We start from the raw sequence: 72089 nt of genomic DNA, 5'->3' as shown, positions 1-72089 counted from the left end.
GTGGAATATTACTCATCCATTAAAAAATGAAATATTGCCATTTGCAGCAACATGAATGGACCTAGAGATTATCATGATAAGTGAAGAAACTCAGACAGAGGAAGACAAATATCATATGATACCACTTGTATGTGAAATTTAAAAAAAAAGATACAAATGAACTTATTTACAAAACAAACAGAATCGCAGACACAGAAAACAAATATGTGGTTATCAAAGGGGAATGGGAGGACAGATAAGTTAGAAGCTTGGGATTATACACACTACTATATAAAAAATAAACATCAAGGTCTTACTGTATAGCACAGGGAACAATATTCAATATCTTATAATAATCTACAGTGGAAAAGGATGTGAAAAAAATATATATATAATAATCAATTTGCTGTGCAACAGAAACTAACACAACATTGTAATCAGCTGTACTTCAATAAAAATTTTAAATTTAAAAAAGATTCCCCAAGGATATAAAATAGGCAAGATACCAGCATTATAAAATAACCACAAAAAATTTTAAATGAATCAAGCAAACATATCACACAGGATAAAAACACAAATGTAATACAATCAATGTACTACACCAGAGGATGAAGGGGGGAAAAAACACATGATCATTTCAACTGATATAGAAAAATCATTCAACAAAATTCAACACCTTTTCATGATGAAAACAAAAATAAACTAGAATTAGAGGGAAACTAGCCCAATACAATAAAGGCTATATGTGAAAATCCAAGGGCTAACATCACACTCAATGGTGAAAGACTAAAATTTTTTTTCTAAGATTAGGAACAAAACAAGGATGCATTCTCTCCCCATTTCCATTCAACATAGTATTGGAAATCCTGGCCAGAGCAATTAGCCATCAATCAATCAATCAATCAATCCCAAATTGGAAAGGAAGAAGTAAAATTCTCTCCATTCATAGATGACATACTCATGTGAAAAAAAAAGCTAAAGACTTTTCAGAAAAGCTATTAGGGCAAATAAATTCAGGAAAGTTGCAGTACATGAAATAAATACAGTAACAATGAAAAACTGAAAATGAAATTAAGAATGCAATTCCATTTAGAATAGAATAAAAAGAATAAAATGCTTAAGAATAAACCTAACCAAGGGGGTTAAAATTACAAAACATTACTGAAAACTATAAAAAATATTGCTGAAAGAAATTAAGGCCCTAAATAAATGGAAAGATGTACCATGTTTACAGACTGGAAGACAATATTGTTAAGACGTCAAGACTACCCAAAGTGATCTAGAGATTCAACACAATTCCAATCAGAATCCCAATGGCATTTTTGAAAAAATTTTTTAAAACCTATCCTAAAATTCATATGGAATCTCAAGGGACACTCAATAGCCAACATCTTAAAAAAGAAGAACAAAGTTGGATGACACACATTTCTTGATTTCAAGATATGCTACAAAGTTACAGAAGTCAAAATATTGTAGTACTGAAATAAAGACAGACATATAGATCAATGGAATAGAATAGAGAGCAATAAATCCAGGCAAATGTGGTCAAATGATCTTTGACAAGGATGCTAAGACCATTCAACAGATAGAAAACAATCTCTTCAGGAAATTGTCTTGGTAAAACTGAATACCCAAATGCAAAAGAATGAGTTGAACTTTTATTTTACACCATATACAAAAATTAACTCAAGATAAGTTAAAGACCTAAAAGTAACACCAAAAACATAATAAAACTCTTAGAAGAAAACATAGGGGATAGTCTTCATGACATTGGATTTGGCAATGATATGGTGAATATGACACCAAAAGCAAGGCAACAAAAGGAGAAAGAGATAAATGTGACTACATAAGCTTATACTCTTCTGTGCATCACAGGAAAAAGGAACCTACAAAGTGGGAGAAAATATTTGTAAATAATGTCTGATAAGGGATTAATATACAGAATATATAAATAACTTTTACAACTCAACAATAAGAAAGCTAATAACTCAATTCAAAAGTGGGAAAGACAGGAGAAACACAGCAGAGGAGTAGGACATGGTGATCACCCTCCTCCACACAAATACTGAAAAATACAGCCACTTGGGGAGTGGCTCCTGGAGAACACCTCCGAAATGCTGGCAGGAGACCTCAGACAGCCAAAAAGGCAAGAGAAACTCCATATAATCAGGTAGTACAAAGGAAAGAAGAGGAAAAAAAAAGAGGCAAAGAATTCTGAGGAGACCAGCCCCTCTGGGAGGGGGGTCTGAGGGGGGAAGTCTCCAACACACAGGTGAGACCCCTTGCTGGCAGGGAAGGACAGGGGGAGCCATGGAGCACACAGAAGAGAGAGCAACAGCAGGTCTGCTGAGGGCAGAGCAGAGAGATCCCCACATGGAGGAGCCAGGCAGCACTTCCCAGCCAGAGAGGCTAAGCTGCTCACCCTTGGAGGAGGTGGGGGCTGGGCACTGAGGCTAGGACTTCAGAGAACAGTCCCCAGGGAGAGAGCAGGGGCTGGCTGTATAAGAAAAGCCTGGCCAGTTGATGCATCAGCAAGATAAAAAATTTGGGGAAAAACCTGGGTCAGACAGAGAGGCAGGGGACTTTTGTTTCAGAATGCTGGGAAGGAAAATCCCTCTCTGTGAACCCACAGGTGGTGGCAAAGTGGTGTGACTCGCAGCTGCTGGCTCCAAAAGTACACAGCTCTGAGCCCCCACCAGCACTGGGCATGCTTCTGAGTCCCACCGAATGACAACCGACCTGCCCACTGGTCAAGATCCCCCACCCCTGCCACCACACTGCCAGTCTGGGGGCTGTTGGATCCAAAAGCTAGGCAACCCCATGCCCCACCCACTTCACACGCATCTGGGTCCCACCTAACGCCCACTCACCAGCCTTCCTCCCCACTCCCATGGCCCTGCTGCTGTGCAGCCAGCCTGTAGCCCATCCACCCACAGCTGCCAAGGGTCCTGTGTGTAAGGCAAGTTATTGGCAACACACTCCCTGCAGCAGGGGAAGCCCATCAATATCTCGGGTTCACTGACATCTGCTGCTGTAAGCAATTCCAGAGATTTTGCCCACAACAGGCTTGAAAGAACCTGCACCTGTGGATCACCTGATTAGATAAGTGTTTCTACAATAGACACTGCAGACATAGGGGACAGCTAGAGACTGTGGGGACAAATACACACAAGACTAATACCAGATCAAAATATGAGCTCTCCATAGTCCTCTGTACAGCAGGGGCAGAGCCATATCTAGAAATATTGGAGGACTTTTCGGTATGTTTATCTTGTTTCTGGTTTTAGGGACGTGTCAGTTAAACTTTTATTGTATAGATATGTGTATGCAAATTTGTTTGTAATTGGAATGAGTACTTTCTTTCTTTTCTTCACTCTCTCATTTTATCTTCTCATTGATTTCTTTTCCTCTTCTCTTTCTGCAAGTGCAAGTGTGCACATCTGCTTGTGTGATTTTGACTAACTTGCTTTTACCACCAATCATGGAGACCTGTCTGCCCTCTCCCTTTCTCCCCTTTTTTCTTCCTTTTTTACTTTGATCTCCTTCTACCTCATTTTTCTCCATGCTGTGCAGCTTCCAGGGTCTTAGTGCCCCATCCAGGGACAAACCTGGACCTCTGAAACAGCAGAGCAGAGTCTAGGACATTGGACAACCAGAAAACTCCTGACCTCTTGGAATATGAATCAGCAAGTGCTCCCCCAGAGTTCTCATTCTCAACAACAAGTTCCAAACCCAATCAAAGACCAGCAAGCTCCATTACTTGACACCTCAAGCCAAACAGAACAGAGATAAGAGGAATTTCTACTAAGCAGAATAGGGAAAGTAGACAGCAAATAGTATAAATTAGACAAAATGAGAAAACAAAGAAACACCTTGTAGGCAAAGGAGCAAGATAAAAATCCACACAACAAAATTAAAAAAAGAAGAAATTGGAAAATTGCCTGAAAAAAAATTCAGAGTAATGATAGTAACAATGATCCAAAATCTGGAAAACAAAATAGAGAATATACAAGAAACAGTTGAAACTTGGGGAAAAAGATGGCAGAGAAGTAGAGGGACGTGGAATGCATCCCTCTCCACAGATGCATTGGGAATGCACCGAAGGATGCAACAATTCCCACAGAGAACCAGCTGAACACCAGCAGATGACCTTGGACACCAGAAAAGACCACAAGGATCCCGACATAACTGGTAGGGAGGCATCTATGACAGCTCAAATAGGGTGAAGCGGCGGAGCTGTGACAGACGGGAGGGAGTGAGAAACACACAGAGGGTCCGCACCGCAGCTCAGCGTTCCTGGACCGAGAGGTCGATTCACAGCTGAACAGAGGGTCTGGGAGTGGGAGCGTGGGAACTGGAGAGCTGGTTCAGGGTGAGAAACATTGTTGCCAGAAAGGTGACGGACTGAGAGGACAGGAGGGAAGAGGTCCGCGGTGAGGTGTGCCTGCCCCTGAGAGCTGCGGGGCCATGATGGCGGCTGGATGCTGCGGGCTCACGGGCAGGGAGGAGGAGCCATGGACATAGCCTCTCTCTCTCTTTTGGCGCCTCTGCAACAGGCAGTGGAGAGAACCCTATGGGCCACCTAAGGCACTCAAGGATAACAAGTACCCTCAGGCACTTCGGCGGGGTTACATTAAAATCCCTTGGAACGCCAGCAGCAGGGAGGTTGCTGACAAAAAAAAAAACAAAACAAAAAACAACCCGAGAGAGGCCCAACTCTGAGACTTTCTGTTTACACCTGAGCCACCGGCGTACCTCTGCAACAGGCACCTCCAAGCCCATCTGAAACAACAGTGTGCCACTGCTCACTCACTCCCAGGGAATGGAGCCACTATTTTACCCTCTCCCTCCCCACACACGACACTTACAGATGAACAATAAAGGAACCTCTGCTGGTCAAAGAATAATGCAAAAAAACCCAAGGCGAGTAGAAGGATACTTACAGCTAAGACTCTAAGGAAACAGAAATATTAGTATCAATCCTATTGAACTGGTCCATTCTGGGATCAGTTCTGGATTTTTTTTTCCCTTATTAATTACAATCTTAGTCCTAAGGGATCTACAAGTTTTATAGCATAATTTTTTAAAGGATATTTTTTATTCTATTTTTATTTTTTGCCTTTTTATATACTTCTATTTCTAGCTAAGTTTTTGGTAGTACAGACAATATATCTCACATACTTTCCTTTCATCCCTATCTTTTATACATTTCTATTCCTTTCTTTTTATTTGCATATTTCCAATGACACTACACTCTTCTGTGCCCCTTTCTTCCAGCCATTTTAAGTTTATTTTATCTTAACATACTTATAAGCAACACTATCAATCTGTTCAGACTCCTTGCTCTATTCTCCAGATGATGCACCACCTTGGTATTTAATATTAGGTTTTTGTCTTTATCTTAGTTCTTAGTATAATTCTCTAATTTCATTCTGAGAATCTACATTCTGCCTGCTGGTACTCTAGCTCTTTTCTACATTTGATTCTAGCTTACAAAATCTCCCTGGATTAGTGTTTGTATGTGTAAGGTGTTATTTGATTGTTGGTTTGCTTTTCCTTTTGTCTCTGATTTGTTCTGTTTCAGTTGTCAATTTCTATTGGGTTTCTCTGTGAATATCTGATAGCATACTGGGGTTCTGTCAGGTCTTTCCAGATCATTATGTCCTAATGGATTCAGTAATTGTGTGTCTTATACATGTATGTGTTTCCTAGACTTCATATTTGTTTAATCCAACACTTGGACATTAGTCTGAGGCTTGAACAGTCTTCTATAAACACCTCTATCACCAGGACAAGCAACCCCAAAAGCTTGGACAACCATGAGGAAACAAACTAACACCATTCAGGTAAAGGAGCAGGAAAAAAATCCCACAAGACCAAATAAATGAGGAGGAAATAGAAAAAATGCCTGAAAAAGAATTCAGAGTAGTGATAGTAAAAATGATACAAAATCTCAATAACAAAATAGAGAAAGTACAACAAACAGTTCATAAGAACTCAGAAAAAAAAACAGCAATGGATAACAAAATAACTGAAATTAAAAATACTCTAGATGCTATAACCAGCAGAATGACTAAGGCAGAAGAACGAATAAGTGAGTTGGAAGATAGAATGGGGGAAACAAATGCCACAGAGCAGGAAAAAGAAAAAAGAATAAAAACAATAGAAGACAGTCTCAGAGACCTCACTGATAACATTAAGCATACCAACATTCGAACTATAGGCATCCCAGAAGAAGAAGAAAAAAAGAAAGGGTCTGAGAAAATGTTTGAAGAGGCTATAGTGGAAAACTTCCCCAACATGGGAAAGGAAATAATTAACGAAGTCCAAGAAGCACAGAGAGTCCCATACAGAATAAACCCAAGGAGAAATACACCAAGACACATATTAATCAAACTAATGTCAATTAAACACAAAGAAACAATATTAAAAGCAGCAAGAGAAAAGCAACAAATAACATATAAAGGAAAACCCATAAGGATAACAGCTGACCTTTCTACAGAAACTCTGCAGGCCAGAAGGGAATGCCAAGATATACTGAAAGTCCTGAAAGAGAGAAACCTACAACCAAGAATACTCTACCCAGCAAGAATCTCATTCAGATCTGATGGAGAAATCAAAAGCTTTCCAGACAAGCAAAAGTTAAGAGAATTCAGCACCACCAAACCAGCCTTACAACAAGTGCTAAAGGAACTTCTCTAAGTAGGACACACAAGAAAAGGAAAACACCTACAAATACAAACCCAAAACAATTAAGAAAATGGAAATTGGAACACACATGTCAATAATCACCTTAAATGTAAATGGATTAAATGCTCCAACCAAAATACACAGACTGGCTGAATGGATACGAAAACAAGACCCTTCTATATGCTGCCTACAAGAAACCCACTTCAGACCAAGGGATACATACAGACTGAAAGTAAAAGGATGGAAAAAGATCTTCCATGCAAATGGAAGTCAAAAGAAAGCTGGAGAAGCAATATTCATATCAAACAAATTAAATTTTAAAGTAAAGACTATTAAAAGAGACAAGGAAGGACACTACATAATGATCAAGGGATCCATTCAAGAAGAAAACATCACAATGGTAAATATCTATGCCCCCAACATAGGAGCACCTCAATACATAAGGCAAATGCTAACAGCCATCAAAGGAGAAATCAACAGGAACACAATAATAGTTGGAGACGTGAACACTCCACTTACATCAATGGGCAGATCATCCAAAAAGAAAATAAATAAAGACACACAAGCTTTAAAGGACACATTAGACCATCTCGACTTAATTGATATTTATAGGATATTCCATCCAAAAATGACAGAATACACTTTCTTCCCAAGTGCACACGAAATGTTTTCCAGGATAGATCACATCTTGGGTCACAAATCAAACCTCAGCAAATTCAAGAAAATTGAAATTATATCAAGCATCTTCTCAGACCACAATGCCATGAGTCTAGATATCAATTAAAGTAAAAATAAAAACTGCAAAAAATACAAACACATGGAGGCTAAACAATTCACTCTTAAACAACCAAGAAATCACTAAAGAAATCAAAGAGGAAATCAAAAAATATCTAGAAACAAATGACAATGAAAACACAATAACCCAAAGCCTATGGGACGCAGCAAAAGCAGTTCTAAGAGGGAAGTTTATAGCAATACAGTCCTACCTTAAGAAACAAGAAAATGATCGAATAAACAGCCTAACCTTACACCTAAAACAACTAGAGAAAGAAGAACAAAGAAACCCCAAAGTGAGCAGAAGGAAAGAAATCATAAATATCAGAGCAGAAATAAATGAAAAAGAAAGGAAGGAAGCAGTAGCAAAAATTAATAAAACTAAAAGCTGGTTCTTTGAGTAGATTAACAAAATTGATAAACCATTAGCCAGACTCATCAAGAAAAAAAGGGAGAAGATGCAAATCAACAGAATTAGAAATGAAAAAGGAGAAGTAACAACGGACACCTCAGAAATACAAAAGATCATGAGAGATTACTAAAAGCAACTATATGCCAATAAATTGGATAGCCTGGAAGAAATGAATAAATTCTTAGAAAAATACAATCTTCCAAGACTGAACTAGGAAGAAATAGAAACTATGAAGAGACCGATCACAAGTACAGAAATTGAGGCAGTGATTACAAATCTCCCAACACACAAAAGCCCAGGACCAGATGGATTCATGGGCCAATTCTACAAAACATTTAGAGAAAAGCTTACCCCTATACTTCTCAAATTCTTATAAAATATTGCAGAAGGCAGAACACTCCCAAATTCATTCTACGAGGCCACCATCACCCTGATACCAAAACCAGGCAAAGATGTCACAAAAAAAGAAAATTGCAGGCCAATATCACGGATGAATATAGATGCAAAAATCCTCAACAAAATACTAGCTAACAGACTCCAACAGCACATTAAAAAAATCATACACAATGATCAAGTGGGGTTTATCCCTGGGATGCAAGGATTCCTCAATATACACAAATCAACCAATGTGATACATCATATCAACAAACTGAAGGATAAAAACCATATGATCATCTCAATAGATGCAGAAAAAAGCTTTTGACAAAGTTCAACATCCATTCATGATAAAAGCTCTCCAGAAAATGGGCATAGAAGGAAATACCTCAACATAATAAAAGCCATACATGAGAAACCAAAAGCCAACATCCTTCTAAATGGGGAAAAACTGAAAGAATTCCTTCTAAGAACAGGAACAAGACAAGGTGTCCACTCTCACCACTATTATTCAACATAGTTTTGGAAGTTTTAGCCACAGCAATCAGAGAAGAAAAAGAAATAAGAGGAATCCAAATTGGAAAAGAAGAAGTAAAATTGTCACTTTTTGCAGATGACATGATATTATATATAGAAAACCCTGAAGACTCTACCAGAAAACTGCTAGCATTAATTGATGAGTTTAGTAAAATAGCAGGATACAAAATTAATGCACATAAATCTCTTGCATTCCTATACACTAACAATGGAAGAGCAGAAACAGAAATTAAGGAAACTCTCCCATTCACCATTGCAACCAAAAGAATAAAATACCTAGGAATAAACCTGCCTAAGGAGGCAAAAGATCTGTATGCAGAAAACTTAAAAAGACACTGATGAAAGAAATCAAAGACGACACAAACAGATGGAGGGACATACCATGTTCCTGGATTTGAAGAATCAACATCGTGAAAATGACTGTACTAACCAAAGCAATTTACAGATTCAATGCAATCCCAATCAAATTACCAATGGCATTTTTCACAGAACTAGAACAAGAAATCTTAAGATTTGTATGGAAATGCAAAAGACCCCGAATAGCCAAAGCAATCTTGAGAAGGAAAAATGGAGTTGGTGGAATCAGGCTTCCTGACTTCAAACTATACCACAAGGCCATAGTGATCAAGACAGTATGGTACTGGCACAAAAATAGAAAGGAAGATCAATGGAATAGAATAGAGAACTCAGAAGTAAGCCCAAACATATATGAGCACCTTATCTTTGACAAAGGAGGCACGAATATGCAATGGAAAAAAGACAGCCTCTTCAATAAGTGGTGCTGTGTAAATTGGACAGCAACATGTAAAAGAATGAAATTAGAACACTTCCTAACACCATACACAAAAATAAACTCCAAATGGATTAAAGACCTACATGTAAGGCCAGACACTGTAAAACTCCTAGAGGAAAACATAGGTAAAACACTCTATGACATACATGAAAGCAAGATCCTTTTTGACCCACCTCCTAGAATCATGGAAATAAAATCAAGAATAAACAAATGGGACCTCATGAAATTTAAAAGCTTTTCCACAGCAAAAGAGACCATAAACAAGACTAGAAGGCAACCCTCAGAATGGGAAAAAATAGTTGCCTATGAAACAATGGACAAAGGATTTACTTCCAAAATATACAAGCAGCTCATGCAGCTTAATACCAAGAAAGCAAATAACCCAATCCACAAATGGGCAGAAGACCTACATAGACATTTCTCCAAAGAAGACCTACAGATGGCCAACAAACACATGAAAAGATGCTCAACATCACTCATCATCAGAGAAATGCAAGTCAAAGCCACAATGAGGTATCACCTCACACCAATCAGAATGGCCATCATCACAAAATCTGGAAACAACACATGTTGGAGAGGGTGTGGAGAAAAGGGAACTCTCCTGCACTGTTGGTGGGAATGTAAGTTGGTACAGCTACTACGGAAAACAGTTTGGAGGTTCCTTAAAAAACTACAAATAGAACTACCATATGATCCAGTAATCCCACTACTGGGCATATACCCAAAGAGAACCATAATCCCAAAAGAAACATGTACCATAATGTTTATTGCAGCACTCTTTACAATAGCCAGGACATGGAAGCAACCGAAATGCCCATCAACAAATGAATGGATAAAGAAGATGTGACATATATATACAATGGAATATTACTCAACTATAAAAAGGGATGAGATGGAGCTATATGTCATGAGGTGGATAGACCTAGAGTCTGTCATACAGAGTGAAGTAAGTCAGAAAGAGAAAGACAAATATGGTATGCTAACTCACATATACGGAATCTAAAAATGGTACTGATGAACTCAGTGACAAGAACAAGGATGCAGATGCAGAGAATGGACTGGAGAACTCGAGGTTTGGGAGGGGCGTTGGGTGAAGGGGAAGCTGAGATGAAGCGAAAGAGTAGCACAGATATATATATATACTACCAACTGTAAAATAGATAGCCAGTAGGAATTTGTTGTATAACAAAGGGAGTTCAACCAGAGGATGCAAGATGCCTTAGAGGACTGGGATGGGGAGGGTGGGGGTACTCAAGGGAAGGTGGGGAGGGAGTCGAGGGAGGGAGGGAATATGGAGATATGTGTATAAAAACAGATGATTGAACTTGGTGTACCCCCCAAAAAATAAAAAATAAATAAGTAAATAAATAAATAAATGAAACTGTTAATAAGGAGCTACAAGAACTAAAGAGTAAACAAACAGTAATGAGCAACACAATAACTGAAATTAAAAATACTCTAGATTGTATAAATAGCAGAATAACTGAGGCAGAATAATGAGGAAGTGAGTTGGAAGATAGAATGGGGGAAATAATGGGCACAGATCAGGAAAAAGATTGGAAGACACTCGCAGAGACTTCAGGGATAACATTAAGCATACCAACGTTCGAATTATAGGCATCCCAGAAGAAGAAGAAAAAAAGAAAGTGTCTGAGAAAATATTTGAGGATATTATGGTGTAAAACTCCCTCCACATGAGAAAGGAAATAGTAAACCAAGTCCAAGTAGTGCACAGAGTCTCATACACAATAAATCCAAGGAGAAACACACCAAGGCACATATTAATCAAATTAATGAAAATTAAAAACGAAGAAAAAATACTAAAAGCAGCAAGAGAAAAGAAACAAATAACATATAAGGGAAAAGCCATAAGGATAAGAGCTGATCTTTCTGCAGAAACTCTGCAGGCCAGAAAGGACTGCCAGGAGATAATTAAGGTCTTGAAAGATAAAAAACTACAGCAAAGAACACTCTACCCAGCAAGAATCTCATTCAGATTTGATGGAGAAATCAATAGCTTTACAGACAAGTAAAAGGTAGGAGAATTCAGCACCACCAAACTAGGCCTTACAAAAACTGCTAAAGGAACTCTTCTAGGCAGTAACACAAGACAAGAAAAAGACAAAAACACAGCCAAAACAATTAAGAAAATGGTAATAGGAACATAGATGTCAATAATCACCTTAAATGTAAATGGATTAAATGCTCCAACCAAAAGACACAGACTGGCTGAATGGATACAAAAACAAGACTCTTCTATATGCTGCCTACAAGAAACCCACTTCAGACCAAGGGATACATACAGACTGAAAGTAAAGGGATGGAAAAAGATCTTCCATGCAAATGGAAGTCAAAAGAAAGCTGGAGTAGCAATACTCATATCAGACACATTACACTTTAAAGTAAAGGCTATTACAAGAGACAAAGAAGGACACTACATAATGATCAAGGGATCAATCCAAGAAGAACATATAACAATAGTAAATATCTATGCATCCAACATAGAAGCACCTCAATACATAAGGCAAATGCTAACAGCCATAAAAGGGGAAATCAACAGTAACATAATAATACTAGGAGACTTTAAAACCCCACTTACATCAATGGACACATCATCCAAAAAGAAAATAAATAAGAACACAGAAGCTTTAAATGACACATTAGACCATCTCGACTTAATTGATATTTATAGGACATTCCATCCAAAAACGACAGAATACAGTTTCTTCTCAAGTACACGCAGAACATTTTCCAGATTAGATCACATCTTGGGTCACAAATCAAGCCTCGGTAAATTCAAGAAAATTGAAATCATAACAAGCATCTTCTCAGACCACAACGCCATGAGACTAGATATCAATTACAGGAAAAAAACTGCCAAAAACAGAAACACATGGAGGCTAAACAATTCACTACTAAACAAACAAGAAATCATTAAAGAAATCAAAGAGGAAATCAAAAAATATCTAGAAAGAAATGACAATGAAAAAACAACAACCCAAAACCTATGGGATGCAGCAAAAGTAGTTCTAAGAGGAAAGTTTATAGCAATACAGTCCTACTTTAGGAAACAAGAAAAATATCGAATAAACAACCTAACCTTAAACCTAAAACAATTAGAGAAATAAGAGCAAAGAAAATCCAAAATGAGCAGAAGAAGAGAAATAATAAAGATCAGATCAGAAATAAATGAAAAAGAAATGAAGGAAACAATAGCAAAGATCAATGAAACTAAAATCTGGTTCTTTGAGAAGATAAACAAAATTGATAGACCATTACCCAGACTCATCAGGAAAAAAAGGGAGAAGACGCACATCAACAGAATTAGAAATGAAGAAGGAGAAGTAACAACTGACACCACAGAAATAGAAAAGATCATGAGAGACTACTACAAGCAGAAGGAGGAACACTCCTAAACTCATTCTACGAGGCCACCGTCACCCTGATACTAAAACCAGGCAAAGACGACACAAAAAAAGAAAATTACAGGCCAATATCACTGACAAATACTGATACAAAAATCCTCCACAAAATACTAGCAAACAGAATCCGACAGCATATTAAAAAAAATTATACACCATAATCAAGTGGGGTTTATCCCTGGGATGCAAGGATTCCTCAATATATGCAAATCAATCAATGTGATACATCACATCAACAAACTGAAGGATAAAAACCATACAATCATCTCAATAGATGCAGAAAACGCTTTTGACAAAATTCAACATCCATTTATGATAAAAACTCTCCAGAAAATGGGCATAGAAGGAAATACCTCAACATAATAAAAGCCATACATGAGAAACCAAAAGCCAACATCCTTCTAAATGGGGAAAAACTGAAAGCATTCCCTCTAAGAACAGGAACAAGACAAGGATTTCCACTGTCACCATTATTATTCAACATAGTTTTGGAAGTTTTAGCCACAGCATTCAGAGAAGAAAAAGAAATAAAAGGAATCCAAATTGGAAAAGAAGAGAGAAAATTGTCACTCTCTGCAGATGACATGATATTATACACAGACAACCCTAAAGATTCTACCAGAAAACTGCTAGCACTAATCGATGAATTTAGTAAATTAGCAGGATACAAAATTAATGTGCAGAAATCACTTGCATTCCTATACACTAACAAAGAAAAAGCAGAAAGAGAAATTACGGAAACTCTCCCATTCACCACTGCAACCAAAAGAATAAAATACCTAGGAATAAACCTGCCTAAGCAGGCAAAAGATCTGTATGCAGAAAACTATAAGACACTGATGAAAGAAATCAAAGACGATACAAACAGATGGAGAGACATACCATGTTCCTGGATTGGAAGAATCAACATCGTGAAAATGACTGTACTACCCAAAGCAATTTACAGATTCAATGCAATCCCAATCAAATTACCAATGGCATTTTTCACAGAACTAGAACAAGAAATCTTATGACTTGTATGGAAACACAAAAGACCCCGAATAGCCAAAGCAATCTTGAGAAGGAAAAATGGAGTTGGTGGAATCAGGCTTCCTGACTTCAAACTATACTACAAGGCCATAGTGATCAAGACAGTATGGTACTGGCACAAAAATAGAAAGGAAGATCAATGGAATAGAATAGAGAACTCATAGGTAAGCCCAAACACATATGGGCACCTTATCTTTGACAAAGGAGGCACGAATATGCAATGGAAAAAAGATAGCCTCTTCAATAAGTGGTGCTGTGTAAATTGGACAGCAACATGTAAAAGAATGAAATTAGAACACTTCCTAACACCATACACAAAAACAAACTCAAAATGGATTCCAGACCTAAATGTAAGACCAGACACTCTAAAACTCCTAGAGGAAGAGAGGCAGAACAGTCTATGACATCCATCAAAGCAAGATCCTTTTTGACCCACCTCTTAGAATAAAGGAAATAAAATCAAGAATAAACAAATGTGACCTCATGAAACATAAAAGCTTTTCCACAGCAAAAGAAACCATAAATAAGACAAGAAGGCAACCCTCAGAATGGGAGAAAATACTTGCCAACAAAGTAATGAACAAAGGATTAATCTCCAAAATATGCAAGCAGCTCATGCAGCTTAATACCAAGAAAGCAAATAACCCAATCCACAAATGGGCAGAAGACCTAAATAGACATTTCACCAAAGATGACATACAGATGGCCAACAAACACATGAAAAGATGCTCAACATCACTAATCATTAGAGAAATGCAAGTCAAAGCCACAATGAGGTATCACCTCACACTGGTCAGAATGGCCACCATCACAAAATCTGGAAACAGCAAATGTTGGAGAGGGTGTGGAGAAAAGGGAACTCTCCTGCATTGGTGGTGGGAATGTGAGTTGGTACAACCACTATGGAAAACAGTTTGGAGGTTCCTTCAAAAACTACAAATAGAACTACCATATGATCCTGTAATCCCACTACTGGGTATATACACAGAGAAAACAATATCCAAAAAGAAACATGTACCGTCATGTTTATTGCAGCACTATTTACAATATCCAGGACATGGAAGCAACCTAAATGTCCATCAACAAATGAATGGATAAAGATGTGGCATGTATATACCATGGAATATTACTCAGACATAAAAAAGAATGAAATGGAGCTATATGTCATGAGGTGGATAGACCTAGAGTCTGTCATACAGAGTGAAGTAAGCCAGAAAGATAAAAACAAATATTGTATGCTAACTCATATATATGGAATCTAAAATAAATAAATAAATAAATGGTACTTATGAACCCAGTGACAGGGCGAGAATAAGTATGCAGATGCAGAGAATGGACTGGAGGACACAAGATGGGGGGGCAGGGGATGAAGTGAGAGAATAGCATAGACATATTTACACTACCAACTGTAAAATAGATAGATAGTGGGAAGTTGCTGTATAACAAATGGAGATCAACTCAATGATGGGTGATGCTTTGGAGGGTCGGAACGGGGTGGGTGGGGGGGAGTTGCAGGAGGGAGGGGATATGGGGATATGTGTACAAATACAGCTGATTCATTTTGGTGTACCTCATTAGCTGGTACAAGAGTGTAAAGCAATTATATTCCAATACAGAGCTTTAAAAAAAAAAATCAGTGGAACACAATAGAGAGCCCAGAGAGAAACCTACACACATATGGTCACCTTATTTTTTACGAAGATGGTAAGAATATACAATGGAGAAAAGACAGCCTCTTCTATATGTTGTGCTGGGAAAACTGGACAGCTACAGTTAAGAGAATGAAATTAGAACACTTCCTAACACAATAAACAAAAATAAGGTCAAAATGGATTAATGACCTAAATGCAATGCCAAACACTACAAAACTCTTAGTTGAAAACATAGGCAGAACACTCTATGACATAAATGACAGCAAGATCCTTTTTGACCCATTTCCTTGAATAACGGAAATAAAAGCAAAAATAAACAAATGGGACCTAATGAAACTTAGAAGCCTTTTTGCAGCAAAGGAAACTATAAACAAGACAAAAAGACAACCCTCAGAATAGAAGAAAATATTTGCAAATGAAGCAACTGACAAAGGATTAATCTCCAAAATATTCAAGAAGCTCATGCAGCTCAGTATCAAAAAATAAAGAACCCAATCCAAAAATGGGTGGAAGTCCTAAATAGACATTTCTCCAAAGAGGACATACAATACAGATGGCCAAGAGGCACATGAAAAAAATGCTTAACATCACTAACTATTAGAGAAATGCAAATCAAAACCACAATGAGGTATCACCTCACACCGTTTCAAATGGCCATCATTTAAAAATCTAGAAACCATAAATGCTGGAGAGGGTGTGGAGAAAAGGGAACCCTCCTGCACTGTTGGTGGGAATATAAATCAGTACAGGCATTATGGAAAACAGTATGGAGGTTCCTTAGGAAACTAAAAATAGAACTACCATATCACCCAACAATCCCATTACTGGACATATACCCTGAGAAAACTATAGCTCAAGAAGATACATGTACCCCCATGTTCACTGCGGCACTATTTGCAATAGCCAGGACATGGAAGCAACCTAAACGTCCATTGGCAGATGAATGGAATAAAAAGATGTGGAACATATATACAATGGAATATTACTCTGCCATCAGAAGGAATGAAATTATTTTTAATGAGGTGGATGGACCTAGAATCTGTCATACAGAGTGAAGTTAGTCAGAAAGAGAAAACAAATACCATATGCTAACACATTTATATGGGATCTAGAAATATCTTACTGATGAACCTGGTGACAGGGCAGGAATAAAGATGCAGACATAGAGAATGGACTTGAGGACATGGAGGGTGGCGGAGAACAGGAGGCTTGGACAAAGTGAGGCAGTATCATTGACATATATACACTACCAAACATAAAATAGATAGTTAGTGGGAAGCTGCTGCATAGCACAGGGAGATAAATTTGGTGTTATGTGACAAACTAGAGGGGTGGGATGAACTAGAGAGGTGGGATGGTTAGTGTGGGAGGGAGGCTTAAAAGGGAAGGGATACAGGAATATATGTATAAATATAGCTGATACACTTTGTTGTACAACAGAAATTAATACAACAATGTAAAGCAATTATACTCCAATAAAGATGTATAAAAGATTAATTAAAAGTTATCAGCAAAAAAAAATTAAAAATTTTAAATAGAAAAAAAAAATGTGGTACACATACAATGGAATATTGCTCAGTCATTTTTAAAAACAAAGAAATACTGTATTTGTGACAACATGGATAAACCTAAATAACATTATATTAAATGAAGTAAGCCAGACACAGAAAAACAAATACTATGTGATCTGTCTTATATGTGAAACCTAAGAAAGCCAGACACTTAGAAAAAGATTAGATTACTGGTTACCAAGGACTGTGGAGAGGGGAAAATGGGTAAGTGTTGGCCCGAAAATACAAAGTTTCAGTTAGGCAAAATAATTTCTGTAGATCCACTATGTAATATAGGGTCTTTGATTAAAAATATTGTATTATATACTGAAAATTTTGCTAAAATGGTAAATAGTATGTCAATTGCTCTTACCACAAAAGCAAGACAAACAAACTAAAAATGGAGAAGGAAGAAACAATTAGAAATGATGGATAAGTTTATAACATTGATACTGGTGATGGTTTCATGGGTATACACTTATCACCAAAAACATCAAGTTGTATAAATCAAGTACCTACACTATTGTGTATGTCAATTAAATAGTTTGAAAAAAAGAATGAATACTGCCAGTATACATTTGCGCTTACAATAATTCATTGGAGAAAAAACAAGAGTTAAAGGGAATGGGTGTCGGAAGCCGAGGGTCTGAAGCTCACGACTCCTAGAAGGGGAGGGGAATGAAAGGCTCTCAGTGAAGAAGGTGTTTCCTAGACTGAATATTCGTCTAATCCAATACTTGGACATTAGTCTGAGGCTTGGACAGTCATCTATAAACACCTCTATCACCAGGACAAGCAACCCCAAAAGCTTGGACAACCATGAGGAAACAAAGAAACACCATGCAGGCAAAGGAGCAGGAAAAAAACCCACAAGACCAAATAAATGAGGAGGAAATAGGAAAAATGCCTGAAAAAGAATTTAGAGTCATGATAGTAAAAATGATACAAAATCTCGATAACAAATTAGAGAAAGTACAAGAAACAGTTCATAAGAACTCAGAAAAAAAAAACAGCAATGGATAACAAAATAACTGAAATTAAAAATACTCTAGATGCTATAACCAGCAGAATGACTGAGGCAGAAGAATGAATAAGTGAGTTGGAAGATAGAATGGAAGAAATAAACGCCACAGAGCAGGAAAAAGATAAAAAAATAAAAAGACTAGAAGACAGCCTCAGAGACCTCAGTGATAACCTTAAACGTACCAACATTCGAATTATAGGCATCCCAGAAGAAGAAGAAAACAAGAAAGGGTCTGTGAAAATATTTGAAGAGGTTCTAGTGGAAAACTTCCCCAACATGGGAAAGGAAATAATGAACCAAGTCCAAGAAGCACAGAGAGTCCCATACAGAATAAACCCAAGGAGAAATACACCAAGACACATATTAATCAAACTAACGACAATTCAACACAAAGAAAAAATATTAAAAGCAGCAAGAGAAAAGCAACAAACAACATATAAGGGAAAACCCATCAGGATAACAGCTGACCTTTCTACAGAAACTCTGCAGGCCAGAAGGGAATGGCAGGATATACTGAAAGTCCTGAAAGAGAGAAACCTACAGCCAAGAATACTTTACCCAGCAAGAATCTCATTCAGATTTGAGGGAGAAATCAAAAGCTTTCCAGACAAGCAAAAGTTAAGAGAATTCAGCACCACCAAACCAGCCTTACAACAAGTGCTAAAGGAACTTCTCTAAGTAGGAAACACAAGAAAAGGAAAACACCTACAAATACAAACCCAAAACAATTAAGAAAATGGTAATTGGAACACACATGTCAATAATCACTTTAAATGTAAATGGATTAAATGCTCCAACCAAAAGACACAGACTGGCTGAATGGATACAAAAACAAGACCCTTCTATATGCTGCCTACAAGAAACCCACTTCAGACCAAGGGATACATATAGACTGAAAGTGAAGGGATGGAAAAAGATATTCCATGCAAATGGAAGTCAAAAGAAAGCTGGAGTAGCAATACTCATATCAGACAAATTAGACTTGAAAGTAAAGACTATTAAAAGAGACAAGGAAGGGCACTACATAATGATCAAGGGATCCATCCAAGAAGAACATATCACAATGGTAAATATCTATGCCCCCAATATAGGAGCACCTCAATACATAAGGCAAATGCTAACAGCTATAAAAGGGGACATCGACAGGAACACAATTATAGTGGGAGACTTGAACACCCCACTTACATCAATGGACAGATCATCCAAACAGAAAATAAATAAAGACACACAAGCTTTAAATGACACATTAGACCATCTCGACTTCATTGATATTTATAGGACATTCCATCCAAAAACGACAGACTACACTTTCTTCTCAAGTGCACATGAAACATTTTCCAGGATAGATCACATCTTGGGTCACAAATCAAACCTCAGCAAATTCAAGAAAATTGAAATCATATCAAGCATCTTCTCAGACCACAACGCCATGAGACTAGATATCAATTACAGGAAAAATACTGCAAAAAATACAAACACATGGAGGCTAAACAATTCACTATTAAACAACCAAGGAATCACTACAGAAATCAAAGAGGAAATCAAAAAATATCTAGAAACAAATGACAACGAAAACACAACAACCCAAAACCTATGGGACGCAGCAAAAGCAGTTCTAAGAGGGAAGTTTATAGCAATACAGTCCTACCTTAAGAAACAAGAAAATGATCGAATAAACAACCTAACCTTACACCTCAAACAACTAGAGAAAGAAGAACAAAGAAACCCCAAAGTGAGCAGAAGGAAAGAAATCGTAAAGATCAGAGCAGAAATAAATGAAAAAGAAAGGAAAGAAACCATAAGAAAAATAAATAAAACTAAAAGCTGGTTCTTTGAGAAGATTAACAAAATTGATAAACCATTAGCCAGACTCATCAAGAAAAAAAGGGAGAAGATGCAAATCAACAGAATTAGAAATGAAAAAGGAGAAGTCACAACGGACACCTCAGAAATACAAAACATCATGAGAGACTACTACAAGCAACTATATGCCAATCAATTGGATAACCTGGAAGAAATGGATACATTCTTAGAAAAATACAATCTTCCAAGACTGAACCAGGAAGAAATAGAAACCATGAACAGACCAATCACAAGTACAGAAATTGAGGCAGTGATTAAAAATCTCCCAACACACAAAAGCCCAGGACCAGATGGATTCACAGGCGAATTCTATCAAACATTTCGAGAAGAGTTAACACCTATCCTTCTCAAACTCTTCCAAAATATTGCAGAAGGCGGAGCACTCCCAAACTCATTCTATGAGGCTACCATCACCCTGATACCAAAACCAGGCAAAGATGTCACAAAAAAAGAAAACTACAGACCAATATCACTGATGAATATAGATGCAAAAATCCTCAACAAAATACTAGCGAACAGACTGCAACAGCACATTAAAAAAATCATACACCACGATCAAGTGGGGTTTATCCCTGGGATGCAAGGATTCTTCAATATACGCAAATCAATCAACGTGATACATCATATCAACAGCTTGAAGGATAAAAACCATATGATCATTTCAATAGATGCAGAAAAAGCTTTTGACAAAGTTCAACATCCATTTATGATAAAAGCTCTCCAGAAAATGGGCATAGAAGGAAATTACCTCAACATCATAAAAGCCATATATGACAAACCAAAAGCCAACATTGTTCTCAATGGAGAAAAACTGGAAGAATTCCCTCTAAGAACAGGAACAAGACAAGGGTGTCCACTCTCACCACTATTATTCAACATAGTTTTGGAAGTGTTAGCCACAGCAATCAGAGAAGAAAAAGAAATAAAAGGAATCCAAATTGGAAAAGAAGAAGTAAAATTATCACTCTTTGCAGATGACATGATACTATATATAGAAAACCCTAAAGACTCTACCAGAAAACTGCTAGCACTCATTGATGAGTTTAGTAAAGTAGCAGGATACAAAATTAATGCACAGAAATCTCTTGCATTCCTATACACTAACAACGGAAGAGCAGAAAGAGAAATTAAGGAAACTCTCCCATTCACCACTGCAACCAAAAGAATAAAATACCTAGGAATAAACCTGCCTAAGGAGGCAAAAGATCTGTATGCAGAAAACTTTAAGACATTGATGAAAGAAATCAAAGATGACATAAACAGATGGAGGGATATACCATGTTCCTGGATTGGAAGAATCAACATCGTGAAAATGACTGTACTACCCAAAGCAATTTACAGATTTAATGCAATCCCGATCAGATTACCAATGGCATTTTTCACAGAACTAGAGCAAGAAATCTTACGATTTGTATGGAAACGCAAAAGACCCCGAATAGCCAAAGCAATCTTGAGAAGGAAAAATGGAGTTGGTGGAATCAGGCTTCCTGACTTCAAACTATACTACAAGGCCATAGTGATCAAGACAGTATGGTACTGGCACAAAAATAGAAAGGAAGATCAATGGAACAGAATAGAGAACTCAGAAGTAAGCCCAAACACATATGGGCACCTTATCTTTGACAAAGGAGGCACGAGTATACAATGGAAAAAAGACAGCCTCTTCAATAAGTGGTGCTGGGAAAATTGGACAGCAACATGTAAAAGAATGAAATTAGAACACTTCCTAACACCATACACAAAAATAAACTCCAAATGGATTAAAGACCTACATATAAGGCCAGACACTATCAAACTCCTAGAGGAAAACATAGGCAGAACACTCTTTGACATACATCAAAGCAACATCCTTTTTGACCCACCTCCTAGAATCATGGAAATAAAATCAAGAATAAATGAATGGGACCTCATGAAACTTAAAAGCTTTTGCACAGCAAAAGAAACCATAAACAAGACTAAAAGGCAACCCTCAGAATGGGAAAAAATAATTGCCTATGAAACAACGGACAAAGGATTAACCTCCAAAATATACAAGCAGCTCATGCAGCTTCATACCAAAAAAGCAAATAACCCAATCCACAAATGGGCAGAAGACCTAAATAGACATTTCTCCAAAGAAGACATACAGATGGCCAACAAACACATGAAAAGATGCTCAACATCACTCATCATCAGAGAAATGCAAGTCAAAGCCACAATAAGGTATCACCTCACACCAATCAGAATGGCCATCATCACAAAGTCTGGAAACAACAAATGTTGGAGAGGGTGTGGAGAAAAGGGAACTCTCCTGCACTGTTGGTGGGACTGTAAGTTGGTACAGCCACTATGGAAAACAATTTGGAAGTTCCTTAAAAAACTACAAATAGAACTACCATATGATCCAGTAATCCCACTCCTGGGCATATACCCAAAGAAAACCATAATCCCAAAAGAAACTTGTACCATAATGTTTATTGCAGCACTCTTTACAATAGCCAGGACATGGAAGCAACCTAAATGCCCATCAACAAATGAATGGATACAGAAGATGTGGCATATATATACAATGGAATATTACTCAGCTATAAAAAGGGATGAGATGGAGCTATATGTAATGAGGTGGATAGAACTACAATCTGTCATACAGAGTGAAGTAAGTCAGAAAGAGAAAGACAAATATTGTATGCTAACTCACATATACGGAATCTAAAAATGGTACTGATGAACTCAGTGACAAGAACAGGGAAGCAGATACAGGGAATGGACTGGAGAACTCGAGGCATGGGAGGGGGCGGGGGGTGAAGAGGAAACTGAGAAGAAGCGGGAGAGTAGTACAGACATATATATACTACCAACTGTAAAATAGTCAGTGGGAAGTTGTTGTATAACAAAGGGAGTCCAACTCGAGGATGGAAGATGCCTTAGAGGACTGGGGCAGGGAGGGTGGGGGGGAATCGAGGGGGGGGCGTCAAGGAAGGGAGGGAATATGGGGATATGTGTATAAAAACAGATGATTGAACCTGGTGTACCCCCCAAAAAAATAAAATAAAATAATAATAAAAAAAAATTCATTGGATATGTCAGTTATTAATAATCAACTGATTCAGTGGCAACAATATGTCTCAGTGTGTGGTCCTATTTTTGAAATTAACTTTAAAGCCTATTTTAAATTGTTATTCTAAATTTTATATATTTTCTTTTGCATTCCTTTGAGGACTTCAGTCTGTCATTTATAGTGTTATTACTCTTAAGCATATGGGAGTACATGTGATGTCTGTCCCCCTTTTTTTTTTCTAGAGCTAATAAGCAGGCTTAGGACAGGACCAATACAATAATATTCACTTTGCCATTGATCTTGTGCAGGGTCTCCAAAGTCAGTAAACATGGTTGAATTTTTCTCAGTCTTCCACCTACTAACATTTATAATCTTTCCCTATTATCTAGCCTGTTTTAAAATTACTCGCATATTTTCCAATGCAATAACTTGTCATTTTCTATTTTTTTTGTCTGATAAACAGTTTTAAACCAAAAAAAAAAGACACTAACAAACTTTTTGCCAAATACACTGTACAATTTCACATTCCCCAGAATATGAGAGTCCAAGTTTTTCACGCCATCCTATCTGCATGGCCTGTCTTTCCTTTTTTAGCCTTCCACTAGATGCAGATTATTAGAATCCAATTTTGATTTACATTTGTTAAGGTTATTAAAGTTTTTTATGGTAAAATATACACACATAAAATTAACCATTTCAACCATTTTAATTGCATGATTCAGTAGCACTAAGTATATTCACATTGCTCTGCAACCATCACTACCACCTAATTCCAGAAATATTTCCATCCTGCAAACTAAAACTCTGTACCCATTAACTAATAACTCCCCATTTCCCTTGCCCCCAATTCACTGGTAACCATCATTTTACTTTCTGACTCTATAAATTGGACTACTTTATGTAACTCATTCAAGTGGAATCATACAGTATTTGTACTTTTGAGATGGGTTTACTTCACTTAGCATAATGTCTTAATGGTTCATCTGACTTGTATGTGTCAAAATGTCCTCTTTTTAAGGCTGAATAAACATTCCATTCAACTATTGATGGTCACTCGCATTGCTTCCACCTTTTGAATATTGTGAACAATCCTGCTGTGAATATAGGTGTATGAATATCTGTTCAAAGCCTAATTTACATTTCCTTAATAACTACTTATGTTGATCATATTTTCATGGACCTATCTACCATATGAGCATAGTCTTTGGTGTGATATATGCTCAAATCAGTTTTCAATTTTTCATTGGATTGTTTGTTTTCTCATTGTTGAGGTTACAGAGCTCTTTATATGTTCATATGTGATTTGCAAACATTTTCTGCTAGTTCATAGTTTGTATTCCCACTCACTTAACAAGGTTTTTGAAGAGTAGAAGTTAAGTTTGATGCAGTTCAATGAATCAATTTGTTCTTTTATGGTTTATGCTTTGGGTGTCATATCTATGAAATCCTTGCCCAACTCAAGGTCGAAAAAGATTTTCTCCTATGAATGCATCTAGAAATTTTATAAGCTTAGGTTTTAGATTTAGAGATAATTTTTAATATTGTTAATTTTTGTATATGTATGTAAATTATTTTTATACAAATATCCAACTGTTGCAGCACCTTATCCAATGACTTCCCTTTGACCCTTTGTTAAATTCTGTTATCCATATGTCTAAACTGGATGCCTTTGTTTCCTTTTTTGTCTGATTGCATTGCCAGAACCTCCAGTACAATATTGAATACAAGCATCAGGAGTAGACACCCTTATCTTATTTCTGATCTTAGAAAGTACTCAGGCTTTCATCATTATGTGTGATATTAGTTGTAGGTTTTTCACAAATACCCATTATTAGTTTGAGGACGTTTTCTTCTATTCCTAGTCTTGGGAGAGTTTTGTTGTTGTTTTAATTCAGCAACAGATGTTGGATTTTGTCAAATGCTTTTGCAGTGTCTATTGATATAATCATGTTTGTCCTTTTTTGTTAATTAATATGTTGAAAACCATCAATTGATTTTTGAATGTTAACTCTGTTGATGACATATTTTCCTTTTTCTATACTATTGGATGTGATTTTCTAAAGTTTTAGAATTTCTGTATCTATGTTCATAAAGGATATCAATCTATATATTTATTTTCTTATAATGTCTTTGTCCGGTGTTGGTATCAGGATAATAGTAGCCTCGTAGAACAATTTAGGAACAAGTCCATCTTTTAAAATTTTCTGGAGGAGTTTATATAGAATTGATATAATTTCTTCCTTAGTTATTTGTTAAAATTCAACAGTGAAGTCATCATGAAATTTTCTTAGTTGAATATTTTAAACTAGAAATTTAATTTCTTCCTAAAGGGCACAGAATGGCTGGATGGAAAAGACCCAACTATGTGCTGCCTAAAAAGGTCTCAGTTCACTAAAGACACACATAGGCTCAAAGTTAAGGGATGAAAGAAGATATTTTATGCAGGTGGCAAACAAAATAGTGTGGGAGTAGCCATACATATATCAGACAAAATAGACTTTAAGCTAAAAACAGTAACAAGAAAGAAATAAGGTCATTGGATAATGATAAAGGGTCAATACACCAAAAAGATATAACAATCATAAATATATATGCACCCAACATCAGAGCACCTAAATATATTAAACAAATACTACAGATATAAAGGCAGAAAGAGACAACAACATATCAGTAATAGGGGACCTCAATAATCCACTTTCCAGAGTAAGTAGATCATCCAGATAGAAAATTAGTAAGAAAACACTGGAATTCAACCACACTTTAGGCCAAATGGATTTAACAGACATATATAGGGCATTTCATCCAACAGCATCAGATTACACATTCTTCTTAAGTACACCAGAATAAATTATATAATAGACCACAAAAAAAAGCCTTAGCAAATTTAAGAAAATTGAAATCATATCAAGTATCTTTTCCAACAAAAATGGCATGTAGGCAGAAATCAATAAGAAGAGAAAAGCTGGAAATTTTACATGTGGAAATTAAACAAATACTCTTAAACAAACCAGTGGGTCAAACAAGAAATCAAAAGAGAAATTATGAAATATTATTAAACAAATGAAAATAGAAACACAGCACGTAAAAACCTCTGAGATGCTGCAAAATCAATTCTCAGAAGGAAGTTTATCGCTATAAATGCATATATTAAGAAAAAATATGTCAAATAAAAAAACAAACTTTAGGCCTCAAGGGACTAAAAAAACAAAGCCCAAGTTTAGCAGAAGGAAAGAAATAAAGATCAGAGCAGAAATAAATTGTATAAAGACCAGAAACCAATATAAAATTTCAATGAAACTAATACCTGGCTTTTTCTGAAAAGATAAACAAAATTGACTAATCTTTAGCTAGACTAAGAAAAAAGGAGAATAACTAAAAAAGTAAAATCAGAAATAACAAAGGGGGTGTTACCATTGATTACACAAAAATACAAATGATCCTAAGAGTCTTCTATGAACAATTATATGCCAACAAATTAACTTAAAAGAAATGGATAAATTTGCAGAAATATACAACCCACCAAGACTAAATCAAGAAGCAATATAAAATCAGAACAGACAAGTAATGTGTAAGGAGACTGAATCAGTAATCAAAAACCTCCCAACACAGACAAGCCCAGAACTGGATGCTTTCACTGGTTAATTCTACCAAACGCTTAAAGAAGAATTAATGTCAATTCTTCCCAAACTCTTCCAAAAAACTGAAGCGGAAGAAACACACTCAAACTCATTTTGTAATATTAGAGTTACCCTGAAACCAAAACCAGATAAGGCACTACAAAAAAGAAAATTACAAACCAATATCCCTGATGAGTACAGGTGTAAACATTCAACAAAATATTAGCAAAACAAATTCAACAACATATTATAACGATCATACACAATGATCAAATGTAATTGAACCCTGGGATGCAAGGATGGTTCAACATAAATAAATAAAAAATGTGATATACCACATTAATAGAATGAAAGATAAAAATCATAGAATCATCTCAGTAGGTGCAGAAAAATCATCTGACAAAATGCAAAATTTTTTCATGAGAAAACCTTCAACAATTTGGGTACAGAACAATTACACCTCAATATAATAAAGGCCATAAAAGACAAATCCACAACTAACATCATACTCAGTGGTGAAGTTTGAAAGCTTTCCCTCTAAGACCAGGAATAAGAAAAGAATGCCTATTCTCACAAATCTTATTCCACATAGTACTGGGAATCCTAGCTAGAGCAATCACAAAAGATAAAGAAATAAAAGTCGTCCAAATCAGAAAGACAGAAGTAAAATTTTATTTATTTGTAGGTGATATGATGTATATTGAAAATTTTAAAGACTTAACCAAAAAACTCTTGGAATTAACACATTCAGTAAAGTTGCAAGACATAAAGTTAACATACAGACATTGGTTGTTGTTTTTGTTTCTAAACACTAACAGTAAAACTATGGATAAAGAAATAAAGAAAACTATCCCACTCAAAATAGAACCTAAAAGGAAAAACTACTTAGGAATAAATTTAATAAAAACATGAAAGATCTATACAATCAAAATGACAAGAGTTTGATAAAAGGAATTGAAGAAGACACAAACAGATGGAAAGATATCTTGTGTTCATGGATTAGAGGAATTAATATTATTAAAATATTCAGAATACCCAGAGCCATCTATACATTTAATGCAATCTGTATTAAAATTTCAATGGCATTTTTTTACAGAAAGAGGAAAAAATAATCTTTAACAAGGCACTGAACACACAAACATTTCTGAGAAAGAACAATTTCAGGGGTATCACACTCCCTGATTTCAGACTGTGCTTCATAGCTATAGCAATAAAAATGGTATGGTGCTAGCATTAAAATAGACATGTACACAATAGAGCAGCATGAAGAGCCCGGGATTAAACCTATGAATATATGGTCAACTAATACTTGACAAGGGAGCCAAGTTCCCTTGTTGTGATGATAACGCATATTGTCTCCACCTCATATTGTGCTCTAGAGGACTTTGTGCTGTAAAGTAAGTGAAATCATTTATGTCAAATCTAAATTCCAGAACAAGTACAGTTTGCTGTTTCAATTTCAAAGCAGAAAACATGTGAATCGCAATAACAGACCCCTCCCATAGCTCCCATGCCCAACTCATTCTGAGCAGAACCCAGAGCGTGTGCTAGGACAACAGAAGGGTCTACAGGGATCCAGGGAGTCTGCTCTCACTGGGTCCTCTGAGAAAAGGCAGCATAGAAAGGGCAGAGGATGGTTCTTGACATTGCAGAGAACTCCTGTTCTCAGCTCCCATTAGCTGATTGAAATCCAAAATCAGGGAGAACTTCCTGAGCATAAAAAACCTACCTGACTAACAATTTCTGGATTTTACTGTATGAATGACAACCAAAAAAATAGTCAGTTCTGTCTACCTGGCAGAAAATGGACAAAAGCAAAGAAATAAATAGGTTGTCAAACTGTATATTCATGGATTCAACTAGGAGACTAAGGTAAGATGAGGGAAAAAAGTGGTCTACTTTATGACATAACATTTACCTTGCTTGTATTTAATGTATGTCATAAGCAGTTTCATCTCAAATGATTCAGAAATCTATTCTTTTGACTAAGATAAAAAACATTTCACAAATAAATCCAAAGTTTCAGATTAGGTTCAACAAAATGTCTTTGTATCATTGTGAGTTGCATGTTAAAAATACTGCCTTTAAACCATAAAAGAAAAAAGAAAACAGTGTCTTCTTTTTTCTAGTGATTAATTGACTTGAAAGTGATTTGGAGAAATTTCTCAAAGTGATAAAACTTAGAATACTTAATTAAAAAAAAAAAAAGACCTCTCAGAAGTAGCTGTGAATTATGGGTCCTCTAACCATGTAACATTCTGTAAAGGAAAGAATGTTCCATCCATCATGACTTGTTAGTCTATAACTAATAAGGAAATAACAAAGCCCATCTCTGTGCATCACTGACATAACTTATGTTAAACTATATTTTCCTCTCCTTTGGCAACCATCAATGTAACTAGAATTTGATTTCCCTCTTAAAGGGAAGGTGAAAGGGAAGAAACAGTGTGTGGTCCTGAGGGATGGTCCTGTAGAGAAGCATAGAAAAAAAGAATTAACAGGCCTGACAGTTAACTAAGAAAAAGAAGTAGAGAGGAGTAGTGAGTGGAAGAGTAAAATTTTAAATGAGAGAAAGGAAGATTGAGATGCTCTTTGGAGATGAAACTTGATTTTAAGTGGCATATGAACTTGAAGTCAATAGGTGTGTGGATAAAGGATAATCAATAGATGAGAGAAGAGATGTTGATTTTGCTGTGTGCATGCATGAAAGGGTGCCAGGTATGTCCCCACACTCTGCATCTCTGCCAGTTGGTTCCTGAGGCCAGAATGACTCCTTCAAAGGTCTGTGTCTTTGATTCCTGAATTTATTTTCTGTGGAACTCAGTTCATCCTCACGGAGGACAGCCTGTTAGATCACAGGGCATGCATTTAGTAGATCCTATGCTAGAGATGTTTAATCAGAGAAAGGGTGTCAGAATAAGAAGGCATAAGTCATTCCAGGATAAAAAGAAAGTAATTTACCAACAAGGCAATGTTGGAAATGGGACAAATCTTGAGATGAATGTCCCCTGTCATATCATCAATGAAAGAATTCACTGGCATGTGAACTCACCAGAGATGCTAGGGGTGAGCACATTCCACACTGAGAAATTAACTTGTTTACTACTTTGTTCAGGGCTGCAAGCTGTGGGAAGCAAAGGTCTGAGTTTACACATGTGACAATACAAGGGTTAAGACCCAGAAAAAGAGAAGTTGCAGAGCAGGCTATTTATGCTCAATGACTTAGCTTTTTGTTAAGTAGCAGACTCTACCATAAAATGACTGATTCTTATAATCTGGTCCTGCTTGTCACAACACTTTGCAGTCCAGTTGAAATGATTCATTTACCTAACAATTATAAATAGCACAGTTATTAAAACACTTGATCTGTCAAGATATGAAAATAACCCAAAATATATTGGCACATGTATTAACAGATCTTCATTCAAGACTGAAGGGCTGAATATGAATATCTTCTAAATGGTAGGCATTTAAAAAGTTTTATACAAAAATGAAATTTATAAATATATAAAATTGAAATATGTTAATAATACAATATGTTCCAGATGATAAAAATCCACATATAAATGATAGCAAACTGAGAATTTGAAAGTTAAAACTTATTTTCTCACAGCTTTCTAAGCATTTTTTAACAGTTCATATCCATGAGAGTGAATTTTACACTGATTTAGAGCATCTTTAATTGTTCCTTAAGGGTTCTAGAAGTAAAACAACTAATGTAAATAACTTGAAATAATTTAAAGTCCTGTTAGTCAAGAAAGTCAAGGTAATAATAGACCTTGTTACCTAGCTTGTTTCCTTGTTAACTACCTGGTTGATATGGAACTAACCATTTAACTTTTCTGAACTATAACTTCATCACTAAAATAATAGGGACAAAAAAAATCACTGGGGATAAGAGTGAAGCAGATTTTTCTAAGGCAACTTCTAACTCTAAAATTCAAAGTCTCTGCAAATATACAATAAACTTTAAGGATCTTTGCTATAGGCAACCTCAACCCCAATGATCCTTGCCTGCCAATATTCACACTCATGTATTCTGCCCTTGACAAAGGGCTGAACCTTATCACATATTACTTCTGATATTAGGTTACAAAAAAATTGTGACTTCCACCCTGCTCTCACTCTCTGTCTCTCTCCCTCTTTCTTCTCCCTCTCCCCTTTCTGGAAGGAAGTTACCATGATGTGAGCTGCCCCTTGGAAAGGCAAGGAAATGAGAGGGGCTCCCAGCCAACAGCCAGCAAGGAGTTGAGGCCCTCAGTCCAAAAGCCCAGGAGGGCTGAACTGAACCCTGCCAACAACACCTGAGTGAGCTTGGAAGCAGATCCTCCCCCAGTGGAAAATTCAGATGAAACTATAGCACCAGCCAGCACTTTGATTATAGTCGTCAGAGATCTTTAGGCAGAGGCACCAGCCAAGCCTCCCTCAGATTCCTATTGGAAGAGCTGTAAGGTAATAAACATGTGCTGTTTAATCTTGGGATAATTATTATGCAGCAATAACTAACACAGGCTCCAAAGAAAGATCACACCTATTTTGAAAGGGGCAAGAATCGGGGCCATGGAAAGGGGAATGAGGAACTTCTCTGAGTGGCTAGAAAGTTATGCTCAATTCAACAAGTACTGATAGTACCACCATTATGGTCAAGTGAAGTGGTAAAAGAATGCAAAACACTATCCCCGCTGGGAACCAGTTTACAGGCCTTGTGCAAACACAAAATAATTTAGAAGTGACAGGGACTGGCAGCTGTTTAACCAAACCCATTTCTGTTCTCTCTGTTCACCAAGCTAGAAACACTTCCCAGCCTCCCCTGGAGGGTGACTAGATCCAAATATTAGGAGAGGGCTCATGCAGCACTTTTAGGCTTGGCGCAATAGCACTTCCACATCTTGCCTGCTGCCTGCTTGGTACAGGGGAGCATAATATGACCTTAGAAGTTAGTGTGGAAGATGGTTAAGCAACCAAACAGCAGGAGCCTGGGTCCCTGAAAAGTCACTCAATGGAGAGCCATTTGCCTATCAACAATGCCTATTTTGGAATTCATCTTATGAGAAACACACGTCTATGATCTTAAGGCACTGAGATTTAGAAGATTATCTATTATGGGAGCTAGCCTTATCTTATTAAATGTACCAAAGAACAATACAAGGCTATATGTAATAAAAAAAATGCTACCATTAATATACTTTACGAGGATTTGAAAGCAGCCAGTGATTTAAAAAAAAAAAATACCAGGGCATGAGTCTTAGTCATTTCTCTTCAATATTAAGTAATGATGTGACTTTGGACAAGCCACTTTTCTGAGCTAGATCATCTCTAAAACACCCTTCCTTTCTAAATGCCTACAATTCCATGATGCTAAGTCTTAAATCAGATGGTTCAGGTAAAGGCTGTGTGAGGTTAGACTTTGCCATCATGCAATTCCTCTAGCTTTTGAAAATGAAGAAGAGTTTGTATCTCCATTGTACAAAATATCATGTACGCAGGTGAGTCAAAAATTATCAGCACTCTGGCTGTAGAATTTACTTTAACTTTTAGAAAAGCCAAATACATCATTTTTGACATAATCTTCTTGCTTTTCAATACACTTGTCCATCTATCAACAAGCTTTCATATTCCCTTATTAAAAAATGTTTTTGGATGAGCTGCAAGCCACGAATGCACCACTGTCTTCATTTCTTCATTAGAAGTGAATTTTCGTCCTCATAGGGCTGCTTTCAGGGCACCAAACAGGTGAAAGTCCAATGGAGCAAGATCAGGACTATAGGGAGGATGCTTTGACACGTCAAAATGAAGTTTTTGCCAAGTGTCTACAGTGTGGACAGAAGTGTGTGGACGTGCACACCCTCAGATCACAAAAAAAGAATCACTGCACGCTGTTCTTCTTTCGTGCAAATCACAAGCTGGGCATCCATTTTTGCTCACACCACAGTGACAAATGAACTGATTAACACGTTCACACCTGCACAGCAGTGACTGGGGAGACAGTAGCCTTGAATGGAAAGAGCTGATAAGACAATGTGGCCAACAGAAGTTTTAATATAACCAGAGTGCATATAATTTTTAACCCACCCTTGAGTTAATATTATAATATATAATATACAACATTTAAAAAATATATTCTTTCATACATTTTTCATATACACCTTTCACTGGTCACCTTCGTCAATAAGGCTAAAGGTCTTTGGCATCAGAAATTATGCTTTGTTCACCTTTGTCTCTAAGACTTAGCACAGTGCCTGGCAGAGTAGGATGGAAAAATGTGTGATTGAGTGAGAGTGGAAGAAATGTCATAAACTTTTCAAAGGTTCAAGCAAGGGAGTCAGACTGCATAGAGAGGAGAGGGGAAAGGAGTCTCTGAACAGTGATATGGGAAGGAGGGGAGGTGATAGTATTGGGTCTGAGCTATGTACTAGATGCAGGCTGAATGTTAACTGTTCCAGGTGGTGCAATTTGTTCTGTGCATGAAGGATATAGGTGGGGACTTGAGAGAGCCTACTTAACCAAGAAATTGGCTAAAATGCGGTCATTTGCATAAATATGCTGCTGACACTTTAATAAGGATTAAAAAGGAAAGAGCTTGGGGAACAGAATCCAGTACATCTTTGTGCATTCTACAACTCTGGCTTTTTCCCAGGGTTGATTAATTCTAACAAGGCAGAGACATGGATAAAAGGAATGAGTCTTCAAATACAGATTTCACCCTCTTGGGCCTCTTCCCTGGTATGAAACATGTCAACTTCCTTGTTTCTGCCATCCTCCTGATCTACACTGTGGCTCTCACCATAAACTCCATCCTTATTCTACTGATCTGGGTGGATTCTCACCTCCACACACCTATGTACTTCCTGCTCAGCCAGCTGGCTCTCATGGACATGACATTAATCTCCAGCACGGTACCCAAGATGACAACTGACTTCTTCTCTGGGAGGAGAAACATATCACGAGTGGCCTGTGGGACTCAGATCTTCTTCTTCCTGACTCTAGGAATTGCTGAGTGCCTCCTCATCACCCTCATGTCCTATGACCGGTATGTGGCCATCTGCAAACCTCTGAGATATGTCCTCATCATGAGCCAGAAGGTCTGTCTGCAGATGGCTGCCATCTCGTGGGCTGGGGGCGCCCTTACATCACTCGCACACACGGCCTATGCCATGCATTTTCCCATCTGTGGTTCCAGAGAGATTTCTCATTTCCTCTGTGAGGTCATGGCCATCCTAAAATTGTCCTGTGAAGACATCTCTGCCTATGAGAAGGCTGTTTTGATGACAAGCACCATGGTGCTCCTCATCCCCTTGTACTTCATCCTGTTCTCTTATGCTCTCATCTTCCTTGCTGTCCTCCGCATGAACTCCCCTGAGGGCAGGAACAAAGCCCTGGCCACCTGTTCCTCCCATCTGACTGTGGTGATTCTCTACTTTGGTCCAGCCTTGCTGGTCTACATGAGGCCTAATTCTTACCACAGTCCCAAGCTGGACCAGGTTCTTTTTATACTTGGTGCCATTCTCACTCCTATGATGAATCCCCTCATATACAGCCTGAGAAATAAGGACGTGGTGTGTGCTTTGAAAAAGGTGTTGGGATGCTGCCTAACCTCAAATTAGATGCAACTGTATGATGAACATTAATCACTAGCTTTATTTCACTCTAAAACAGTGCTACTTAGATTCCATCCAAGCGCTGCTCTTTTCATACTTGAAATTGCAAAGGGACTAGTGACTCCAAGGATTCAGTTCATATACATATAAAATTGGTGAAATGTGTTTATCTTCTTCATGCTTCCTTGAGAATTTTAGGCCCACATTCTCAAATTGTGAACCTCCAGGAGTTAGGCCCTCCAGGACTGATGATGATGATGGTGGTAGTGGTGGCAGTGATTGTGGCGGTGAGGATGTTGTTGGCGTTGATAGTGGTGATGGTGGTAGTAAGTGGTGTAATTGGAGTGGTGGTAGCTGACGTGGTACAGGTAGTGATAGTAATGATGATGAAGTTTCATTCATTAATTCAGATATCAGCTGTCAGGTTCGAGCCTGTCTGCTGACAATAAATTTGCACTTCAGTTTTCTTTCTGATATAACCATTCTATTACACTAATTGAAACAAGAGAGGGAGTAGTTTGTAAATGTCCACACAAAGGTCTATAAGTACACTCTTCATCCACGCAAGAACAAATTGAAGTTTTAGTATATTACCTTGTTTTTAAAATAATATAAAGGAAGAATGAGAAAAGAAAATCCCTAGGCAAAGCTCTCATCCATTTGCTCACTATTGCCAATGTCACACCACTTATCAACAGGCTTCTGGTAAACAAGATGCATAACCAACTCAACTTAGCAGTAGGAAAAAGACAAAGCAGCCCAGGGCCCCCGAAAAGTCCACTGCTCTGTCAAAATCTCTCTTCATGGAGAAAAAAGCCATGCAGCAGAAACCACTTCTGATCTAATCGGAAAACTTTGTCTAGAAATGTCTGAAGAGAGAAGATATTTATCTAGTGCAAGCTCATTCCATAAAGTTCTGAAAAGAAATGATACCTCAAGAGATTAAAAAAAAAAAAAAGACTAAGAAAAGACCTGTGACAGAGTAGGGGTAAGGCAGGATGGAAAACCAACTTTTCTCTTAGATTGAAATTTCTTTGGAGGTGAAAGTATTAACAATTTCTAACGTATACTTAATCCTCACTGAAACAAAATTTACTCTTTGTAGATGACTGAAATTGACACTGGTCCCTTACTGCCCTTTTCCTCTGAAATGAACAATTAGATGACCAGCATCCTTACTATTCAACCAAATTGCATCACTGAATAAAGTCCTTCCTAAATCCTAAATAATTGATCTAGCACTACAATTTCAGTTCCTTTATTTGAATCTTTTTTTTCTCCATGAATGATTTAGATTCCACCTCATTAGCCATTTTTATTATGATTTAACTATCCTCCCTCCCACTCTGTTCTCACTAAGCATATAAATGCTAAGACCCAACTTTCTAATGCTGCATATGTATATGGTGCTCCAAGCCTGAATAACTCCAGCTACAGCTGTGCAGTGGTGAACTGAGTACTGAATCATCTCAGGGAAGGAGGATAAACAGCATCCTCTGCCCCTGTGGACAGGATCTTTCTGTGAGTGACCATTATGTTTTTTCCCCAATTTTTCTTGCAGCATCCTTTTTTTTTGGGGGGGGGGGGGTGGGGGGCGAAGTAGAAAAGGATAGCTTTATCACTTTGCCAGGCAAATGGGAACCCAGTGGGTTCCTGCCTCGAAAAACTGTGTCCCAACTTGGAGAGGATAGTGAGAAGTTGCACAGTAATAGTTCAAAAAGGGCATGATCAGCTCCTTGACATTCTTCTTGTGGGTTGGCGGTGAGGTAAGTAGGAGTCAGCATCAGCAACCTGCAGGTTCCAACTGGTCTGGGGTCTTCATGCTTGTGAGCAAGCATACCATCATTAATCATTAACTTCTCCCACCTGGAGGGCGTTTCAGTATCTTGAAACCATAATGTTGCAGTTATCAGTGGACACTGCTTTGAAACTGCCTGGTGCCATCCCTAGGCTGACACAGCTCAGAAAATTTGAGTTCTCAGCAATACAGGAATGTGTAGAGGTAAAATTTACCAAATTGTTGTAAATCTGTAAATCATAACCAAGTTGGCAGGAAGGGCTTCCCTATATCATCTGGTCTCCGGACTTAAGCTCAGGTTCCTGATGTCTTGTAGCAGAAAGAATTCAGTGAGAGACAAAGTGATAGGTAAGAAGTGGATTTATTTAGAGAGAAACACACTCCAGGGACAGAGTGTGGGCCATCTCAAAAGGTGAGAGCGGCCTCTTGCAGCATTCTTAATTTTGAAGATTTCATACAATGCTAGAGATGCAATGGCACACATCAATGTGAGAAAGAATTTGAACCAAAGAATTAATTTAAAACTAGAAGGAATGCCAAAGATTCAGAGTGAGGGAAACAGAGAAAGAGGCAGAGAGACTGAAAGGAGGAAAGTAGGGAGGTTGCAGATATGTTTCCTCTAATTTAATTTAACACTAGATGACTTTATTCTAAAGATTTGACACTGGAACTTCTCAGATTTAATCCATATGATACCAGTAACAAGAGTGTAAACCAAAGCTACTTGAATAACAGTGACAGAGCCACCAAGTTGCTGTCATAGCTGGTAATTCTGTACAGTCACTCACCAAGGATGAACCTAAATGTAGACTATTCTCTGTACTGTCAACTCAGTTCATCCCTATGTTTGTTTATCAGAGTACCTGACACTCCTGGGTCATTTCTGGACCATTCTCACTAAGATCAAAGCTGTTATTATGTTCTTGGGGTGATTCGGGCATTGTGCAAGAATATTACATTCTTGGGGTAATCCAGGCTAGAATATAGTCTCTCAATCCTAGGTTTCTGTGTTCACCAAACCAAGTAGCTATTTAATAGCAATAAATGAATGGGAACCGTCCACACATTCAAAATGTTGTCATGTGTCTGAACATACCTAATAAATAGAGTCAGAAGTAAAAAGTTTACATTAACAAAATAGGAAAGTTTTTCAAAAATTTACAAAAACACTCTGGTTTTCCTTCCTGTAATTTTTCAGGTGAAATCAATTGAGGCTAAAACATGAGGCAAGGGAATAAAAGTTAGCACAGGACTTCATTTTCCAGAACAATTCTCTAAGGATTTCCTTGCTACTTCACTTCCACTCACCTTTCCACGTTGCTTTTATCACTGGAAACACAGTCCTGATTCTCCTTCCTGCAATCTGCACCTTCTTCCCTCACCTAGTTTCATCCACCACCAACACCCAAACAGCCTCCAGCTTCTAAAGAATAAGGAAGCACTCACAAAAGGGCTTTTGTTGTTCATTTACATCTTATTTGCTAAATGTTCTCTCTTGACTTCTGTGCCTTCTGACTGATCTATGGCTGTCACCTTTCCAAGGGTCTGGGTGAAATACCTGTTAAGTGCTAGAAGTGGCTTGTTTTTCCTCACACTTATGGTTTGTGCCATATATTCCACTACCGGTGTTCGGGAGCTGGCTCATACTGTCTCACAAGGGCTAACTGTTAAATTTTAAATAACTTTGCAAGTTGGTTGTTAAACCACTGGCAATTTACAATTGGCCATGATGGAAGTATTTAGACCATGGGAACTGATAAACACTACCAACCAAGGCTTTTTTTGTTTGTTTTGTCTTGGGTTTTTTTGTTTTTGTTTTTGAGATCCAACTTACCAACACATTACTGTCTCTACCTGTGCCTTGAAGGAGATTCATGTCTTCTGTGAAATCACTACCCTCCCAAAAATTCACTTCTGAAGATATCCTACTGGAAACAGTTTTTGGACTTCAGGTTTTGTGTTTATTTTATAACTTACCCTCCCTGATGCCTACAAGTAGCCCCCCCCCCCACCAAGTGCTGAGCCCCTACTCTTGCCAAGCCACTGTTAAATTTCAACCACAGAGACCACCCATCTACAGAGAGAAAAACATTTTTTCCCTCTGATGCTATATTCACCCCCACAGTAACACCCCTCATCTATCATTCAAGAAACAAGGACAGTTCTGAAGAGTATTAAGACATTTAAACAAAACATTTGATGAAAACTATGAACCCACATACTCAAGAAGCTCAAATAACCCCAAGCAACAGGAAGAAAAATAAGGAAAACTACAAGGTAGAGCATAACAAAATTGCTGAAAATCAGTGATAAAGAGACAGTCTTAAAGCACCTGGAGAGAAAAAGACACATTTTGTACAGAACCAAGAGAATAAGAATTACAAGAGACATCAAAAAACAATGCAAGCCAGGAGACAATGGACAGATATCTTTAGAGTACAGAATGAAAAACTTGTCAACCTAAAGTTCTATATGCAGCAAAAACACCTTTTCAAAAACTATTAGCAAAAATGGCAGAGTAAGGACTTCTGAAAATAAATTTTATATCCATAAAAGCAATGAAAACGCTGGATATTTTTCCAGAATCAACTTTTTCAGAATTCTGAAAATTAAACAAAGGCTTTCAGCAATTTGGGGAGCATTTACTCGAGAAAAAAAAAAAAAAAAAGACTGAATCTTACTAAGTCAGTGAGTTATATGCCCTGTTAACATGTCTATTCTTACTGTCCCCTCTCCTGTTTTTCTATAACCTTGAAAACCAACGCCTGCAATGGTGAAAAACAGGAGCAGGGCAGTAACTAGAGGGAAAGGGACAGCACAGGATCTCCTTCTAAGACCAGTCCTCAGGGAATTATCATACAATCGGTTTGTTGATTCCCTGGAAGACTCCACTAGCAAGACCATATATATTTGATCTGACTCAGGACTCAGCAGTACAAACAGGCCCCATGAGTATTTGGGAAAAGCAATCAAAGGCAATTGTTGGAACATCATGACTGCCAAAGGCAATACCTAACAGCCGGGTAAAAACTTGGCTAACCAAAAGCTTTTAAAAGAGAAAACATGGGGAATGAGATAGGAGACTCTGAGAAGCTCTCACCTACTTCTGGGATTCTTGAAGGCCATCTGCTTTCATAGGATTGTGCACTCCCAGAGGTGTGTGCTTGCTCGGGAATGACCTGAGAGGCCCTCAGCACTCACTTCTGGTTAACATGGAGGCTCAACACAAGCTGGGACTTGTGAGAGATAGCAGATGTCTGGTGATCCATTTCCAAGGAATGTGGTAAAAGTTTCCAGATGTGACCAAAAGGCTCAGAAAATAACTGGCAAAGACTCCCGCCAAAGGTAGCAGAACAAAGGGAGGCATGGTAGCTGTCACGACATCATAGAGGAGGCCTAAGTCCTCCAATCAAATAGTAGTACACACTGTAACCTCACTGGTAGGCGAGGTTCGGGAAAGCGTGTGAACCCTGTAGTACTCAGCCAATGAGAAACCAGAGGAGGGACCTGTGAACTAAGGAATAAAAACAATGATTGTAATTTTTTTCCTTTGTGCCTGTCCCAGACACCCGTTCTTGCAAGACCGTTATTAAAGTCTCACTTTGCTGTGCTCCAAGCTTCCATGTCCTTTCTTTGGTAATTGGACAGGTGAATTTTTTTTCCCACAAAGTGAAGGCTGCAATGAAATAGTACACTGCCTGACTCAATGTTGAAGGAAGGTCCCAACATGCAAACTGAGGTCCACAACAAAGACTAGGACACGTATTGGTTACAGGCTGAGGGAAGAGGGAAAATGAGCTGTTGTTCAACTGGTACAGTTTCACTTTCACAAAATGAGAAATTACTAGAGATCTCTTGCACAATGATGTGAACACAATTAACACTACTGAACACACTACACTTAAAAATGGTGAAGATGGTAAATTTTATATTACATGTTCTACCATATCTTTTTTTAAAGGACATAACAGTCTGGCAATCAATGAAGTCTTGTAGACAAAATCATTTTCATAGTTCATTTGAAGAGCTTCAGTGTCGTCCATACTTCTAAAGTCTGGTGCACTAAGTTTTCCTGTTTTGGGGGTGTTTTGTTTTGTTTTGTGGTTTTTGTTTTTTAATTTTGTCTAGTTTCTTAACAACTAGAAGGATTTTGAAATGTCACCCAGGGGCTTCCCTGGTGGCGCAGTAGTTAAGAATCCACTTTGCCAATGCAGGGGACACGGGAAGATCCCACGTGCCGCAAAGCAACTAAGCCTGTGCGCCACAACTACTGAGCCTCTGCTCTAGAGCCTGTGAGCCACAACTATTGAGCCCACATGCTGCAACTACTGAAGCCCACATGCCTAGAGCCTGTGCTCCACAACAAGAGAAGCCACAGCAATGAGAAACCCCTGCACCACAACAGAGTAGCCCCCACTCGCCACAACTAGAGAAAGCCCCTGAACAGCAACAAAGACCCAATGCAGCCAAAAATCAATCAATCAATCAATCAATCAATCTTTAAAAAAAAGGGAGAGAAGAAGAAAGAAATGTCATCCAGAAAAACAGGACAACTTTCATATCCTTTCCAGTTAAGAGATTCATGAATGGTTCTGCAGTACTAGAGTAGACAAGGTAGGCAATCTGCTCAAATGCTTCCCTACTTGTGGGACTGGTGACAGACCATAGTTTCATTTTGTACTTTAATGTCTTCCTTTGAGAATATGCCAACAAGGAATATCAGCTGGCCTTGACTGCTAGTTGTGATACTTGATATTGTCTACACAGTCTTCTACTGTGTTAGTTTTTGCATCATTCAGTGGCCTGGGACAGATTGCACATGCTCCTACATCAATTACAACCGTGAGACTATACATCTGTCTCAGTGTATTTCCTTTAGATCTTAAGAGAGGAGTCACAATTGGCCATTCTGTAGCTTCTGGAAGCTTCACAAACTGTTTTCACAACCATTCAACTAATTAATTTGGATCATCAATAAGGTAAAAACAAACAAAAAACCCACCTGGTAAGTATGTTAATATTTCAGGATCATCATGATGCAAGAGATGAAAACTGAAAAGTAGAATCTGATGAACAAACTTCTCCTTAAGACAAATGTTTTAAAGTGTCCAGGTTAGATTTCTATAGATGGAAATAATGCACCAAAGGTATAAACATCTTTTAACATTCACTCTGAAAGTATTTCAAACCCACAAAACAGTTCCAGTGGTATAGATAGCTCTCTTTACCTATCTTCCCCAGATGCTGACATCTTGCATAACCATAGTACAGTTGTCAAAGCCAGGAAATTAATATTTATAAAAGAGTGTAACTATAGATCTTATTCAAGTTTCACCAACTGTCCCACTAATGTTCTTTTTTGAAACCTTTTTTGCAGAACCTGGCCAATATCACACATTGTATTTGTTACACTTCCTTGGTCTCATCTAATCTTGGACAGATCCTCATTTTCATTGTCTTTTACAGCCTCAACACTTTCAAAAGGTATTAACCAACTGTTATGTGGAATGTCCCTCAATTTGCGTTTCTCTCATGTTTTCACATGATTTACAATTCAGGTTGTACATCATGGACAAGACTGTCACAGTGTACCTACCATGCTTGGGGAGAGGGGAGTAGGACACATGATGTCTCTATCTCAGTACTGGTGGTATTAACTTTGCTTGGTTGTGGTGGTGTGCCTGACTTCTCCACTAAGTAGTTACTGCTTATTCCCTCTGGATACCTTGTGAGGAAATGCTTTGCCCTACTAAGTTTAGCATCCACTGATAGTTTTTGCCTGCAAAATTATTGCTTTGCTGTTTGCCAAATAGCAGTATTTTATTTCCATCCTTCCTTCTACATTTATTAATTGGGATTCTACTGAAGGGAGGATCGGTCCCTTCTCCCCCTTTTATTTATTTACAACACAATAGACCAAACATTTCCTTTTCTATGGGTATGAACAATTTTTAAGATTCTGGATGGATCTGTTAAACTGCCTTCAGAAAAGTGTGTACAGATTTACACTCCCTCGGGTACTACATGAGTCTATCACCTTTCTATACCCATCTCAACGGTAATTATATACAAATAAATTCATTTGTTTAAAAAAAGGATATTTAGTAATTGTCTACCTTTGCAGTTTTTTGCCTCTTACATATCTTCACTGTTCCATTTGTTTTTCATCTTCCACCATTTGTTATTTTATATAACACTGCACATTTTACCCTTGCCACCTATGTGTTTATGAGATCTTTTTGCACTGAGGATATTACTACAAATGGAATAATTTGGAACATATTTTCTCAATTTCTTTGCATTTTACCTTTGCTAATGGATGTCAATTTTATAGTTTTAGACAGTCAAAATATATTGATGTGTTCCTTTTCATTTGTGCTGTTATAGAAAGTTCTTTACCAAATAAAGATACTCAATATGCTCTTAGATTTCTGATTAAGTCCAAATTTTTATATGTATTTCTTTTATTCCCCTGGATTATTCTCCACTAGGCTTTCCAACATAATTTTTTTCTTGGTTTCAATATTTTTCCCCAAAGTTCAGGAATTTTTAAAGGTAGAATTTAAACCATTGGGGAAATGTATATAACTTTTAATAAATGATGTTGACCATCCATTTGGGGGAAAAAACTACCTATTTTGCACTATTTACAAAAATGGATTCCACATGGATATATGTATATTAGAAAAATATTTTTTATCAAGAAAATACAAACTCTACAAATCTAGTCAGCTGGAAAAATACATGGCAGATTATCTACCCCTGGACAGTTTGCGAGCATTAAATTAAAATGAAATAAATATAATTAAGGTATCCTTCATCATATTGAAACAATACTGCCTATATCTTAGATTATAACTGACAGCATACACTATAAAATCTTTTTACTGTTCACAAAAGTTTCTCTAACGTTTTTGGTTACATTCAATTGTCCTTAGCAGGACAGCTATACCCCAAAGTAAGATTTTTATTTGAATAAAAAGGGATCCATAAGTTGACATAAATAACAGTATAAAACATATCTTTACAAACATTTATGATTACTAACATAAATATTAATTTGTTTAATATGTAGGCATAATAGAAGATAATAAAAAGATAACTGTAATGAAGACGGGGACAAATACAAAACCAAATCAGGGATTCAGGACTCTTTTTGTCAACACAACACACAAGTGCCCCAAATGCTATATGTACTTAGCTGTAAACATCTCATTACAAACCAAGCATCCAGAGGGCTCCCCATGCCCATCAGGCATTACCGAATGTGGTATGCCCTGAAGCACTTGGCATGGACGCCCTTCTGGCACTTCTCACAGCGGGTGTTGGTCTGCGAGTGGCACAGGGCACACCGGGTCCTCTTGTCCTGGTGGATGATCCAGTGCCCAATCATGTCAAAGCGGCTCTCGGTTTCCAGCCGCCTGCTTCGCCTCCCTTGGGATGACGTGTCGGCGTTGCTCTCTAGGTACACACAGGCCACATATCTCCGGAAGGCCAGAAGGTCCACCTGGGCATCGTGGCAGCATATCCTGTGCAGCTGCCATGCGTTGTTAAGAGCAGCGTCAATAACATAGCCAATGAAACTCGAGTACCACTTCATGCCCCGGATCTTCACCTTGTACTTGGCGATGTTCTGGTCCATGCGGCCGACACCCCCCACCTTCTCCTGGTACAGCCGCAGCAGGGATGGCTGATGAACCTGGGCCTGCGTCCTGGCTGCTCCCGAGTGGTGGTTGGTCAGCCCCACTGGCTCTATGCCCACAGCGTTGGAGCAGATGTTGACCACACTGCTATCGTGCCAGCGGCACACAATGATCTCCTCACTCTCATCAACTTTGTAATCAAACGAACCCCTCTTCATTTTCTTCAGCTCTTTGGGATCTTTAAGGGGACATCGCTCAGTTCTGTACTCACGAATGGTTCCTGTGGCCTTCACTCCTTTCTTCCTTAAAATGGACATCAATTTGACACTTGTAAAAACCTTGTCAAAAAATATGTGGTATGGCAGACAGCCACGAGTCTGAAGTGCATCCACAAATTTCACCACCATACTGCCTCCCAGGTCCAGGCCCCTGTCCGGCTTAGTGAACAGCGTGCCCTGTGAAGGCTCGAACCACACCAAATAGCCCCTGCTGGTCGTCCCACACCAGATCTTGTAGCCCAGCCGGACAGGCCTCCCCGCAGGCAGCTGCTTGGACCCCCGATGGCCAAAGTACTCACACATGGACTCGCCAAAGCTATAGAACTCTTCCAAGGGTGCATGCTTCTGGAAATTGTAGTTCATGCGGACGATGAGAGGCCTGACCTTGGCAAACCTATCGCTTTCATCAAGCTCACTGTTATCTGCAAAATGTAGGTAGGAGAAGATCAATTCAAATCTGTCCCTTCTAATTGCATCAGCCACAAGATGATGATGTGAATCAGGGGATGTTTCCCAAAACATCCTTCTCCTTGGATAGGAGATATAACCACTTAAAATCAAAATGCCCAAAACACACTTCAATTCCTGGGCTGTGAGACCCAGGTTGACATTTTTCTGCCAAGCATAACGATTGGTTTCATTAACAATAAAATTAATTGTTCCTTCATCAAAAAACAATTCAAAGAGGCCTACAGGACTCAGTTCCTGGCTTTTGAGATCTTCCATATGAGGATCTGACGCTGTCCAACGGCTGAAGTCCGGGCAGATATCTCTTTTGGTCCAAACACGTTGAGGTTCCACCACTGCCTTCTGCTTCTTCACGGCTGGCTGCAGCTGCAGGCCGTCATCATCTTCCCCGGCGCCAGAGTCCTCAGGCACCACAAAGGCATGCAGCACATTGCCGGGAAGGTGGGGTCCTCGCCAGCCGTCTTCATCACCTGAGTCCTCATCAGTGAAGTTCCCTGCAGCACTGTTGGGCGGTGCGATGAAGATCTCCTCCCTACTGTGGCCAGATTCATCCTCCTCTAGAGCATTCAGAACCTCAAGCAACTTCATGGACTTCACCTTTGAGCCAGTACTTCTCCCAGTAGTGAGGCTGCTGCAATGACAGGAAACAGAATAAGAGGAGCTACGTAGGAAAGCCAGTGCTTCATTAGAAAACCCCACTCAAACACTGCTCAAGAGGGGGCACTCCCACTTGCAACAGCATCTCAAATCCAACACCACCAGGCACAGTGCCAGATAAGTGAATTTTCCAGACAAACACAGATTACTCATCTAAATGCAGAAGTATTTTAATGAAGGGAGGCATTCTAAAGAGGTATTCCGTACTTCCTTTCCTTCTTTAAAATAAAGTGTCTGAGTAGCAGATCCCCTCTAGTGATGAATCCAGGTGCCACTGTCATCACCTGGTTAACAGTAACCGCCAACAGGAAAGCTGGGCTACTGAAGTGACATTCACTGATGTCTCCTGACTCAGTGGCCCTAGAAGCTCTGCTTTCATGCTTCTGCCTTACCTATCTCTTCCCTTTTTCTTGTTCGCTTGGCAAATGTAAGTTTCCTCACTTTCCAAGTTCTCAAACTCTCCCTACTTGAACTCTCACTACCCCAATTCAGGACCTAAACAGATTCAGACAGATTTTCACGTGGGTCCCTCAACATCTGAAATCCTACTGCACACTAACTGTCAAATAGATTTGGAAACATGGAAACCACTGCTATTCTAACTCTCCCTGTGCATGCGGGGACCAAATACAAGAGATACTCACATTTAGTGTGCACCAACCATGAGGAGGTGCTGCCCAGGGGCTGGCAGTGGGCACACTCCACTCCCTGACCTGCATAGCACTTGTTTTCAAATGGAGGAGACAGAGGAATATCAACAAATACGTAGCTATGTGGGATGGCATCAGGTAGTGATGAGGGCCATCCTGAATAAGGACAGAGAGTACAGCAAAGGAAGAGGGCTAGGGTGCTGTTTTAGACAGATGATGAGGGAAGGCTCACAGGGCATATGGCCTGGAGAGGTGAAGAAGTCATCCTTGCAGACAGTTGGAGACAGGGCATCCCAGGCAGAGAGAAGGAACTGTAGGTGCAGATGCATGGCCCTGTGGTTGAAGGGACTTGATGTCTATGAAAAGCAAGGAGGTTAGTGACACTACAGATGTAGCGAGGGGTGAAGGGTAGAGCAGAGGTGGCCTGGTCTGGGGCCAAGGCCCCACAGGGTTCCAGAGGTCCTGATCAGTTGTGTTCGCTTATCACAAGAAACCCCTGAGGGGGATGGAGCAGGACATTGAGGGGTCAGATACATCACTCTGGCCATGAGAATAGATTGGACTTGGGAAGGTGGGCACTGCTCCTGCCCTATGCCCTGGCCTCTGCATGAGAAAAACCATGCACCAGAGGGAGGATGCAGGCTTTACCACAAAGGGTATTTCTCTGCAGGCCTGCCCTTAGGCTTTGGCATGTTAAGTTGCATTAGAGATTCACTCGAACCTCACTTCCAGGACACTGACTCCACCAACCCCCCTGCTGGAGGCCAGGGTGCAAGAGGTCTGACCTCTGGGGAGGTTAGGTATGCTTCAAGCTCTCCATGGGCCAGCCAGAAAGAGAGAGGAAACCTGAAGCCCTTCCTTTCCATGGACCTCAAACTAAGACATATTCTCAAAGGGTATTAGCCATCTTCACACCTCCCCCGGCCTCCCCTGGTCTATAGCAGCAGATTCAGGCCTGTCCAGCCACGGTCTCTGCTAGTCTCACCAATTCGAGCTGCTGCTCATCCACTGGCCCTCAAACACCTTCTGTGCATGGCTGTTCAAACCCTTGAAGTAAGAAAGCCTGCAGGAACTGAGGCAGCCCCAAAGACAACCATCTTGTGTCTTGAAAGATGAGGAAAGTAAATCACATTTTTAGATCAAGTGTAGAACTAGAGCTGCAAAGCTGCTCCCATACTATACCACACACACTCCTTTGTTTGCCTTGTCTCTTCTCCAATCTCCCTCTCTCCTCTCCCTCCTTGATGCTTCATAGACACCAACTGCTTAGGGTGGCCAGCAGGACTGAGAGCTGAAAATGTTATAGACTTGGCCTTTCAAAAGCAGAGGAGTAAATACAGTTAGCCTTGAATAACATGGGTCTGAACTATGTGAGCCCACTTATACATGGATTTTATTTCTACACTATACTCGGTTGGTTGGAACTGCCAATGCAGAGGGCCTGACTATAAAGTTATACACGGATTTTCGCATGTGCAGAGGTCAGCAACCCTAATCCCCATGTGTTCAAGTCAGCTGTACTGGCATAAAGCCTTTCATCAACATTAATCCTACCTTGATGATGAAGCCATGATATACTGGGAACACAAGGTTGTCTTTACTTGCAGAATCTAAGAGTCTGTAAGACAATAGAAGTCAGTTTTAAAAAATCATATCTTAATCAGCAAGGCAATAGGATCTTCTCTTCCATTTAAGGGGAAAAAATCTTCAGATTCGCTATCAACCAGAAGGAAATGGATCAAGTACACACAGGAAATGATGTGTGGCTAGTCAGAGGGAAAAAGAACAAGCACCCCCATCTCACACCTCACAACAAAATACATTCTGGGGCAGGGTTTCCCATAGTCAGAACTACTGGCATTTCGTTTGTTGTCAGGGGCTGTCCTATGTATTATGTGAAGTTTGACAGCATCCTAGGCCTCCATCTGCTATATACCCATAGAACAACTACCCCCCTGGTTGTGCAAAACAAAAAGGTTTCTATACAAATGTCTCCTGGTGGAGAGGGTAGGAAGCAAAATCTCCCCTGGTTGAAGACTACGGTCCTACATCAGTGCTGCCAATAGAACTTGCCACAATGATAGACATGTTCTGCATCAATGCTGTCCAATATGGCAGCCAGGAGCCACATATGGGTATTAAGCACTGGATATAAGGCTAGTGTGACTGAGAAACTGAATTTTTAATTTTATGTCATTTTAAGTAATTCTAATTCAAATAGTCACATGTGGATGGTGGCTACTGTATTAGATGGTGAAGTCCTAGAAGTAATTGCAAAAAAGCAAAACTTTTAAAACTTTTAAAGTATATTAATGACCACATTGGGAAACCTTTCTTACAGAAAACACAGAAACTTAAAGGAGGATGGATAATAATTTTAACTACATCAAACTTCCAACAAATCTGTAGTAGACAGAAGGCTCAAAGGACCCCAAATAGGTTGAACTCAAATAGGGCTAGACTAAGACACATTACAATTAAACTGTCAAAAGTCAAAGACAAGGAAAGAATTTGGAAAGCAGCAAGAGAAAGAGAAATTACATACAAGGAAATCCCCATAAGACTAGTAACAGATTTTTCAACAGAAACTTTTCAGACCAGGAGAGATTGGGATGATATATTGCAAATATTGAAAGAAAACACTATCAACCAAGAATGTTCCCAGAAAGATGTTCTTCAAAGTTAAAGGAGACATAAAGGCTTTACCAAGCAAACAAAAGCTGAGGGTGTTCATACACTAGACCTGCTTTAAAAAAAAAATGCTAACAGGAATTCTTCAAGTAGAAATAAAAGGGCACTAATTAACATCATGAAATCATACGACAATAGTGTAAAACTCATTGGTAATGGTAACTATAAAGTCACTCAGGTAACAGAGGTGTATAATTCACTAACGATTCTAGATTTAAAGTTAAAAAAATAAGCATTTTAGAACAACTATAACAGGGCTTCCTAGGTGGCACAGTGGTTAAGAATCCACCTGCCAATGCAGGGGACACAGGTTCAAGCCCCACATGCCACAGAGCAACCAAGCCCGTGTGCCACAACTATTGAGCCTGTGCTCTGGAGCCCATGAGCCACAACTATTGAGCCCATGTGTTGCAACTACTGAAGCCCACGCACCTAGAGCTCATGCTCCACAACAAGAGAAGCCACTACAATGAGGAGTCCGCGCACCACAATGAAGAGTAGCCCCTGCTCGCAGCAACTAGAGAAAGCCCGTGTGCAGCAACAAAGACCCAACACAGCCAATAAATAAATTAAATAAATAAATAAATTTATAAAAAAAACTATAACTACAATAATCTGTTATTAGATACACACTATAAAAATATGTAAACTGTAGCATTAATAATCTAAAATGTGAGGGGGAGGAGAAGTAAAAAAGTCAAGTTTAGATATGTTATAGAAGTTAAGGTGTTATCCTTTCAAGATTTTTTTATATAAACCTCATGGCAAACATAAAAGAAAAACTTATGGTAGTTACACAAAAGAATATTATAAAGAAGTCAAGGCATAACAATACAATAACTCATCAAATCATAAAAGAACACAGGAATAGAAGAAACAAAGGATTTATAAAACACAAAACAATGAACAAAATGAAAATAGTCCTTACCTATCAATAATTATTTTAAATGTAAATTCATTAAATTATCAAATCAAAAGCCACAGAATGGCTGAATGGATAAAAAATAAGATCCAATGATATGCTGCTGACAAGATACTCACTTGACCTTTAAAGAGTGTAAAAGAATGCAAAAAGATATTTCAAGCAAATAGTAACCAAAAAACAAAACAAAACAAAAAGCAGGGGTAGTTATACTTATGTCCATCAAAATGAACTTTATTATACTAAAATGGAAACAAGAAAACAAGATCATTACATAATGAAAAACAACAATCCATCAAAAGATATAACAATTGTAAATGTTTAAGCACTAAATATTGGAGCACCTAAATATAGAAACCAAATACCAAGAGAACAAAAACAAAAAATAAACAGCAATAAGATAATAGTGGGGGACTTTAATACCCCATTCTCAACATGATCTATCATGATCATTCAGACAAAGAATCAATAAGGAAACATCAGACTTAAACACCACTATGGACCAAATGGGCATAACAGACATACACAGAACATTCTATTCAACAATAGCAAAGTATACATTCTTCTTAAGCGCATATAGAACATTTACTGGGATGTTACCTGTAAGGAAACAAAAAAAGTCTTAGCAAATTCAACAAAGCCAAAATCATACTAAATATCTTTTCTGACCACATGGTATGAAGCTAGAAATCAGTAACAGGAAGAAAACTGGAAAACTCAAGAATGCATAGAAATTGTTTCTCCTGAACAACCAATGTATCAAAGAAGAATTAAAAGGAAAATAAAAAAGTATCTTGAAACAAACAAAAATGGAAACACAACATACAGAAACATGGGATGTAGCAAAACCCATTCTAAGAGGGAAGTTTATAGCTATAAACACATACAGAAAGAAAAGAGAAAAATCTCAAATAACCCAACTTTACACCTCAAGGAACTAGAAAAAAGAACTAAGCTTAAAGTTAGCAGAAGGAAGGAAATAATAAAGATCAGAGCAGAAATAACTAAAGGAAAGAAGAGAAAAATGAGAAAAAGATTAACAAAACTAAGAGTTTGTTCTTTGAAAAGATAAATAAAATTGACAAACCTTTAGCTAAACTATCCAAGAAAAAAAAAAAAAAAACCCAAATCAACAAAATTATAATCAAAGAGGAGACATTACAACTGATACCACAGAAATACAAAGGATCTGTGCACCTGAAACTATCACAACATTGTTAATTGGCTATACTTCAATATAAAATTAAAAGTTTAAAAAAAAAGAAATACAAAGGATCATAGAGGGTAGTAAGAACATTTATCTGCCAACACATTGGACAACATAGATGAACTGGATAATTCTTAGAAACAAAAAACATACCAAGACTTAATCAAGAAGAAAGAGAAAACATGAACAACCCAATTACTAGCACGTACCTAAAACCTCAGTACCTAAAACCTCCCAACAAAGAAAAGCCCAGGACCAGATGGATTCAAGGTGAATTTTACCAAACATTTAAAGAAGATTTAATGCCAATCCTTCCAAACTCTTCCAAAATATCAAAGAGAAGGGAACACTCCCTAACTCTTTTACAAGGTCAGTATTACCCTGATACCACAGCCAGAATAAGGACATTACAAGGAGAGAAAACTACAGACAAATATCCTTGATGAATACAGATGCAAAAATTCTAAATAAGATACTATCACACCAAATTCAACAGTACATTAAAAGGATCACACACCATGATCAAGTGGGAGTTATCCCTGGGATGCAAGGGTAGTATTGATAAAACATACACAAATCAATGTGATATCAACATTAACAGAATGAAAGATAAAAATCACAGGAACATCTCAATAGATATAGTACAGCACTTGATAAAACATAAAAACCCTTCAAAATAAAACTATCAACAGCTTAGGTATAGAGGGAACATACCTCGACATAACAGAGCTCATAGGTGACAAGCACACAGCTAACATTATATTCAGTGATGAAAGGCTGAAAGCTTGTCCTCTAAGATCAGGAGCAAGACAAGGGTACCTATTCTCACCACTCCTATTCAACACAGTACTAGAAGTCCTACCAGAGCAATAAATTGAGAAAATGAAATAAAAGGCATCAGAATTGGAAAGGAAGAAGAAAAATTGTCTTTATTTGCAGATGACATGATTTTACATACAGAAAACCCTAAAAACTCCACATGAAAGAAAACCTGTTAGATCTAATTAATGAATTCAGTAAAGTTGCAGGATATAAAATCAACATACAAAAATCAGTAGCATTACTATACTTTAAAACCAAATTCTCTTAAGAATTGGGGAATGGGACTTCCCTGGTGGTCCAGTGGCTAAGACTCCACATTCCCAACGCAGGGCGCCCAGGTTCGATCCTTGGTCAGGGAACAAGATCCTGTATGCCACAACTAAGAGTTTGCACTGCAATTAAAGATCCTGCATGCTGCAACTAAAACCCAGTACAGTCAAATAAATAAATATTTAAAAAAATTGGAGACTGTTATCCCACTACGATAGCATTAAACAATAAAATATACAGGAATGAATTTAACCAAGGAAGTAAAAAAATCTCTATAATGGAAACTAAAAATCATTAATGAAAGAAACTGAAGACAAATATAAACTGAAAAATATCCCACAATTATGGATTGGAAGAGTTAATATTACAATGTCCATACTACCCAAAGCCATCTACAAATCCAATGTAATCCCTATCAAGATTTAATGGCAGGACTTCCCCGGTGGCACAGTGGTTAAGAATCCACCTGCCAATGCAGGGGACATGGGTTCGATCCCCAGTCCAGGAAGATTCTACATACCACAAAGCAACTAAGCCTGTGTGCCACAACTACTGATTCTGTGCTGTGTGCTCTAGAACCCTCGAGCCACAACTAATGAGCCCACGTGCCACAACTACTAAAGTCCGCATGACTAGAGCCCATGCTCCACAACAAGAGAAGCCACTGCAATGAGAAGCCTGTAACCACAGCTAGAGAAATCCCATGTGCAGCAATGAAGACCCAATGCAGCCAATAAACAAATAAATAAATGTATAAGATTTAATGACATTTTTTACAGAAGCAGAAAAAACAATCCTAAAACTTGTATGGAACCACAAAAATCCCCAAATAGTCAAGGCAATCCTAAAAAGAACAAAGCAGGAGGCGTTACACTTCCTGATTTCAAATTATATTATAAAGCCATAGTAATCAGAGGGATCAAGATGGCAGAGTGAGAGGACATGAAGCTCACCACCCCCCACAAACACATTAAAAATATATCTACATGTAAACAGTTTTCACTTAAAACTTCAGTGGAAACTGGCAGAAGGACTCCTGTACAAACAAGGACATAGGAAAGATATACATGTGATCAGGTAGGAAAGAAAGAAAAGTTGGGGTCAGGACCTGTGCTGGAAGGGGACTCAGAGGAAGTGGAAGATTACAAGGGCACACAACTGCCCTCCAAAGTGAGCAAGTCAAGCCACAAATTGGGTGCCGCAGCCCTGGGGTGCTATATGGAGGAGATTAGATATATTTCCAAAGAAACTATTGAATGGCTAACAGGTACATGAAAAGGTGCTCAACATCACTAATCATGAAGGAAATGCAAATCAAAATCACAATGAGGTATCACCTCACACCTATTAGAATGGCTGTCATCAAAAAGATGTCAAGCATGTATGAAAAGGGAACGCTTGTGCACTATTGGTGGGAATGTAAACTGAAGCAGGCACTACAGAAAACAGTATGGAGGTTTCTCAAAAAAGTAAAAATAAAGCTACCATATGATCCAGCAATTCCACTTCTGGGTATATATCCAAAGGAAATGAAATCACTCTTCAAGGAAATATCTCCATCTCCAAGTTCACTGCCAAGATGCATCCACTGGCAGATGAATGAATAAAGATAATGTGGTACATATATACAATGGAATGTTATTCAACCATAAAAAAGAAGGAAATTCTACCATTTGTGACAACATGGATGCACTCAAGGGTATTATGCTAAGTGAAATAGGTTAGACAGAAAAAGACAAATATTGTATGATCCCACTTATATGTAGAATCTAAAAAAACAAACAAACAAATGAACTCATATGAAAAGAATCAGATTTGTGGTCACCAGATGTTGTGGGTTTAATAAGAGGGAATTGGTCAAAGGTGGCCAAAAGGTACAAATATCCAGGTATAAAATAAATGAGGAGGTCTCAGTTTATAACTGGGGAAGTATGTACAATATGATGACCATAGTTAACACCACTGTATAGTATCTTTGAAGTTGCTAAGAGAGTAAATCCTAAAAGTTGTCATCAGAACAACTGATGTAACTATATGAGATGGATATTAACTTATTATAGTAATTCACAATATAATTACGTCATCATCACGTGGTACAGTTTAAACTTTTATAGTGTTGTATGTTAATTATACTTCAATAAAACTGAAAAAAAATTAACTAAAAAGCCATCTTCAAAACAATACAAATGTTTCATACCCCCTCTCCAGCACTGCAGCAATCTTAGTCTTGAGTAGCCAGAAGCCCAATACTCAGTTTTCCCCTCAAATTAAAGAGAGAACACACATGGGGAAAGCAGCAGTTACTATTAGTAGTAAAAGCTATGAGGCAGAATACAAATTCACAGATATCTGGGCAAGAGATTATGGGTAAAGATACATAACAGGCCATACATTTAAAAGCTTCTATGTGTTTGGAGGAATTTAGAAAGCCACATGCAATCCCAAGACACAGGCTCAAAAAACTCCTTAGAAGACTTTAAACTTTTACCTCAGCCTAATCCCAAAATTAAGAGTATCCTAGCTAAGTGATGAAGGAGTGCCCCAGCAAATAGCAAATATGTAAAGATGGGGAGAGGTAGCTGGTGCTTTTTGGTTTTTTTCCAGTGTTTTTTGTCTGTTTCAGCTCCTGGGATTCATGGAAATCTCTGTCAAAACATTAGCTGAACACAAGCTATAGAAACAGAGTCTTCAGGGATCACACATGGCTAGATACAGTCTTTGCAACAATAGTTTGGAAAAGTCTCAAAGAAAAAAAAAATGAACTACAATGGCCTTAAAAAAAAAAAAAAGAAAGCAAACCCTGGGGAAGGCAAAGAGTCTAATTTCCAGAGTTGCCACATTATAATAGAAAAATTTTCAATTTTCAGCAAAAAAAAATCACAAGTCATAAAAAGAAACAAGAAAATATGGCTCATTTAAAGTTGACAGAACCAACTCTGAGGACACCTAGACACCAGACTTACTAGACAAAGACTTTAAAATAACTATCTTAAATATGCTGCAAGTTAATGGAAACATGGACAAAACTAAAGGAAATCAGGCAAACAATATATGAACAAAGCTTAAATGAAAAATTCACTAGAAGAGCTCAACAGCAGAGTTGTGAAGGGAGAAAAAAAGGACTGAACATAGGACTATTAAAAATATCAACTCTTACAAACAGAAAAAAATATATATATATATATACATATATATATGAAGAAAAGTGAACAGAGCCTACGAGACTTGTGGGTCACCATCAACTGAGTCAACATACACACTTTGAGAATCTCAAAAGGAAAAAAGAAAGAAAAGAGCACAGACTACTTGAAAAACTAATAGCCAAAAACTTCCCAAATTTGAAGGAAGGCACAGATCTACAAATCTTGAAGTATGGATAAACAAAAGAGACCCACACCAACCCACATCATAATCAAACTGGTCAAAGCCAAAGCAAGAATCTTGAAATCAGGAAGAGAGAAGAAATTCATAAAGGATCTACAATAAGATCATCAGTCAATTTCTAATCAGAAACCTTAGAGACCAAAAGTGCTAAGAGAGAGACTTCCCTGTGGTCCAGTGGTTAAGACTTCAATTGCCAGTGCAGGGCATGCGGGTTCAATCCCTGGTCAGGGAGCTAAGATCCCACATGCCTGGCGGCCAAAAAGCCAAAACATAAAACAGAAGCAATACTGTAACAAATTCAATAAAGACTTTAAAAATGGTCCACATCAAAAAAAAAAAAAAAAATCTTAAAAAAAATAAAAATAAAAAATAAAGTGCTAAAAGAAAAAAATTGCAAACCAAGATTTCCATATTCAGCAATACTGTCCTTCAAAAATGAGGGAGAAATTAAGATATTTCCAGACAAACAAAAGTTGAAGGAATTCATTACCACTAGACCCACAATACCAGAAATGCTAAAGTGAGTCCTTAATGTGAAATGAAAGGATGCTAGACAGTAACTCGGCCATACTTGAGAAAAGATAAAGTTACCAGTAAGGGTAAATATATAAACCAATATTTAAAAAGAAAAAACATTATCGTCATTTTAGTTTATAACTCCACTTTTTATTTTCTACAGAATTTAAAAGATAAGTGTATAAAAAACAATTATAAATTAAAGATGTAATTTTTGACATCATTAATATAAGGCAGGAAGAACTTTGTAAGAGAGGAGTTTATGTATGCAACTGAAGCAAAGTTGGTATCAGCTGAAATTAGTTACACTTAGGATATTCTATATAATCCCATGGTAACTGCAAAAAATATCTAAAGAATATGCATGAAGGAGATTAAAAGGAAATCAAAACATGTTACTGCAAAAAATCAACTAAACACAAAAAAGTAGGCAGGAATGGAGGAAATGAGAGACAAAAAAAGCTATAAGATGGATAGATATATAGATGGACACAAAACAAATAGCAATGTGGCAAAAATAAGTCTCCCCTTATCAGTGATTATTTTTAAAGTAAATAGATTAAACTATCTAATTAAAAGGAAGATATGGGGAAGGTGATAGCAACAGATGACAGACTAGGAAGCTCTAGGCCCTCATTCCCCACAGAAATGCACGTTAACATTAATATATGGGCCAGAAATACCTTTATGAAAGCTCTGCTAAATTGGAAAAACCCAGTTTTCCTCCTGCTGGGTAGGAAAAAATCCAGTCTTTCCCTCTTTTGTTTTCCTCCTGTTTGTCGCCTTTACCACTCACGCAGAACATTTCACTTCTGATACTTCTAGTGACCAAATTTGGGGCGGGGTCCACACAAGCAACTCTCTACAATGTCAGCTGGGTGTCCTACAATTCTAACACTATCTACCTGAGACAGTGTCAGATCCCTCAGGTTAAGGGCTCAGTACCACAAAATTGCTCCCCACATCAGATGCCAATTACAAGTAGTAGGTCCCCAGGTTACCCACAATTTCTGTCTAACTTGGCTACAAATGAGGGGTTACCATGACCCCTTCCTTGGGTTCAATGAATTTGCTAGAGCTGCTCACAGAACTCAGGGAAATGCTTCATGTTTACCAGTGTATTAAAGGATATGATAAAGGATATAGATGAACAGCCAGTTGAAGAGATGCACAGGCCGAGGTATGGGGAAAGGGTGCAGAGCTTCCATGCCCCCTTCAGGCATGCCACTCTCCCAGCACCTCCACATGGTCACCAATCTGGAAGCTCTCTGAATCCTGTTTTTGGGAATTTTTATGGAGGCTTCATCACATAGGCATGATTTAGCATTAATCCCACTTTCAACTCTCTCCATTCTCAAGAGAATGACGGGGTGGGGGGTGGGGCTGAAAATTCCAAGCTTCCAATCATGGTTTGGTCTCTCTGGTGACCAGCCTTCATTCAGGAGCCATCCAGGAGCCCAACCAGAGCCACCTCATCAGAACAAAGGACACTCCTATCACCCAGGAAATTACAAGGGTTTCAGGAACCCTGTGCCAGGAATCCAGGTCAAAAACTAAATATTAGGATAAAAGATGCTCCTAGTGCTCTTATCACAAAAGACATTACAAGGATTTCAGAAGCTCTGTTCCAGGAACTGGGGCAGAGATCAATATATATTTTCTATTATCTCACAGACCACCCCCTGGTCTCTGGCCATAGACCCCTTAGAGCAAAACAATACACAAGTCAAAAGATACTGGCACATTATTAGAATCCCATGCAGTCATTAATAATCATTCCAGTTCATCATTTTGTTGTATAATAATGTCTCCCAGGGTTAGGTCACTCAGCTTTGCAGTCTTTCATTTGATCTTATTAGGTTCCAAAAGAAGGAGTGGTCTCAGCAAACTTATGGCTTCACTCTTTCAGACATCTGACATGATTCAGCTAAGAGACAATGTCATCTCTTGCTCTGAGCCTCTTTTGAGGTATTAATGTAATACTGAATTTACTTTTTTACATAACACATTTATTCACTACTTTACCCTAAGCTACTATTCTTCCTTCTTTTCATTCATACCCAAACTCTTCCATCTTTGGAAAGTTCATTAGATTCTGCCACTGTGCTGGTCTAGGTTGCAGAAAGCAATATTAGTCTAGCAAGTACCTTCCCTCAGTCCACTCCCATTTAGAGAGGGTGAGGTTACATAGGTACAGAACTAGGGTGCTATTTTCACCACCAAGCAATATAGCTGCATTCAATTTTGCCAGATGGGGTGAAGATACATTCTGCCCTATCAGGCTCTTAGGAATTCTGACATAAGGTTTAAAAATATAGGTAAGAGTTTCTTGCTTAGGAATCATTCCTGTTTGGGGGCACTTGTATTTTCAGCCCTGGTCACATGACCACTGCCATCAGGTAGGGAAAACAAACAAACAAAAAGTTGAGGTTATGTGAGGAAGAAAAAGAAAAAGAGAGAGAGACAAAACTATAGTTATTATACTAACATCCTCCTCCTTCAGCAAGAAGGTAAGTCACACCAGCCTCCTTTCTCTCCCCCACTTCCCCAGATCCACCAGAAAAATAGAAAAATAGTGGAGATACTCTTCTAGTCCCACTCACGCTGAGTATGAGTAGACACTCATGAAGGTGTGTAAAGCCAGACCTTCATGCCTTTATCTTCCCCCATTTTAGACAACCAATGTTTCAATCACCCATTACAATTCTCTACCAAACTAGTACTCAGAGGAGAATATTTCTCTGTCCATTGTTGGACATTATGGGCTGTAAAGTGTGTTCCTTGGCCTAAAGAAATGACAGTCAGCAATCCAAATTGGTGCAGAATCTTCTGTTCCAGTTCTTTCACAGTATTCTGAGTATTTTCATCTACCACTGGTTAGGCATATCCCTGTCCAGAATCAGTGTCTATTCCCAGTGTCAGGACCCATTTGTAGCCCCCCAGGGCTCCAGCATCATCTCACTTGCCAGCCATGATCAGAGCCTCCCCACCAGGGAATCTGCCATATAGCCATCTGCAGTCTCTGTCTCTCTTGTTGACAGAGACACAAACTGCTCTTACTGGCAGTTTGTGCCTCAGAGAGTACAAGAGGACTATGACTAAATTCAACCCATCTCTACTTTGCTGCAGTGACCCCTATGTCCATACATTTCACAGACCCAGGTGGCCATCTCAAGGGAGCATATAGGAGTATCTTCTTGTTGATCCCAATTACCTTCCAATCCTGGAAGAGAGTTCTTCTGATGGGCATTGACATGTCCTACTTTATTGCACCCCTCGAATCTCCATAAGGCTGTGCCCCATAAGGGTAACCCTTTAATGGGCCAGGTTTCCATTGCCCTTCTGCCTGACCATATGGGCAGTCTACTGGCCAGCATCCATGAATCTCCAAACATAGGAGCTTTTACCATTGTTCAATTCTTCCATCACTGCTAGGAAAACAGCATGTGAGTCAGCCCACTAAGCTGATTTGTTTTACCTTCTTCAATCAGAATGGTGGTCTTCCAAATAGAATGTCATCCATTCACCTTCTAAATGCCATCCACAAAACAAGCAACTCTGTTGGTCAGTTGAGAGTTCTTTATAGGGCATTGCCCAAGTGACCAAAGAATTCAGCAACTCCTCACACAGTTTCAGTGTCGGTCCTGAAGAAAAAGCAGCCCCCTATTTGTATCTCCTTGCACTCCTCAGGCAGCATAATCCTGTATAAACCATTTCTATTTTATTATGAAACCCTTCTGGGCACTGGCATCTCCATTACAGTGATTCTCTGACATCATCCTACACATTATGAGTATTTCAGGTTTTAAGATCATTTTATGTCCTTCAGTCATAGGGGTAGATTCAATTAAGAATAGCAAATGGCAAAATAGTAAATGCCCCTCAAATGGAAATTCTCTAGTATTCCCAGGAGTGATCAACGGGAGGCACTCACAGGCCTCTGTCATAAATCACAGTCTCGGCTCCACTTAGGGCTATCACACAGAGAATTAGTCCCTATTTCTATTCCACACTGTGTGGGTTCAGGCAACCTTACTGGTTCCTATTTAGCATGTCCAATTAATATTGCTCAAAGGGCAGAGTTACATCTTCTGTTTTACAATATTAGGTAGGGGAAACACCCCCAGATACAATGTCCATCCCCATAATACAATTAGAAAAAAGAGACGCAACCACTTCACATAACGCCTGTTCAAACACAACAGTTCTACAAAGTTTAATCTTAATTCTATCAACCCTAATTGTAGCCTCCATTAGGATCACATCAACAGGTTTTGTTGTGAAAACCAAGAAGGGATTCCATTGAAAAGGGTAGGAAGGACTTCCTAGGTGGTGCAGTGGTTAAGAATCCGCCTGCCAATACAGGGGACACGGGTTCAAGCCCTGCTCTGGGAAGATTCCACATGCCACGGAGCAACTAAGCCCGTGCGCCAAAAAAAAAAAAAAAAAAAAGAAAAGGGTAGGAAAAGTTCATGGCATTTTGCACACACATGCTTCTCCCCCATCTCAGTGTAGTTAGGTGCAACTAGGAGAAAACTTTGCGTATGGGGGCTCCTCCCTTGGGATGGAAACAAGTGAGCCATGTACCCAACCTTCTGGTTTGTCTGGGGGCTGCCTGAGGGACAGATTTCTGTCCCACCAGACTTGCAGCACTGACAGGCATGGTGGCATAGTTTGGAAGACACTGAAAATGTAGGCACATCCCTCAGCACAGCAGCTGCAGAGATTCTGCAGCCTAGCAGGCAGATGCCCGGAAGAGCAAAAAATTACACAACCTCCTGAAAAGAAATAAGGACAATCAGTGTAGTGAAACTGAGACCATTAAAAGTACACACACAAGTCCAGAGAAGATTCATCACTTGAAAAGGACGGGGAGGTCCCAAACTTCCACGTGGGCTAATTGGTGAAGGTATTCCACTAAATGAAGCCAGTCAGTTAAGACTGGGACAGGAGATTGTTTTGTCAAATGGCCAAATCTCTGCAACAGATTACAAAGTATATAAAGAAACAAGGGAACACAGCCCAATCAAAGGAACAAAATAAAACTCCAGACTGGATCGTAAAGAAAAAGATTGCTGAATTTCTTAATGAAGAATTCAAAACCACTTCTTAAAGATATTCAATACCCTAAAAGAAAACACGGATAGACAACTAAACAAAATCAGGACATGTATGAACAGAATGAGAATATCAACAAAGAGATAGAAACTATATAAAAAGGACCAAACAGAAATTCTAGAGCTGAAAAATACAACTGAGCCAACCTCACCCAGATACTACAGCCAGACAAAAACACTAGAAGAAAACTAAAGACCAATAGCCTTGATGAATATGAAAACAAAAATCCTCAATAAAATACTAGCAAACTGAATTCAACAGCACATAAAAAGGATTATACACAACAAAGTGGGGTTTCTGGAATGCAAGAAAAGTTCAACATGTAAAAATCATGTAAAAATCAAACATATGTTCATATTAATTGATGAAGGCAATGCATTTAACAAGATTCAACACTCTTTCATGATAAAAACACTTAACAAACTAGGACTAGAAGGAAACCATCTCAACATAACAAATGACATACATAAAAAAATATCACAGCTAACATGATATGAAATAGTGAAATACTGAAAACTTTTCCTCTATGAACAGGATCAAGATAAGGATGCCCACTCTGGCCATTCTATTCAACATAATACTAGAAGTCCTAGCCAGAACATTCAGGCAAGATAAATAAATAAATAAATAAATAAATGGTATCCAAATTGGAAATGAAGAAATACCATTATCTGCTTGCAGATAACATGATCTTATATGCAGAAATCCCTAAAGGAATCAAAATCAACACACTAAAATCTATATATTTTAGTTGTATTTCTATACACTAACAATAAACAATCTGAAGTGGAAATTAAGTAAACAATTCCACTTACCACAGCATTAAAAAGAATAAAATATTTAGGAACAATCCTAACCAAGGAGGTTAAGTAGTTGTAAACTGACAATAAAACATTAAAGAAAGCAATTTAAAAAAAATACCAAAAGATGGAAAGCCATCTCATGTTCATAGACTGCAAGACTTAATATTGATAATATGTCAATACTACCCAAAATGATCTACAGATTCAATACAATCTCTATCAAAATCCCAATGGCATTTTTGGCAGAAATAGAAAAATCCATCTAAAAATGCACATGGAATATCAAGCAACTCCAAATGGCCAAAACAATTTTGAAAAAGAACGAAGTTGAAAGACATATACTTCCTCATCTCAATACATATTACAAAGCTACAAAAATCAAAACAGTACCATACTGGCATTAAAGACAGACGTATAGATCAATGAATCAGAATAGAGAGCCAGAAATAAACCTTCATGTATACAGCCAGGTAATCTTCAAAAAGGGTGCTAGGACCACTCAGCAGGGAAAGGACAGTCCCTAACAAATGGTGTTGGAAAAACTGGATATCCATGCAAAAGGATAAGGCTGAACCCTTACCTTGCACCATATACAAAAATTAACTCAGAATGTATCAAAGACCTAAATGTAAGAGGTAAAATTATAAAACTCTTAGAAGAAAACATAGGGGAAAAGATTCACGACAGTGGATTTGGCAATGATGTCTTGAATATGACACCAAAAGCACAGGCAACAAAAGCAAATATAGACAAATGGGACTACATCAAATTTAAAACTTCATCAAAGGATATAATCAACAAAGTAGAGAGGCAATACATGAAATGGAAGAAAATATTTGCAAATTATATATCTTACAAGGAGTTAATATCTAGAATAAAGAACTCCTATATCTTAACAACAAAAAAAGCAACCCAACTAAAACATGGATGAAAAGCATGAACAGTCATTTCTCTAAAGATATACAAATGGCCAAAAGCATATGAAAGATGCTCAACATCACTCATCACTAGAGAAATGAAAACCAATACTATAATGAGACATCACCTCATACTGATTGGAATGATCACTATCAAAAAAACCCCCGGAAAATAACAAGTGTTGGTAAGGATGTGGAGAAACTGGAACCCTTGTGCACTGCTGATGGGAACATAAAATGGTGCAACTACTATGTAAAACAGTATGGTGGTTCCTCAAAAAATTAAAAATAGAACTACCATATGATCAAGCAATCCCACTTCTGGGTATGTAACCAAAAGAATTGAAAGCAGGGTCTCAAAGAGACACCAGGTTCATAGCAGCACTATTTACAATAGCCAAAAGGTGAGAGCAACTCACATGTCCACCTATGGATGAATGGATAAAGAAGATGTGGTATATACCTACAACAGAACATTATTCAGCCTTAAAAGGAAGGAAATCTTGTCACATGTTACAATATGGATGAAACTTGAGAACATTATGCTATGTGAAATAAACCAGTCACAAAAAAACAAATACTGTATGATTCCACTTACATCAGGCATCTAAAGTATTTAAATTCATAGAAACAGAAAGTAGAATGGTGGTTACCAACAGTGGGTGGAGAGGAAAATGCAAAGTTGATGTTTAATGGGTATAGTTGCAGCTCTGTTAGATAAAAATGTCCTCGAGATTAGCTGCACAACAATGTGAATATACTTAACACTACTGAAATGTACACATAAAAGTGGTTAAGATAGTAAATTTTATTTCATGCTTTTTACAATTAAAAATAACAAAATTTAAAACAAGCATTATCAGAGAAAATGAGGGTAACTTCACAGAGGAAAAAGGTGTGACTCATCAGAAAGATATAATAATTTTAAACTTTATGCCTCTAACAATATATCTTCAAAATACAGTAGAAATTACTGTATAATTATAGTACTGTATAATTATAGTATAGTATAATTACTATAGAATTATAGAAATTGACATATCTATCATAATAGTAAGAGATTTCAACACATTTCTTTCAGTAATCAATGGTCAAGCAGACAAAATTACTGAGACTTGAAGAGCAGAACTGATATGTTTGATCTATCGCAGGTAAATGGAGACAGGGAGTGACTTAGCAAGATGGTGGAATAGGAATGCATCTCCATATACAAACAATGATTTGGCAGGCAACTACATACAAAAGTGCCTTTGTGGAAACCTTGGGATCCAGGTAGGAGGTTGCAAAACTCTAGCAAACCCCAAAACCAAGGATAGCTACTTTAAAAAGGCAGGCCCACACCCTGGTGGCAAGCTCACATGGTTCTGCCAGCAAAGTGAAAGCAGCCCCAACTCCGTATAGACTCAGCTCCAGACTTGCCTGGTCATGGTCCTGTAACCATCTGACAAGGGACCCAGGAGGAGTCATGCTGTCCATACCCCTGGTAACAGGCCTACCAGCCTTGGACCAGACGACAGATCCTGAAGAAGCCTGTGACCTGGCTCTAGCCCTGTTCTCACTCCTGTTCACCCAGGGACCCAGCAACACCCATCTGTGCCCCTGGTGGCAGGTCTGCCAACCTTAGTGCCAGCTGTGGGTCCTGAAGCAGCACTGAAACTTCATTTCAGCACTGCTCCAGTGTGGTCCCGGAGGCAGTCCCATCCACCTGGGGATCTGGCAGGAACCACACCAACTGGCAAAAAACATTAACCATAAAGAAAATGATTGATAACTTCTACCACATTTAAATTAAGGACTTTTCACTCCATCAGAATAAATTCATAAATGGGAGAAGTCATCTGCAAAAAATATAAAGGATTAGCATCTAGGAGATAAGAAGAATCTAGGATATATAAAGAAACCCCTAGACAAAGTTAAGAAAAACACAAATAACACAACAGGAAAATGGGCAAAATGACATCAGGAGGCACTTCTCAAAGGAACTACAAAAAGAAGACAGGCATGAAAAGATGCTCAATCTCATTACTATTCAGGAAATGAAAATTAAAACCACGAGATATCATTTCACAGATACCAAGTTGGCAAAATCTTAAAGGCAGAGGTTATCAAGTGTTGAAAAGGACAATGAGTAATGCAAGAGGCCACATACTGCTGAAAGGCATGTAAACAGTGTGTTAGTACCTACTAAACCTGAGCATGCACAAACCCACCCACCCAGCAGTCCACCCCAGGTATATACCCTAGAGCAGGGGTTCTCAGCTTTGGCACTGGCATTTGCAGTCGGACAATTCTTTGGTGGGGGGGGGGGGGTTTGGAGGAGGTGGGAAGGCTGTCCTGTGCACTGTAGGATGTAAAACAGTGTGCCCGGCCTCTACCCACTAGAGACAGGAGCACACCACCTCCCAGTTATAACAACCAGAAGTGTCTCCCTTTCTTCCCTTACCCGTCTCACCTCCCTCACCCTTGTTTGGGAACTACTTCATCTGTACACCAGGAGACCAGGACAAGAATGCCACTGCAGCGCTGTTTATTTAGAGCCACAAAAACTAGGCACAGCTCAAACGGCCATCAACAGAATGGATGCAGTGCAATACCACAGAAAAGTTGAGTAAAGAACTTTAGCCACACACACGACTAAACGAATCTCAAATAAAATAAAAGACAATGAGGAAAATAAATAAATAAATAGAAAACTTGCTACATGATTTCATTTCATAAGGATCAAAAAGTTAAACAAAACTATTACCTGGAGATACATACACATGGTAAAACTATAAAGAAAAGCAAGGAAATGATAAAGAGGAACTTCAGGACAGCAGTTACCGCTGAAGTGAAAAGATGCAATTGGGGCAGACATACAGGGGATTTCTAAGATTCTGACAAGGCTCTCTTTCTTAAACTGAATGGCATGTTCAAAGTTGGTTCATGACCCTTTAAACTGTTCCTATGAATCTTATATACTTTTGAATGTATATTTTGCACACTTACACATGCACACACAAAGGCACAGGGACATTCCCACACACCTGAGAAAATATGATCAAGTTGACCCACTCAGTGTCCTTTGGGAAGACCACTGACTGCAGTGACAAGGAAGTGGCAGGCAGAAGCCTTTCATCTTCTGTGGTGTTCCAGAACACACATATCTTTTGCAGCTAGAGGAAGAAAATTAGAGTACGGTCATCTCCTCACTCAAAAGTCTGTGTCTCTCATGAAGAATCTCCTTATAGAATCCTCATGAAATCATTTACCTGAATTCTCTCAAAGCCCAGCTAACCTGCATCCCAGCTTGTCAACACAGTGCCTCAGATCACCCACTTCCTCCTCTGGTCCACTTGACACGGCACTTAACTTCCCCTATAGCTTGTGAGAAAAGCTCACTGCCCAAGCAGACCACAAGCTCCAGGCACCAAGGAAATGAATCCCCACAGGCATTCAATGAACTGTGTGTGTAACCACAATCTCTACAGGGCTCCTGCCTCCCTTCTCCTCTGACCTTCCTTGGCACTCATACAGACTGGCTGCTGATGCCAGGTGTCTGAGGCGTGAGAGAAAGACTTTGGTCCTGCAACTCCCCAATGTCCCATTCACACGTATGCAGTCTGGTAAGAATGTGGACTATGGAGCCAACAGTGGTGAGCTGTGTGACTGTGAGCAAATCACTTACCTTCTCTAGGCCCGCATCTCCTCACCTGCAAAATGCAATCTTCGTGGTACCAACCTTTGTAGAGTGTTATGAGGATGAGAGTCAGTGCATGTGAAGCACATACAACAGACCCAGCTCTACAAGTGGTAGCTGTTATTTCAGATCCATAACCCCTCACCCACAATTCTCAGAAGTCAAAAATGTGAAAACTGAACAATTTTTCAAAATTTGGCAACAAACTCTCTGGCAGCAAAACCTGAAACTATCTAAGGCTCTTTATAATACCTATTTCTATCACTTACTATAGATAGTAATACATATTGCTGCAGAAATCCTATGTTTGGTTAAGGAGTGCTTCAGTGTGACTTTGATAAAAATCAAACATCTGACTTTTCCCCCTGTCTAGCTGGGTTTGGGTCAGAGAGTACGACCTGTGTTACCATTTCAGTCACACCACCCTCAGCAGCTCATCTCATCAACTTTTCCTCTCCCTTACCCACTCACCAACATTCAGTGACAGCTCCCAATCAGTCATTCCCACACCAGCCCATCCTCAGAGCCTAGGGAGAACTTCCCGAGGTCACAATCCCACGACCCCTGGAAAAAGGTCAAGGCCACTAACAGCTGGATCCCCAGCCTTCTCCCACCTAGGCTCAGGCGAACTCACGTCCTGCAACCTCCTTCTCCAAGTAGAAGCTCTATCACAGATTTCACAGATTTCACCTCAGTTACAACACATGACCCCACCACATGCCCCCAGATGGCAGGGCAGGTGCAGAATTTATTCACCTTTGTACCCCCAGAAGCCAACACAGATCCTGGCATGCAACAGGCATCCAATAAATATTTGCCAAACTGAACAACTTGTGCTATAGAGCAAATAGCCATACTGCAGGGCATTCTCCTCATTCTGTATCAGGCCTTCATTTTCATCTTCACTTTCTGGCTTCAAGATAGCTATTTAGAAAAATACTGGGAACTCTTACTATTTCACTGACCCTAACCAAAATGCATTCCTGAAGATTCTCTGAAACTCTGCATAGGAAATGTCTATCAGTGGGGAGCCAACTGATACAGTGGCCTCAACCAAGGACAAAAAGGGTAGCTAGGCTGGAAGGGCAGAAGAATCCATTTCTCCCTTTCAGTGGTCTTCAGGCTGTGCTCCTCAGCCCCTCCATCCCCTACTGTGTGGCCCCTCCATCCTTCTTGCCCTGTTTGACAGAACCAACAGAGGAACTGGAGAAGAGTAAGCAGTGCCCTACAGGTTAAACAAAACCAATGGGAATAATTTCCAGACAGAGGCTCTTAGGCAGCCATATTAAGCAGTCCTTAATTTGTTCATTCCTTTAGCAAACATCAGAAGTGTTTATTAGATGCCTAAGCATGTATAAAATTGCCACTCTAACAGGGCTACCAAAAAGAGGAAGTGGGAGAGATTAGGACCTACAAAATAGGACTTGGATCTAGTCAGGAAAATCACAGAACACTTCTCTAAGGAAGGGATGAGTAGACCTTCCCTAGGGAAGAGACCTGCAGGAAGAGTTAAAATTCCCTGTGTAGGCAGAGAACAGAATCCCAAGCAGAAGAAACAGCAAACGACAGCCAGTCAGGACAGGGTAGGGAACCCAAGGGAAAGAGGGTACATAAAGACGCTGCACCAGCTATACAGGGTCTTGAAAGCACTGTTTAAAGAGACTTGTCTTTATCCTGAAGCAAAAGGAAATCAAAAATGATTACAGGCAGAGCATGAGACACAATTGGGTTTACATTTTAACAAGATTATTCTGACTGTGATATAGACAGCTGAGTGAAGACACCAAAGCAGGCGCAGGGAGACAGAGAGATGGTCAGGATGGTGGTGCCTATGGAAAAAAGTTGGCCACCCCAAGGGGGATTCAAAAAGTATATCAACAACTCTGCATTGATTGAGGGGTAGGGAAAGGACTGATCAGGGAGGCCTCCTAGGGTTAAGGCTGAGTGGCTGGGGTAACGTAATGCCATTCACAAAGGCCAGGAGCACTAGAAGGGGATGAGACGTGGATGATTTGGAGCCACGTTTTGCACATACTGGGATGGAAATGCTTTTGAGATAACCCAGAAAAGTACCAATAGGGCACAATCCCCATGGGTCTGAGATGCAGAAATGGCCTGGGCTGAACTGATGAACAAGTGAGTTTTCTTAGGATTTATGGAATGCTCAAAGCTACAAGAATCCTTGAAGCCATAAGAATCCTTGAAGCCACAAGAGATCATGCAAGGGAGGAAGCCCACACTGAAATAGAAGCTGGCCAAAGAGAGCATCTGCAGAGATCTGAGGGCAGGAGGTTGACTTGAGAGGTAGGAGAACCAGCAGAGGCTGAGGCAACCAAAGGCCAGATGGGTCAAAGCACAGATGGTGACCACCTATGCCAAAGCTGCCCAGAGGCTCAGCTGGACGTTATCAACTGGCCCTGGCACCCAGGAAGAAAAAAGCCTCTTTGATTTGAGATCTGGTGGTCCCAGGGCCACTCTGAAGGATCTTGGAGGTAAGAGGGCTTCTACTGTTTAAAATATAAATATTTCCAATGAGACACGACAACTAAATGCATCTAAATCCTGACTTGCATCTTATACCACAAAAAGGAAATGGGCGAGAAAAGCAAAAAAAAAATCTGAATAAGGCCTGTAGATGTTAGGTGTCCTGGTTTTGCTAATTGTTCTGTTAAATAAGATGTTAACATCTGGGGAACCTAGGTGGCTAGACCGTGGATCTGGGGAACCTAGATGGCTAGACCGTGGGAATTCTTGTACTAATTTTTAAACTTTTTTTCAAATTCTTAAGTTACCCTTAACCTACTTTCAAATTCTTATTTTAAAAAAAAAATTAATACGGCATTTTATAAACGTAAAAGCCTCAAAGCTAAGCCAGGTGTACCACAGAGCAGGAATGGCCTTTGTGACACGGGGCCCTCCTCCTTCTTCTCCTACCCATCTCAATACCAAACAAAAAGGGGGGGAAAGCGGAAAAAACAAAAGACGCTATGAAACCTCCGCAATCCCAGAAGCAGGCAGAAATTGTAGAAAAGCCAGAACCTCCCAGCATCCAGAGCGTCCCCACTCGGAGCCGCCCCTCCCCGTAAGGGGCGTGGGGTGGAGCCGCACCCCGCCCCAGCCCGCCCGACCCCGCCCCAGCCCGCCCGACCCCGCCCCAGCCCGCCCGACCCCGCCCCAGCCCGCCCGACCCCGCCCACAGATGTCCACCCACTCCGCCCCCAGTCGGCCCCGCGTCAGCCCGCCCCAGCCCCAGCTCCTCCCACAGTCCATCCCGCCTCAACCCGGGCCCGCCCCAGATTCCGCCCAAGTATCCAGGCCACTCCTCCCTTGGTACATTCTGCGTTAGCGGGCCCCGGCCCGGCCCACAGCCTGGCCTCTCCCAAAGGCTCCCACCCCGAAGCCCGCTCCGCCCCAGTTGAGCCCGCCCCCGGTCCCGGCCCAGCCTCCCCGTCCCGCAGCGAGAGCGCCCCCGTGCGGCCCTCTGAGCTCGGCGCCCGGAGGTCCATTGTCCCTGTCCCAGTCCCACCTACCCGTCGTCTGCCCGCACCAGCGAGGGCCAACGCCTCGGGTACCGTTGAGAAAACGCAACGCCAGGGCGCCCCGCTCCCACATCCAAGAAGGGCCGAGTCGGCGATGCCAGGGGGACGACGCCTACCGGAGCCTCGTGGGTTCGTGCCAGATACCACTGGCAGAGCGGAGCCCAGAACGCCACGGCTCCGCCGGCATCGGGCGTCGCGGCCGCGCAACGTCCGGCACGAGAGCTCTCGGCTAGCCTCGGCCCGCCTTCCGTTCCCCGCCCAGGATACGCCCCCAGCCCAGGACACGCCCCTGATCCGGGCGACCATCGAGACCTTGCGGCCTCCGCGGTGCCTAGAGGGAACGCGGAAGTGCCTCCGAGGCCGGGGTCAGGACGGCCGAAACCTCTTCTTCCCCTCTTGCACGGCTTTCTGGCTTTGTTGCTGTACACGCCGGCGCGGGCACTTTTCCTCGCTATTACTCACGAGGGCACGAAGACTTTTGCTCGCTCTAGGTTGGTGGTTCTCCAATGTAGTTCCAGACCAACGGCAGCTTCACTTGAGAACTTAATAGAAATGCAAATCCTGGGGCCCCACACCAGACCTACGGAACCAGAAACTCCCAGGCCAAGCCCAACAATCTGCATTACTGGTCCAACCTCACACCCTGGACTTTTTGGTCTGCATAATTCTTTGTTGTCCTGTCCCATGTATTGCAGGTAGGATCACCAGATAAAGTATAGGACGCCTAGTTAAATTTGAATTTCAGATAAAAATATACTCTAAGATTAATCTCAGAGTTATGTATTTCATCTGGCGATCCTACCCACAAGGTGTTTATTTGCTAAATCTGGTAGCCCTAATTTTAGAATTTTGAGCATCGGTCGCCTCTACCCACCAGGTGCCAGTAGCACACCACACCCCTGCTCGGCCAGTCTTGACAACTAAAATTGTGTGCAGGCAGTGAACCCTGGAGGGGAGGGGCATAATCCCCCTTCCACCCGGGACCACTCCCATCCCCTCCCCATACACACACTTTGAGACTCTGCTGCATAAGGTATATAGCAGGGGTCCCCAACGCCTGGGCCACGAACTGGTATAAGTCCCTGGCCTCTTAGGAAGCCGGCTGCACAGCGGGAGGTGAGCAAGTGAGGGAAGCTTCATATGTATTTACAGCCACTCTCCACTGCTGGTATTACTGCCTGAGTGCCACCTCCTGTCAGATCAACAGCAGCATGAGATTCTCGTAGGAGTGTGAACCCTACTGTGAGCTGAGCATGCTTGGGATCTAGGTTGTACCCGCCTCATGAAAATCTAATCCCTGATGATCTGAGGTGGAGCTGAGGCGGTGATGCTAGCACTGGGGAGCGGCTGCAAATACAGATTATCATTAGCAGAGAGGTCTGACAGCACAGAAACCATAATAAATCAATTGCTTGCAGACTCATATTAAGATCCTATCAGTGAGCGGCAAGTGACAATTAAGCTGCATCTTAAGGATTAGACTGGGCGTAAGTATCATGCTTCAGATGTCACTGTCTCCCATCACCCCCAGTTGGGACCATCTAGTGACAGGAAAACATGTTCAGGGCTCCCACTGATTCTGCATTATGGTATGTTGTATACTTATTTCATTATATATTACAACATGATAATAATAATAGAAATAAAATGCACAGTAAATGTACTTGAATCATCCCAAAACCATCCCCCCCGCCCCAGTCTGTGGAAAAATTGTCTTCCACAAAACCTGTCCCTGGTGCCAAAAAGGTTGAGGACTGCTAGTATATAGGACTGTGTACTTTACAGAAAAGGGTGCCTTGGCCCCCAAGGGTTTTTCTAAACACAAAAATCCTTGGGACCCAACTGTGCTAAACATTCAAGAGAGCCAAGTAGTGAAGGTTTTGTATTTGTTTCTCCACATTGGCACTTCTCCATAAGGCTTTTGGTCACTGTAAAGTGTAAACCACCTGGGTCAGAAAAATAAGTCATCATGCCCATTTGTGAGATTCTGGAGCCGAGGGCACACATAAGTTTGTCATCGTTTACTCCACAAATATGTATATATTGATGCCCTGCAAACCAGATAGAGTGGAGAACAAAAAGTTCTTGTTCTCATGGGACTCACTTTTTAATAGAGGAGGCACTCAAGAAACAAGTAGTGTCAAAAGGTGGTAGGTGCTGTGAAGAAAAATGAAGCAAGTTGAGGGGGTAGAAGATGAGCTCTGGGAGGATGGGGTGCTATTTTAGGTAACATAAATGCAGTGTTTGCTACCTTCCTTTGTTCCCCAGGTTCTACATCTCATTCATTCATTCAACAAGCATCTACTGAATGCCCACTCTGTGACAGTCACTACTTACATACCAGTGAGAGAAACAGACAATAAACAAACAAGTAA

General features: G+C 39.3%; 2 protein-coding genes across 14 annotated transcripts; one reads left to right on the top strand and one right to left on the bottom strand.

Annotated features, from left to right (window-relative positions):
• Positions 1-33419: 33419 nt before the first annotated feature.
• Positions 33420-34358, top strand: LOC130836397 (olfactory receptor 2T27-like). The gene has a single exon (XM_057708433.1). The coding sequence runs from the start codon at positions 33420-33422 to the stop codon at positions 34356-34358; it is 939 nt and encodes a 312-aa protein (XP_057564416.1).
• Positions 34359-42883: 8525 nt separating this feature from the next.
• On the bottom strand, positions 42884-70281 carry PGBD2 (piggyBac transposable element derived 2). 13 transcript variants are annotated; one of them, XM_057710532.1, is made up of 4 exons: positions 70177-70281; positions 65523-65651; positions 47401-47464; positions 42884-45170 (listed from the first exon to the last, which is right to left on the bottom strand). In XM_057710532.1, exons 3-4 carry the CDS (start codon positions 47415-47417, stop codon positions 43409-43411), a joined length of 1779 nt encoding a protein of 592 aa, XP_057566515.1. In that variant the 5' UTR covers positions 47418-47464; positions 65523-65651; positions 70177-70281; the 3' UTR covers positions 42884-43408. The 13 variants fall into 13 exon arrangements, with proteins under 13 accessions (XP_057566515.1, XP_057566516.1, XP_057566513.1 ...); XM_057710533.1 differs by lacking the exon at positions 70177-70281 and adding an exon at positions 69831-69936; XM_057710530.1 differs by lacking the exon at positions 70177-70281 and adding an exon at positions 69706-69842.
• Positions 70282-72089: the final 1808 nt, after the last annotated feature.

The sequence above is a fragment of the Hippopotamus amphibius genome, chromosome 15 (genome assembly GCF_030028045.1).
Source record: "Hippopotamus amphibius kiboko isolate mHipAmp2 chromosome 15, mHipAmp2.hap2, whole genome shotgun sequence".
Classification (NCBI taxonomy): Eukaryota; Metazoa; Chordata; class Mammalia; order Artiodactyla; family Hippopotamidae; genus Hippopotamus; species Hippopotamus amphibius.
The sequence above is the reverse complement of the archived record's forward strand: the minus strand, read 5'-3'. Positions and strand labels throughout refer to the sequence as shown.

Excerpts from the sequence above, each read along its gene's own strand:
- PGBD2 (XM_057710529.1), bottom strand. The coding sequence starts at position 69,901 with ATGCCGGCGGAGCCGTGGCGTTCTGGGCTCCGCTCTGCCAGTGGTATC. Across the intron at positions 45,171-69,830 it reads CACGAACCCACGAGGCTCCG|CAGCCTCACTACTGGGAGAA; the intron begins GTAGGCGTCGTC and ends CTGTCATTGCAG.
- LOC130836397 (XM_057708433.1), top strand. The coding sequence starts at position 33,420 with ATGGATAAAAGGAATGAGTCTTCAAATACAGATTTCACCCTCTTGGGC.